Source organism: Trachypithecus francoisi, unplaced genomic scaffold (genome assembly GCF_009764315.1).
Source record: "Trachypithecus francoisi isolate TF-2019V2 unplaced genomic scaffold, Tfra_2.0 Lachesis_group7, whole genome shotgun sequence".
In the NCBI taxonomy this organism is placed as follows: domain Eukaryota; kingdom Metazoa; phylum Chordata; class Mammalia; order Primates; family Cercopithecidae; genus Trachypithecus; species Trachypithecus francoisi.
The window spans coordinates 20,558,566-20,630,654 of NW_022681472.1; the positions used below are offsets into that span (position 1 = coordinate 20,558,566).

At 39.1% G+C, this 72,089-nt stretch overlaps 1 long non-coding RNA gene across 1 annotated transcript; it reads right to left on the reverse strand.

Moving 5' to 3' along the window:
- Nucleotides 1-30,283: 30,283 nt before the first annotated feature.
- On the reverse strand, nt 30,284-49,018 carry LOC117078975. Its single transcript, XR_004435227.1, has 3 exons — nt 48,878-49,018; nt 45,911-46,007; nt 30,284-30,393 (listed from the first exon to the last, which is right to left on the reverse strand). It is a non-coding gene; the product is annotated as an uncharacterized LOC117078975 (long non-coding RNA).
- Between the last annotated feature and the right edge of the window lie 23,071 nt (nt 49,019-72,089).

Genomic DNA, 72,089 nt, shown 5'->3' on the forward strand with positions numbered 1-72,089 from the left:
TTAGTGTGTTATTAATGTAAAACTCAATTTCAATAAAACCTTATAGACATATTTATCCAATTTTAACGTCTGACCATAAGGTAAGATTTTTTTGTAGACTGTTTTTAACCTTTTATAATTTTTGATAAAGAGCAGGTTAGTACTTTATGAAAAATCCGTCTGTGCTTTTATTTTAATGTCCAGTTCACAGAAAAACTGGATGATACCCTTTTAACTTTAGCAAATATGTTTACACACAGAATTTCCTTTACAATTAATGCTTTAAAACTTGCTTAAACCTTCAAAACAAAAAATTTTTAACCTTTTAATGTAGGTAAAAATCTACATTCTTATGCCTCCTTATAATTATTTTACCAAAAGTATATTTTATTTTCCTTATATACCCTGACATAAACTATTTCTTCAATAGTTTCATATTCAAGAGGCCTAATTACTTTCAAATTATACAACATTTCTTGCATAAATTCCTTTTTATAACACACATTTGTTTCACGACTTTCAGACAGTTCTTTGACACACCTCAACTTTTTGACTTGTTGTAAACATCCCTTTTTAAAAAAAAAAAAACAACCAGTGTATTTATTTTAGGACAAGAATTTACCATATAACATTCCTTTTCACATACATTCTCCCTCTGACTTTTTTTTTTTGCCCTCACAGATGATAACCATTCTTTTCCAAAGCAAACTTTCTTCATGTCTGTGGACTAGACTGTCTAAGGCCACAAGATTAGAAGTTAGGATAATACATGTTACACTGTTAACTTTTAGCAGACTTTACTTTTGTTGAAAACCTTGTAAGTTTGGGATTTTGATTATCCTTTGCTATTAATAAGACCTTGTTTAGTCCAAATTAACTTAGAATTGGTATAGATGGTTCCTTCCTGGTTCTTTAAGTACTTTAAGGCTTGGCTGAGTGCAAACAGCTCACACGTTTGAGCAGACCAATTGTTAGGCAATTTTCCTAACTCTACTTTTATAAGAGTTTCCTTATCAATTACTGAATACTCATTGTGTCTTTTTTCCCTCTATCACAGGGGAGGAACCATCTATCCTCCTGTCCTGAAAGGTGTTCCTCCTAGGTCTGGTCGGACCTTTGTATGGTAATTAATTAAGATTTAGATCCCCTGTTAGGTTAACCTGCTGAGTTAAGGGAATTATCAGTGGTTAATGTTAAATCATCTTTTTCTAACAGAATAGCCCCATATTTTAAGATTTTTGAGTTAGTAAGCTACCATTTGACTTTTTTTTTTTTTTTCTGACTTAGGATAGTTCTGAATTGGTGAGGTGTGCTCACAATGAGGTTTCCTCTAAAAGTTATTTTTCGACTTTCTTTTCTAGCAAAGCAGTTGCTGCTACAGACTGAATGTATTTGGGCCATCCGCGGGTCACTGGGTTAAGGATTTTTGGTAGGAAGGCTATGGGTTGTCAGTGGCCTGAGTGCTTTCCAACTACGCCCTTGTTGACACTGACAACAAGGTGGTATTGGAGTGTTAAAGCATCAGGATGACCTTCAATTATCAATTAAAGGTTTTAAATTTACCCTGGCTTTTAAAGGAATAGGGTACATTGTTTTCTCTTTACTACTTCTCTCTCTCTCTTTGTCTCTCTTTCTCTCTCTCTCTCTCTTTGACTCCTTCTTTGTCTCTGTCTCTTCCTCTCTCTCTCTCTCTTTCCTCTCCACTGGTCTTGCCCTGCCTCTGCCAGCCGCTTATGCTGCCATTCTCCCCCATCTCCTTCCCCTTTTACCCTGGAGACTAAAAGTTCCTCTGAGGAGGAGACATTAGATGGGGGCAGGGGGGCAAAACAGAGGAGCAAGCAGCCCCTGAGTCAACCAGAAAGGTGATAAGCTCATGTTTAGGTCCCACCTCCAAATTTATCGGGGTCTCCTGATAGGACTCAAGATAAAAGACAGATCTCCTGACCGGCCTGTTCTTCCTCGAAAGTCATGAGTGGACGGGCTCCTTTCTCCTTTCTTAGTTCAAGACATCCTCTCTCGAAGTGGCCTGTTTTTCCACATCTATAGCATCTATCATGTCCTTCCTCCCTCTTAGTTCTAGGATTCTTTAACCCTGCTCCCCCATACTCTTTAGGGGGCCTGGCAGATGAGGACCTTGGTCCTCCAGATGGAGGCAGGGGTCCTTTTAGAGAGGGGTCTTTAGTTTGGGAGGAAACCGGCTGGTGGGATGGTAATTCCCAAGAGTCAGGGTTATAAGCAGGAGAGATAACGTGAGTAGAAGGGGAATTTGGAAAGGGACCTGAGGCGGCAGTGGCTGTCTGAGGGGAAAAATTAGGGACACTGAGTAGGGGAAGATAGTCTAGGGGATCCCATGCACTGGAGTCTTTAGGCATGAGAGCTGTCTCCTCTGACTTTTCATTTTGAGGTGCCAGATTGGGTCCCTCCCTATTTGTTTTTAAGGGAAAAAGGAGGGCAGGTCCTTGCCTCCAACAAAGGGTATAGCCTAGTTCTTCTTGAGATACTGGACTTTTTATTTTTTATTTTTTATTTTTTTTTGAGACGGAGTCTTGCTCTGCCACCCAGGCTGGAGTGCAGTGGCCAGCTCTCAGCTCACTGCAAGCTCCGCCTCCCGGGTTCACACCATTCTCCTGTCTCAGCCTCCCGAGTAGCTGGGACTACAGGCGCCCGCCTCGTCGCCCGGCTAGTTTTTTGTATTTTTTAGTAGAGACGGGGTTTCACCGTATTAGCCAGGATGGTCTCGATCTCCTGACCTCGTGATCCGCCCATCTCGGCCTCCCAAAGTGCTGGGATTACAGGCTTGAGCCACCGCGCCCGGCCCGGACTTTTTATTAACATATCAGATTAGAAGCTGACACATTACATCCTCATTTAACCCAAACTTTGGCCAGAAGATTGAAAGTTTGAGGATGGGTCCCTGAATCCAAATAAACAGCAATATTTTATGATTTGTTGATTTTTCCTACGTTTAGTCCTTTCATTAACTTTGCAGTGTTTTAGCATGAGACCTAGAGGCTATCTGGGGGGATATCTTTGTTACCGTCTTTATCCCCCTTGCTCCTTGTCTTGCTTGGGGTATTTCCCATCTTGATGGTTTTGGGGTAAGGTTCAAGGTTCAATTTCCCTTACTGGAAATTACTCACCTTTTGGTGTGAGGCTCAATTTCCCCCCACTGGAAATTTCTTGCCTTTTGGGGTGAGGCTCAATTTCCCCACTGGAAATTTCTTCCCTTTTGGAGTGAGGCTCAATTTCCCCATTGGAAATGTCTTCCCTTTTGGAGTGAGGTTCAATTTCCCCACTGGAAATTTCTTGCCTTTTAGGGTGAGGCTCAATTTCCCCCACTGAAAATTTCTTGCCTTTTCTACTACTGGAGGTTTGTGTGAGGGTCAATCCCCCACAATGGTGATGTCTCACCTCTCTTTAACCTCTAAGTCACCCTGACCAAGGAGTACTTCACTGGCCCCCCGCCCCCCATGGCTTCCTTACCTTGGTCCTGACCACCAAGGAAATACTTTACCAGCTCCCAGGGCTTCTCCTTCCTTGATCTGTGCACAGAGTCATTGCCACAGTATGTGACGATTCTTTAGGCTAGATTGCTGGCCAGTTACCCCACCTCCCCCGAGCCCCGCATTGCTGAGAGCTTGGGTTATTTCTTGCACTGGGTGGATCTTGATTTCTCACCCCTGAGGCCGCCACAAGGGAGCGCAGTGCACCTCCTCACGAGAGAGAACCAGAGACTGTCCCCAGAGGGGAATGTAATCACGAAGGAGCCCCAAAATTGTTATACATAAAGTTTTGTTGCTGCAAAAAAAAAAAAAAAACTTGAATATAATATTTTCTTTTTAATTCTCAGCAAGGCAAATTACTTCTATAGAAGGGCGCACCCTTACAGATGGAGCAATGGTGGGCACGCAATTGGACTAGGGAAGGGAAGGGGTTCTTATCCATGATGCACGTGGCCCCTGCTGCTGTGTCCTTCCCCTATTGGCTAGGATTACACCACACAGGCTAAACTAATTCCGATTGGCTAATTTAAAGAGACTGACAGGGTGAGTGCTTTGGCAGGAGTCAGGGCAGAGCAGATAGCAGGTAATCGGAATGCATTAGGGTGGAGCAGGTGATCGGAATGAGTCAGGGTGCTTGCTTTACAACGAAGTGAAGTTTAAAAGTGGAAGGCAAATAATTGAACATACTGACATATTAATTCTTTGAAAAGAAATTTAGAACTCATGTCTAACACCTGCCTGGCATCACAAGGATCCATCAGGAGGGTGGCCAGAGAATCAGAGTGTAAACCTCCACAAGAAGAAGGAATTCTCTAGACGAACTTTGTAACAGTTTGAACAGGGCAAGAAGCCTCTTGGCCAGAACTAGGGGGAGGGGGCAAATAGGGCATGCAGACTTCATGGGCAGGGGAAGAACTAAAGCCCTTTTCTCTTGCAGCTGGGAGGTGGATAACCTTGGATAAATTTTCAAGCCTGTCTCACCCTCTGCCTGGAAATGGACTAGAGGCTGTTAGGGAAGCTCGGTGGGAGCAAGACCAACCTTTCGGTTTGTGTATGACTGCTGACTTTCCCCCACTTCCCTGACAACCTACATATCTCAGCAGAGGCAGCCATAATCCTCCTAGGTACATAACTCCAGTGGCCTGGGAATTTCACCCCCATCCCCCACAGCAGCTGCAGCGAGACCCACCACAGGAGAGCCTGAGCTCAGACCTGCCAAGCTGGGAACTACCTGATGGTCCTTCCCTACCCACCCTGATGGAAGACAAAGGGCATAAAATCTTGGGAGTTCTAGGGCCCTGCCCACTGCTGGTCCCTCTCCACAGTACTACAACTGATGCTTTCTGGAAAGCGCCACTCCTGGCAGGAGGCCAACCAGCACAAAAATACAGCATTAAACCACCAAAGCTGAGAACCCTCACAGAGTCCATTGCACCCTCTGTCACCTCCACTGAAACAGGCGCTGATAATTTCCGCCTGAGAGACTCATAGAGGGTCCACATCACAGGACTCTGTGCAGAAACCCCTAGTACCAGTCCATAGCTGGGTAGACTCACTGGGTGGCTAGACCCAAAAGAGAGACAACAATTACTGAAGTTTGTCTCACAGGAAGCCATATCCACTGGAAAAGGGTGGGAGCACTATATCAAGGGAACACCCCATGGACAAAATAATCTGAACAACAGCCTTCAGCCCTAGACCTCCCCTCTGACAGAGCCTACCCAAATGAGAAGGAAACAGAAAACCAACCATGATAATACGACAAAACAAGGCTCTTCAACACCCCCTAAAAATCACACTAGTTCACCAGCCATGGATCCAAACCAAGAAAAAATCCTGATTTACCTGAAAAAGAATTTAGTAGGTTAGTTATTAAGCTAATCAGGGAGGGACCAGAAAAAGGTGAAACTCAATGCAAGGAAACCCAAAAAATGATACAAGAAGTGAAGAGAGAACTATTCATGGAAATAGATAGCTTAAAGGAAAAACAGTAAAAATTCAGAAAACTTTGGACTCACTTTTAGAAATGCAAAATGCTCTGGAAAGCCTTCGCAATAGAATTGGAGAAGTAGAAGAAAGAAATTCAGAGCTTGAAAACAAGGTCTTCGAATTAACCCAATCCAACAAAAAAAAAAAAAGAGAGAGAAAAAAGAATAAGAAAATATGAACAAAACCTCCAAGAAGTCTGGGATTATGTTAAATGACCAAACCTCAAGAAAAATCAGTGTACCCGAGGAAGAAGAGAATCTAAAATCCTGGAAAATTATTTGGGGAAATAATCGAGGAAAACTTCCCTGGCCTTGTGAGAGACCTAGACAGCCAAATACAAGAAGCACAAAGAACACCTGGGAAATTCATCACACAAAGATCTTCACCTAGACACATTGTCATCAGATTATCCAAAGTTAAGATGAAGGAAAGAATCTTAAGAGCTATGAAACAGAAGCACCAGGTAACCTCTAAAGGAAAACCTATCAGATTAACAGCAGATTTCTCAGCAGAAACCCTACAAGCTAGAAGAGATTGGGGCCCTATCTTCAACCTCTTCAAATTAAACAATTATTAGCCAAGAATTTTATATCCAGTGAAAGTAAGCATCATATATGAAAGAAAGATACAGTCATTTTCAGACAAACAAATGCTGAGGTAATTCATCATTACCAAACCATCACTACAAGAACTGCTAAAAGGAGCTCTAAATCTTGAAATAAATCCTGGAAACCCATCAAAACAGAACCTCTTTAAAGCATAAATCACACAGGACCTATAAAACAAAAATACAAGTTAAAAAGCAAAAACAAAAAACAAAGTACACATGCAACAAAGAGCATAATGAAAGCAATGGTACCTCACACTTTAATATTAACATTGAAGGTAAATGACCTAAATTCTCCATGTAAAAGATACAGAACTGCAGAATGGATAAGAACTCACCAATCAACTATCTGCTGCCTTCAGGAGACTCACCTAACATATAAGGACTCATAAACTTAAAGTAAAGGGGTGGAGAAAGGCATTTCATGCAAATGGACACCAAAGGTGAGCAGAGGTAGCTTTTCTTATATCAGACAAAACGAACTTTAAGGTAACAGTGGTTAAAAGAGACAAAGAAGGACAACTGGAAAATATCACAATCCTAAACATACATGCACCTAACACTGGAGCTCCCAAATTTATAAAACAATTACTAATAGGCCTAAGAAATGAGAAAAACAGCAACACAATAATAGTGGGGGACTTAATACTCCACTGACAGTATTAGGTCATCAAAACAGAAAGTCAACAAAGAAACAATGGATTTAAACTACACCTTGGAACAAATGGACTTAACAGATATATACAGAACATTTCATCCAACAACTGCAGAATACAACACATTCTATTCAACAGCGCATGGAATTTCTTCAAGATAGACCATATGATAGCCCATAAAATGAGCCTCAATAAACTTAAGAAATTTGAAATTATATCAAGCACTCTCTCAGACCACAGTGGAATAAAACTGGAATCCAAATTCAAAAAGAATCTTCAAAACCATTCAAATACATGGAAATAACCTGCTTCTGAATGACCATTGGGCCAAAAATGAACTCAAGATGGAAATTTAAAAGTTCTTTGAACTGAATGACAATAATGATGCAACCTATCACAACATCTGGGATACAGCAAAGGCGGTGCTAAGTGGAAAATTCATAGCCCTAAACATGTACATCAAAATGTCTGAAAGAGCACAGATAATCTAAGGTCACACCTCAAGGAACTAGAGAAACAAGAACAAACCAAATCCAAACCCAGCAGAAGAAAGGAAACAATATCAGAGCAGAGCTAAAGGAAATTGAAACAAACAAACAAACAAAAAATACAAAAGATAAATGAAACAAAAAGCTGGTTCTGGCCGGGCGCGGTGGCTCAAGCCTGTAATCCCAGCACTTTGGGAGGCCGAGACGGGCGGATCACAAGGTCAGGAGATCAAGACCATCCTGGCGAACACAGTGAAACCCCGTCTCTACTAAAAATACAAAAAACTAGCCGGGCGAGTGGCGGGCGCCTGTAGTCCCAGTTACTTGGGAGGCTGAGGCAGGAGAATGGCGGGAACCCGGAGGCGGAGCTTGCAGTGAGCTGAGATCTGGCCACTGCACTCCAGCCTGGGCGACAGAGCAAGACTCCGCCTCAAAAAAAAAAAAAAAAAAAAAAAAAAAAAGCTGGTTCTTTGAAAAGACAAATAAAATTGATAGGCCATTACCAAGATTAACCAAGAAAAGAAGAGAAAAAATACAAATAACCTCACTAAGAAACGAAACAGGAGATATTACAACTGACACCACTGAAATACAAAAGATCACTCAAGACTATAATGAATACCTTTAAGCACATAAACTAGAAAACCTAGAAGAGATGGATATATTCCTGGAAAAATACAACCCTCCTAGCTTCAATCAGGAAGAACTAGATACCCTGAGCAGACCAATAACAAGCAGCAGGATTGAAATGGTAATTTTAAAATGACCAACACAAAAAAAAGCCCAGGACCAGACAGATTCACAGCAGAATTCTACCAGACATCCAAAAAAGAATTGGTACCAATCCTATTGACACTACTTCACAAGAGAGAGAAATAAGGAACCCCCCCCCCCGCAATTCATTATATGAAGCCAATATCACCCTAATACCAAAACCAGGAAAGGACATAAACGAAAATAAAACTACAGATGATATGTTGATGAAGATAGATGCTAAAATCCTTAGCAAAAATACTAGCTAACTGAATCCAACAACATATCAAAAAGATAATCCACTGTGATAAAGTGGGTTTCATACTGGAATGAAAGGATGGTTTAACATATACAAGTCAATAAATGTAATACACCACCTAAACAGAACTAAAAACAAAAATCACATGATCATCTTAATAGATGCAGAAAAAGCATTCAACAAAATCCAGCATCCCTTTGTGATTAAAACTCCCAGCAAAATTAGCATACAAGGGACACACCTTAATGTAACAAAAGCCATCTATGACAAACCCACAGCCAACATAATATGAATGGGAAAATGTTGAAAGCATTTTCATGAGAACTGGAACAAAACAAGGATGCCCATTCTCACCACTCTTCCTCAACACAGTACTGGAAGTCCTAGCCAGACCAATCAGACAAGAGAAAAAAATAAAGGGCATCCAAATCGGTAAAGAGGAAGTCACTGTTTGCTGTCACTATTTGCTGATGATATGATCGTTTACCTTGAAAACCCTAAGGACTCCTCCAGAAAGCTCCTAGAACTGATAAAACAATTCAGCAAAGAGTCCAGATCCAAGATTGATGTACACAAATCAACAGCTCTTCTATACACCAACAGCAACCAAGAAGAGAATCAAATCAAGAACTCAACCGCCTTTACAAAAGATATAAAATACTTAGGAATATGCCTAACAAAGGAGTTGAAAGACCTCTACAAGGGAAACTACAAAACACTGCTAAAAGAAATCACAGATGACACAAACAAATGGAAAAACATCCCATGCTCATGGATGGGTAGAATCGATACTGTTAAAATAACCATACTGACAAAAGCAATCTACAGATTCAATACAGTCTCCATCAGAATACCACCATCATTCTTCACGGAATTAGAAAAAACAATTCTAAAATTCATATGGAACTAAAAATGAGCCTGCATAGCCAAAGCAAGACTAAGCAAGAAAGAACATATCTAGAGGCATCATACTACCTGATTTCAAACTATTCTGTAAGGCCATAGTCACCAAAACAGCATGGTACTGGTATAAAAATAGGCACATAGACCAATGGGACAGAATAGGGAACCCAGAAATAAACCCACAGCCAACTGATCTTGGACAAAGCAAATAACAACATAAAGTGGGGAAAGAACACCCTTTTCAACAAAAGGTGCTGGGATAATTGGCTAGCCACATGTAGGAGAATGAAACTGGATCCTCATCTCTTAGTTTATATAAAAATCAACTCAAGATGGATTAAGGACTTAAACCTAGGACCTGAAACTATAAAAATTTTAGAAGATAATGTTGGAAAAACTGTTCTAGACATTGGTTTAGGCAAGGAGTTTATGACCAAGAACCCAAAAGCAAATGCAATAAAAACAAAGATAAATAGTTGCAACCTAATTAAAAAGTTTTTGCATGGCAAAAGGAACAGTCAGCAGAGTAAACAACCCACAGAGTGGAAGAAAATCTTCACAATCTATGCATCTGACAAAGGACAATATCCAGAATCTACAATGAACTCAAACAAATCAATAAGAAAAAAAACAAACAATCCCATCAAAAAGTGTGCTAAAGACATGAATAGACAATTCTCAAAAGAAGATATACAAATGGCTAACAAACATATGAAAAAATGCTCAACATCACTAATGATCAAGGAAATGCAAATCAAAACCACAATGTGATACCACCTTACTCCTGCAAGAATGGCCATAATCAAAAATTTAGAAAACAGATGTTGGCATGGATGTGGTGAACAGGGAATTCTTCTACACTGCTGCTGGAATGTAAACTAGTACAGCCACTATGGAAAACAGTGTGGAGATGCCTTAAAGAACTAAAAGTAGAACTACCATTTGATCCAGCAGTCCCACTACTGGGTATCTACTCAGAAGAAAGTAAGTTATTATTCAAAAAAGATACTTGCACACACATGTTTACAGTGGCACAATTCACAATTGCAGAACCATGGAACCAACCCAAATTCCCATCAATCAATGAGTGGATAAAGAAACTGTGGTATATATACATGATGGAATACTATGCAGCCATAAAAAAGGAATGAACTGGCTGGGTGTGGTGACTCATGCCTGTAATCCCAGCATTTTGGGAGCCTGACGAGGGCCAATCACCCAGGTAAGGAGATCAAGACCATCCTGGCTAACATGGTGATACCCCATCTCCACTAAAAATACAAAAAATTAGCTGGGCATAGTGGCATGCACGTGTAGTCCCAGCTACTCAGGATGCTGAGGCAGGAGAATTGCTTGAACTCGGGAGACAGAGGTTGCAGTGAGCCAAGATCATGCCACTGCACTCCAGCCTGGACAACAGAGCGAGACTCTGTCTCAAAAAAAAAAAAAAAAAAAAAAGAAGGAATGAACTAACAGCATTTGCAGTGACCTGGATGAAATTGGAGACTATTATTCTAAGTGAAGTAACTCAGGAATGGAAAAACAAACATTGTATGTTCTCACTGATATATGAGAGCTAAGCTATGAAGATGCAAAGACATAGGAATGATATAATGGCCTTTGGGGACTTGGGGGAAAGAATGGGTAGGGGTAAAAGATAAAAGACTACAAATACAGTGCAGTGTATATATGGGTGATGGATGTACCAAAATCTCACAAATCACCACCAAAGAACTTCCTCATGTAACCAAATACAACCTGTACCCCAGAACCTTATGGAAAAATAAAATAAAATAAAAAAGTTTTCAAAAAGTTTTACTTCAGGTTCTCCTGTTCTCCATGTCAGTGTGTTTACAATGACCACTCTACAACAAATAAACCTATCAACAAATATTTGCCCTGTCTTTATTGATGCAGCAGAAATTTGCCTGTTACATGGAAGAATTGCAAATTTTAATTTATCCCAGCTTTATTTAGACTTTACTATATGCCAGGCACTGTGCTAAGCAGTTTACATGCGTTCTTTCAGTTAATCCTCACCAATTGCACAAGGTTGAAAGGTACTAGAATTGTCCCTAATTTATATATAAAGAAACAGATGCTGAAGTGGGTTGAGTAAGTTACAGAAGGTCACATGATTTGTGAGCAGCAAAGGCCAGACCTAAACACAAATGATAACCCATGCTTGTAACCACTAAATTCTATGGCCACAAAATGGTTCTTACATTGATTCTATTCATTCCTCAGTAAGAGTTAAGAACCGATTTAAAAAAAAAAAAAACCTTCCAGGATGTGTCGAAGTGCTTGTCTGCCCTGGTTGTGAAATATTTATTGAACATTCCATTTATACTGGATACTGTTCTAGATGCTCGGTGATGAACAAAAAGAACACATTATCTGCCCTCATGGAGCTTATATTGTAATGGGGAGACAGAATAAAACACATTTGTACTAAAATTTCAGCTAGTAATAAGTATTATGAAGAAAAAAAAAGCAGCAGCAAGTGATGGGAGGTGTTAGCCTGGCAGGAGCGTCCCACGTGGGGTCATCAGGTGAGATGTGGGAGTGTCCCATATAGGTCTCTAAGGAGACAGCCCTTCATTAGAATCCTCAAGGGACCAAACCCCCAAATGCCTGGAGCAAGATAATTTTGAACAGAGAAATCAGTAAGGGTAAAGTCCTAAGCCAGAAAAAACTTGACTTTTGGAAGGATCAGCTGGAACAGAGTGAGGATGGGGATATCAGCAGAAAAGGCACTGGAGGAGTCAGGTGCCCAGTTCCAGGAATGCAAAGATCACGGAAAAGACGTTTGTGTGTTGTTCAGGGTGTGATGGGAAGCCATTGGAGGTTTCCAAGGAAAGGAATGATATGATCTGATTGTGTGTGTGTGTGTGTGTGTGTGTGTGTGTGTGTGTTAAAATACATAACATGGAGTACACCATTTTCACCATTTTTAGGTGTACAGTTTAGTGGCATTAAGTATATTCACATTGCTGTGTAACCATCACCACCATCCATCTCCAGAACCTTTTCATCTTCCCAAAGTAAAACTCCATACCCATTAAACACTAACTCCCCGTTCTTCCTCCTCCCAGTCCGTAGTAACCACCATTCTACTTTCTGAGTCTATGGATCTGACTACTCTAGGTAGTCAGATTGCTCAAATTAGTGGAAACATACAACATTGGTTTTTGGGATCTGGCTTATTTCATTCAACCTAGTGTTTCCAAGATTCATCCCTGTTCTAGCATATACCAAAATTGCACTGATTTTAGGGCTGAATAATATTTCACTGTATGTATACACCACATTTTGTATATCCATTGGATTAAATGAAATCTATCATCAAAATTAATTTCACTTGCTTCTTCCTGCTTATAAAAATCTGGCTCCTAGACAATAAAAAATTACACATGTAGCTCACATTTGTAGCTTGTATTATATGTCTCTTGGACAACATTGTTTTAAAGTTTTTACAGAAGCCTATGAAAAACTACCACAAGAATTTTTTTTACTGTCATCATGAAGAAAAAATGCAAACAGCTTGTAACTGACTATAAGAACCCCAAGAAAAGAATTATACCCTACAATCAGCTCAAAATGCCCCAGAAATAGCATTTTCATATTGAAGGTAAAGAATTTTATAGCCAAAGAAGAAATTTGTTATAGTGGATTGTTCACCAAAGAGGATTTATTGAAATCAAATCAACAACCCATTCTTTAGGGAAGGTGGAAGAATTGAATGGCAGTCAGAAACTATTTGCTCCCTGCCAGCCCGAGTGGACCATGAGGTCAGGAGTTCAAGACCAGTCTAGCCAAGATACTGAAGCCCTGTCTTTACTAAAAACACAAAAATTAGCCAGGTTTGTTGGTGGGTGCCTGTAATCCCAGCTACTCAGGAGGCTGAGGCAGGGAATTGCTTGAACCCGGGAGGCAGAGGTTGCAGTGAGCTAAGATCACTCCACTGTACTCCAGCCTGGGTGACAGAGCATGACTCCATCTCAAAAAAAAAAAAAAAAATTAGCATCTAGTAATCAATAGAACAAAGAGCATCCAGTAATCAGTAGAACAAAATATTGATATTTATCTTTATAAGCAAGATATCATAAGTGAAATATTTTGCTGAGGAATTTTTTAAGTCACAAATCTGGTTATAAAAAGTCCTGAAAGCTGAACTGAAACACACTAGCAGCTTGGGAAGTACTCGATGTGCCGGAGGCAGCCTCACTGGCCCTCAGGTTTCTATTTGGATGTGCATGGACAGACAAAATGCAGACACTGAGAGGTTTTGAGCTGAGGTCTTACTAAAAAATGTAGTGGCCTCCAAATACCCAATTTAAAACTGGTGTATGCTTATATGGCAACATGCTGCACAGGTAAAACGCTATTCCATTTCTCTGTTCCAAAATCAGTAGAGCTATGTCTGAGCTACTTTACCAGTAGTGATGCAAGTGTGTCATGAACCATCCTTTCCCTCATTTGACATAGGACAGCACAGTCCTCTTGAAGAGAAGTTGAAAAATCCTGGTGGATAGAGGGCTTGGGAAATTAACCTTCATTTATTATTGTTTATGGCAAGGCCATTCAGGCCATTGGCATGCTTTTGAGATCTGAGTTCAGTAAATTGCATATCTTTGTGTGTGTGTGTGTGTGTGTGTTTGTGTGTGTTTACATTTCATGTAACCTCTTCAGTATTGTATCTATCTTTTTAAAAATATTTACAATTCAAAATTACTTAGTTCGTTTTACAACTATTTTCCTTATTTTGACTGCAAGGCATCCTCTCATGATTTCTTCTTTGTGAGTTCCAAGAGCTGGTGTAACCTGAAGACATACATATCCTCACATCCTCTCCCACTCAACTGTCACTCCCCCAAGAAGAGATATGTGATAGACGATTGATTGATTGATTGATTGATTGATTGATAATAGATAGATGATAGATAGACAGATGATAGATGACAGATAATGGATAGATAGATGATAGATAATAGATGATCGATAGATGGATGGATAATACATAGAGCAAATGCATATATGTAGCATTATAAAAGAAGAACTCTGCTGACTGAGTTTAAAAACAAACATTTTTAAATTCCCCTGAGAAACTTTCTCTAAGCAATTTACTATGTAGGAACGAGAGGACATAAAGGAGAGGAATAATATTATGGTTATGTAACTTGCATACGATCAGGCAACACTTCATGCCACAGAGAGTTAGAACATAATTATCTGAATTTAAGCCAAGCTCTGATGACTAAATTTCATGCTAGATGTGTGTCTCAGAACATTCATGTTCCAGGGTAAGCTACCTTGACCATCTGGACCCCGCCGATTCTCCCCATACGATCTTCTTCCTTACAAAAGAGTTAGATCCTTTTGCCTTTCAGAAGCATTGCACTCCTTGCAGTGACGGGAGTTGGAGGGCAGGAACTGCTGCCGAAAAGATAGAAACTCCCCATCCTGCCACCCCTCCTGGTGGCGGCATTGATGAACATGTCTATTACTGAGCCTGTCATTCCAGAGAGCCAAAGGCCAAGATGACGAATGCACACAGCGTCTCCTGTGTGACACGCAGCATGCTCCCACCAGCCCACGCTGGGCCCTGGTGTCACACAAGAGCTGAGTATTGATAGGGATGCAGTGCTGCCCACCAGCGAGCCGGACTGAGGGACGAGGGAGCAGGCAGAGCACAGTGCCTGCAACAATGGCCTTTATACTTCCATTCTCTTCATGAAGACGCATTCCTCAGCTCTGAGAGCCTGCACATAGTCGGTATTCAGTGCTCAATGGGTATTTCCTCCTGAATGAATTTCATCTTCTGTTCCTGGAAGGCCACACTTCATTGTGATGTGGAATAATTCTACTACACTTCTATACCCTGTGAAAAGCGGTCCCTGTACAAAGTGCTAGCCATTCCTATCACTCAAAATGGGAGCCCTTTTTCATGGTTGTTCTTGCTTGAGGTACACATTTTAAGGACGAAGCCCCTTTAGTTAGGTTTGTAAATCTCTAGACCAAAACATTAGCATTCAGATTGCACCTAGGAGAAGAGTGAAGACGTGATAAGAATCCAGGACACAACAATAAAATATTTCTCAACTGTCAAACAAATAATTCACCATGTGGAGAATGGGGATAAGGCAGGACTAGGATTTGGATTTTAAATGAAGCAAGTAGGCAACACCAGATTACTGTTTCAAACAGGAAAATCAATGGGAAGTTGGAATTTCGAGGTCCCCTCGCAAACTTATAAATAAAACATCGGTATCACATAGCAGATATTGGGTACTTGGGGGAAACACAAGGTTGGGAAAGTCGACTTTTGCTTTCATCCACATTTCCTGGAGCTCAGGAGGAAGAACAACAGTGGAACTCTGCCAAGGGAGGAGGAGGGAGGAGGAGGGGGAGAGGTTTATTTCATTAAGATCCATCATCTTTGACCTGAAATCAGAACCCTTACCTCTCAAAAGACAATAGTATAAATTTTTCTCCTACTGTAAGTAACTTTTACTCATTTCTCTCTAGATTTACGAGCAGTTGGAGCTTTTGAAATTTTTTCAGTTTGATGGGGGAAAGGCAAAAATGAAAATTTGTCTAAACTTGCTGACTCCTGGCAATTCTATGTAATTTAACAAGGACAATATAATATATCGGTATTTCATCAACCTTATGGCCAAGGCTTCAAGTCCACAGAAACCCATATGCAACCCATATGCACAGAAATGGAAACAAATATCAGTTCCATCATCAAGGCAGCAGCCTGCTGTTAAAATACATAGTATCAATGACACTAGGAGTTCCTGTCCTTCCTTCTTCCTTCCTTCCCCCCTTTCTTCCTTCTTCCTCTTTTCAACCACATATTTATTCTACAAACATTTATTGGACACTTAATACCCTTTACATAACCATTGCCAGCTCATCTTTTCAGATCAGGCACACATTTGCATTTTATTTTCGTATCCAAAAATCTGCCTAAAGTTGGGCAAACTTGGGCTGAAGACACGGGGTCCATTCTCTGCGCCTGGGTGTCCCAGCACCTGCCAGCTGTGCGTCCCTGGAATTGAGGACATCGTGTTTTCAATTTTCTTCAATAAAGCAATGAATCTGGCAATTTGCTGGCCTGCTTCAGCTAAACAGAAAGGACAATTTGAGAAAGATCATAGTTCAGGCCCAGTCAGACGGAAACGATTGAAAACAGAGAGCTGGCCGCTGCGTTTCCCCAATGCAGCTTGCTGTGGCAGTTTGACTGACAAACTGACTTTTTTGAGGTGCTCATGCCCATTTCAGTCAGAGTTTATTGAAGGTGATTTTGATCTTCTCCATGAGGCCACAGCAGTGGCCATGCCATCTGTCACCTTGATTGCATCGTGGATTCTCTGGAGAGAGCGCCATGGCTCCTGATCATTTACAGATTGTGCTGTTCTCCCCTCCATAAGGACCACATGCGCAGAGCCAGATGGTGAACATACACGCTTATTATAAGTCTTTATCTCCGTGCAGGAAGGAGAGGAACCATTAGGTCTCCCTCAGGAGCTCTGCTCCTCTCGACCAGCATGCTGCTCCTCAGCAAATACAGTCTTCTTCAGCTGTCATCGGCCCACCTCTGAAAATTAAAAAAATAAACAATAATTCCATCAGCCGAGGCCGGGAAACCAAGACAGTGCAGCAAAGCAATCCCCTGGCCTTGCCTTCCTTTCTTTTCTCTAACCCCTTGCTTGCCTGACTGTCAGCACTAGGTAAAAACAAGTTTGTTTGCAAATGCATCATTAATGTGTTGATTTTTTTAAGAGATCAAGAGGGGCTGCTGCTTGGAAATAAAGCAACATGATCCTATTTTTCGTCATTGAGATTATGTCTTCCATTGTATCGGCCTCATTCTTTTTCATTTAAGGATTTTTCGGTTCATTTTACAAATTTTAAAATTCAGTGTTGTTTTTCTGAAATAATCCCAGGAGCAGGACCACCTGTGTGTCAAAGCATAAGGGTTCAGGGAAGGATTTAAATGCTGGGGACTCTGAAAGAGAATGGAAACACCCAGTACAGTGGAACTTTGAAAAATTCCTTTTAGTAAACTCTCTGTTGGGAAAAAAGACATAATGGGGAGGGCTGGGAGTAGGCAGAAGAGCTGAGCACACATGGCTCAGAGCACGGACTGAGCAGATCTGGGACTGCTTGTGAAAATGAGTGCTTTCTCCCAAACCACCACTGCCTCTCGCTGTCAGGGATTCATAAAGAGGTCTAAAAGAACCCGAAGTGGAACTGTAACATGTGCAAAAATAAATACTGCCAAAATAATACACATTCGTTGTAAAGAAAGTGATTCTTGACTTTTTGATTTTTAGGTATAATTTATATACAGTAAAGCATATACATTTTAAATACACATTTTGTTTTTTACATATAAATATTTCATCCAGACCAAGATATAGGACATTTCCAGAGCTCCAGCTGACTCATATGCAGACTCACGAAGAGGCCCACCTCCTCTGCCTCCAGGGCTCCATCTCCAAAATTAACAATACATCCAAGCTGAGAATTCGCTTCTCTCTCTCTCTCTCTCTCTCTCACACACACACACACACACACACACACACACACACACACACCCTGGCTGTATGGGAAAGCCCCCACCAGTGAGCAGCTGTATGTGGAAACCAGGGAAAGGTTTCCACTGACCCATAACCTTGAAGTCTCGCCTATTTGGGTCATTCATTTAGAATAACTGCCACATTAACCAATGATTGCAGTTACCTAAATCCAGTATCTTTGCTCAGACACTAAATCTGAGTGATCCTGGAACCTGCTAAGACAGTCACACAATCCCTTATGGTTTAGGTTAAAATGGAATAGGATTTCTCAATCCATGAAATGACCACGCCATAACCTCTTGCACACCAGTTCTCAAAGGCCTGACTCTTCAGAAGTATCAGCCTTTGTTGAAAATGCAGGATAAGCTACAACAGAGTCGTTGTAAAAAAAAAAAAAAAAGACAACTATGAGAAATCCCACTGTGAACACACACACAGACACACACACAATCACACATGCACATACACACACACACACAGGAACAAGCACCTCACATAGCCATGTTTCCTCAAAAGGTTACTGAGCCAAGACACTTCCTAAACACAAGCCCAAAATTTATTCCACATGTTTTGTGTACACATTAGGGACCTTTCCAGGAGATATTTTGATAGAAGCTAATAATGTGTTTAACAGGCTGACTTCATTTTTTTTTTTTTTCAGTAAACCTCATTTAACTCATCAACTTCCACAATAGTACTGCTTTGTTAACATTTTCTATGAAATAAAACAACCACTCTTAACGGAATGAAAGTCACTACCAAATATTTTTAGAGGAAGAAATTTAGTGTTGCTTTAATCCAACACAAATGTGTTTTCAGAGGACAGATTTATGGTAAACTCCTATTCTTAAACTTGCTCTTTTGTTCTGTGTTTTGTTTTGTTTTGCCTTGCTTTGGGGCATCAGGGAATTTGTAGGGAGGAGAAGGAAATGCACATATTTGATAGGCTGTGTGCTAACTGTACTTAAGATATTTTGCAAATGATATGTAAAGACGCAAACAGGAAAAAATAGTCATGCCTATCTCAATTAACTCTCTGTCCCTGAACATTAGCCTATGATGGATTCCACCTAAGCACATAGATTTTTAAAATATCAACATTCTTCCTTCTGTATATCATTTTTCTACCCAGCACAGATAGGAATCAGTGTGGGATTAGCCCTACCTAGTTAAACAAATGATCCTGACCTTTGTAACTTCACACTGCTCTGTTCTGTTAGAACAAAAAACATCTATAGGGATACACATTGAAACCCAAATCAACAAACACAGCCATCCTCTCAAAAAAGATGAAAGATAATAAGATGTAATATAGTACATTTGATTAAAAGTAAAAATGTGACTTTATAAAATGAAAAAGATTACTTAGGTCCAGGGAGAAAAAAAGGGAAACTGGGTTTCATTACTTCATGTTAATGAAATTTGCTAAGACACATGAAGGTTTCCAGGCCCCCACATGGGGAGAAGATAATTCAGCAAATATGAAATGCTGAGCATCTTTATTTCCAGTTCTGGTTTGGTCACTTCTAGTGAGGCTAGGACAGGAAGTTTAGCGTAGTCCTCCCCGCCAGCTACCCTCCATGAGGTGTCAAGGTGCAGAGAAAGGCCAAATGGCATGGAATCAGGCTGGGGTTGAATCCAGCCTTTTTACTTGGCCTTGTACTTGGGTAGGTTACTTACTTTCTCTCAGCCTCATATTCTCTATCTGCCAATGAGCAAAACAATATCGGTCTCCCAAGTGAGGATTAACTTCAGCAAATGGGAAAACATCTCATGTCTATCTGGCACATACTAAGCCCTTAAAGCATGATGAAAATGAAATTAAATCAGAACAAATGTCACCATTTCTGTTAAAAGATAATGCTGCAAATGCACGCACAACGCAATCATTAAGATTATTAGGTTTCAATATAGGAAGCATATTTTGTAAGGCAGCCAGAGTGTTAAACGCAAGCTGGACGGTAGGAAGGCAGGTCTGTAGTGATGGGGAACAAAGGCCCTGCCTTCAGCTCTAGGCTCCACCCACCCCTGGGTAGCGGTGTGACCTTGTGCTTGTTACTTAAAATTCTCTGTTTCAGTTTCTCTACCTGAAAAATGAGAGTGAGACTAAGGAACCTACCTCATAAGATGGGTGTCAAGATTGGATGAGATAATGTAGGTACCATGCCTGGTAAATTGTAAGTGCTATAAAAGTTAGGTAGCATTCAGAGTGCACTAAAGGCTGTGAAATGGCAGCTCGTGATTTCATCCTTTGCTAACTTTTGGCTCTAGTGTAGCAATAAAATCACATTGAAGCTCCAAAGATCAGAAAACTGACCAGACTTCATTGCTCACGTTTGTTTGCTATTTTTGGTTTTCAGTGTCTGCTAGGTGGGAACCATTGTTTATTTTATTTAATTGCTGTAAACCACACCTATAAACTTACTAAGCTATATCACATCTCTCTCTCTCTCTCTCTGTCTCTCTCTCTGACACACACACACAAAACATACACACACATAATTTTTTTTTGTTATACTTTAAGTTCTAGAGTACATGTGCATAATGTGTAAGTTTGTTACATAGATATACACGTGCTATGGTGGTTTGCTGCACTCATCAACCAGTCACCTACATTAGGTATTTCTCCTAATACTATCCCTCCCCTAGCCCACCACATGCCCCGGGGTGTGATGTTCCCCTCCCTGTGATCATGTGTTCTCATTGTTCAACTCCCACTTACGAGTGAGAACATGCGGTGTTTGGTTTTCTGTTCTTGACACACACAACTTTTTATGCAGGGTAAGTGTAGCTGGATCTATGCAACCTCACAACTGTTACTGGGAAAATGCCTCAAAGTACAACAGGAAAAGGAGTGTCATTATTTGGACTCAAAGTTAAAAGATTTGGATGCTGGTCCTAACCCTATCACTTAACCTTGAGTAAAGCACTTATTCTTTCTGTATCTGTTTCCTCATCTGCAAAATACAAATTGAAATGCCTTTTAATTTCATGTGATTGCTGTAAGGATCAAATCTGCGAAAGGACCTTGAAGAATATAAAACACTAAACAAGTTCAAGTATTAGGTATTGCTATTATATATTAAAGACAGCATTATTACCAGGCAAACATTAATGACTATATTAAACAGATTTATTAAGATTTTATAATAAATGTGTAACTTCCAGAAATAAATTAGACCCTAGCTGGAAAGCAACAACATCAAAGCCATTGCACTCTGAACCACAAAGCCAATATGGAGATAGATCTAAATTCTGCTCCCAAGGGTCTCAGAAGTTCCTGGATCAAATGATTCTGATTAATAGAGTGGACAAATAGGGCTCACACTTTAATTTTGCTTCTTCCTATCTTTGAGAATATTTTCAATATTACAATGTCTATCCTGCAAATAGCATAAGACCCAAATAAAAGTAAATCCAACAAAATCTGCTTAACTCAGACTGCTTTAAAATAAGAGTTCATACAATGGGACAGTTGCTTCCAATCCTGATTTAATATGTCTGCAGTACAAAGGGTCTTTGCCGCCTCCTGTTTCTGTAGAAAAAAAGAGCTTATTAAAATAAATGTAGACTAGGATTTAAGCCTCTAATAAGAATGAAAAAGCAATAATTTGAAATAATAATATACGTTCAAAAAATATATTTATTATTCTTGCATTATAATTTAAATTAGTAATATTAACATGTCAGGGGTTACATTAAATGAATGTAAAAAGCAGAAGTATTTTTTTTTTTTTAAGTTCCAGAGATTCTGGAATAGTATGCCAACAAAAAGGCAGTTCTAAACATAAATTCAAATTATCTATACTGAACACAGTAGTTCAAATGTAACTTAACAGTAGCCAACATACAGGCACATAGCCTTTTCTTTCTCTGTCACTAGATAAGGTAGGCATTAGAAGGTAGGTCATGATGATATGATTATAATTATTATGAATAATAATATCATAATGCATATAAATCAATGTATGTGTATATGTGCGTGTGAGTGTGTGTGTGTATGTGTGTGGTCAAGTCAAATTCAACTTACAGGCAATGATCACACATCTCATCTTGTGAATGGCATTAGATATCTTGTTCAAAATCTCTGATTAATCTGATTAAGCTAGCAAGTGAATAATCCTTTAATCCTCTCAAGAATACAGTTTGTGTCTGCTGAGTGTCACATTTAAGACTGGTAAGTTGTAAATACGGAAATTTAAGTGAAAGGAAAGAGAAAAAGGCTAGAACCAGAGTCAAACTGTTTTCCTGTCTTTTCCAGATTCTGTCTTTTGTGGGTGACCTTCTCGGCTGAAATAGGAGTGAGAAACATTAGGAAAAATAATAAATCATCCTCCGGTGGCGGCACTGTGGCAGTGAGCATATCAGTCACCGAGGACCAATCTGCTAGCATGTGCTCCCCTTTTCCAAACCAGTTTAATTATAAATTAATGGATATTGCCTTTGCTTCTCATTTCATTTTGGAGCTGAAAATGTTGAAAACCAGATATTATTTATTTTATAGTTGGAAAACTATCTCAAAACCTAAAAATTGCTAAGTATTTTTACAAAATTTACATAAGCAAGAAAATGAACATCCTCCCATTAAAATTTTAGGCAGCGGCTACACTTTAGACAGTGTTATTGCATTTAGAACAACGCAGGGCTTTGGCCAGGTTAAATGAATTGAGGTGTCTCGATGCTGATTTATCTTTATGCATCAGATTTAAATAATGACACTGAGCTAAAGCAATGTGGGGAGGTGGGTAGAGGAGAGTGGTGGTGGTGAATTTGCTGTCCAAGAAAAACAAAAAGTTAAAAAAAAAAAAAAACAACAACCTTTTAAACTGATTGGCTTGCTTGCTGGGGGGCATTTGACCACCTACTTTGGCTGAAATATGGATATACATCATCCCAATCAGCAGTTTTTAATATCTACAGCCCAAAATAGGCTGTGAATATGTTCACCTGAAATGACTTTTGTGTTGTTTGTTTACAAAAATCATCCTGTTCTTCTAAAAATCTTGACTAATATCTGCTATAAGGGTAAAACCATGAGAAGAGATTAATTTGCCACTCAACTACTTTTTTATTTCTTTATGTGGCATGAGTCAGAGAGATCTGAACTAATTAAAATACTGGCCAATCTTTAAAAGCAGAAAGTCGGCATTATCCCTTAATTCCTCAGGATGCGAGGAAACAAGGCAGAGGAGGAATCTTCCAGCCCTGAGCATAGCTCCCGAGGCAGAGTCACAGTCTGGGAAGTGAAGCAGAGAAGAGCTCAGACCAACCTGCTCTTTGCTGGTTGGGCTGTGGTGTAGCCTCTACTTTTCTGTTACTTTTCCAGTGAAGCCTGAAGAAACTGCATTCCCAGTAACCAGACAATGGAGGAAAGCTCCTGAGGAAACCCCTTTCTTGGCTTTATTTCTGCCTGGGTGGAGGTTTTGCACTTCTCAGCGTGCCCCCAAACATATAGGGGTAAAAGGAGGGGTGAGGAGCTTCTGACTAAGCCCCACCCTCAGCCCACTGCATCCCCGACCCCAGAATGTGCCATCCTTGTCAAGTAAACCTTTCAGCGGTACTAACTTGATTGTGTTCCTCTAATGTTCACACATTTGGCACAATCTAGTATTTTCAGTCCTTTATTTTTAATCAGGTTGGCAAACATCTCTCATCTCTGGCTCTTTCTTCCTGTCCACACAGTGGTAACGGCTTGTGTAATTATTACTTGCTACATGATCTGCTATCCCTGTGGATGTTTAGGCTCATATTATCTTTAACCCCATTCACCTTTGACAGTGAACTTTTCCCCCAGCATCCTCAGCTGGGGATCAGCTGGTGCCTGAGTTTGAAGGGCAGGACCATGCTCAGGCCCTGAGGACTATAGACCTCATTACAGCTTCCGGACTAGGAGTGATCAAAGCCTGGAGGGGAGGGTTAGGATTTCCTGCAGGCATTCGTAAGGCTTTACAGAACTGATCAGGGAAATAGAATAGTTTCCAGCCACCTCTGTGAGTAAGTCGTCTTCCAGAGGGGTGAGTAAGTGGAGAGAAATCCCAATATTAGTAACAAACCGTGAAGTGACCTTGTTTTGCCTTTGCTCAAGGAGTAAGGACTCTCTTAAAATGCCACAGAGCAGTGTTTACCAACTGTGTCAAATCACTTCTGAAATTACTTTACAATGAACCTAATTCTGAAAGAATTAGAACCTAATTCTAAAAGAATATGTGGATAAATTGTGTCATTTGTAATTTTGTTTTTTTCTGATTATACATATCTACTAATTTGTTGTCTTTGGACTCAGTTCTCTTGTCTTCTCATAATCACTATTACTCACATTACAGAATAGCAGCCTCCCTCTTGTCTTTACATGGCATGAGTCAACATCCCTCTCTTCTGCCATTCATTTACTTATCCATTCATGCAACAAATGTTTGTGAAAGTTTGTTAAGTGCATGGACATAATGATGCTATTATTTAAAATGATGCAGAGATCCCCTTGGTACATTCCATGTAGAGTCCATAAAACAGCTTACACAATCATGGCTGAAGCCTGGCCAAAGAGCAACGTGAAGTCACTTGATCTCTATCCAGCTCATTCCATGAAATTCAAAAGGCCACTACCAAAGTGTACTTGGTCAGGACAATGTATAGGAGTCACAGTCGCCTGCCCCACTCTTCTCTTACTATAGTGGTGCTTGTTCACCTGGTTTTAGGTTCACCTCTTCCTTTTGAGAACCTTTTTAAGTGTCTGCTGACTCTAAGAAAAACCCACCAGAAAAACCCACCTATGCAGGGACATGCTGATATAATCTAGAGAGTCCCTGGTGAGAGAAAGGAAACTTTTAAAATATCAGAACTAACAGAAGTAAACAATGGACCTTTCAGGAAAATCTAAAGACTTTGGAATATATTTGCAAGGATTTTCAGAGCCAAATTGGGAATCCAGACAATGGGGCATTGAAGCTCATTGACTCTGAATCTCAGGAATTTCAATCTGTCTCTGTCTTCTCCAGCCCCTCAACTCTAGGCAATAGGAGTGTAGACCAGCAGGTGCACCCACATCCAGGCTCGCAGCTGCTTTGGCCAAGAGAGGATCTGTATTACTAGGTTTAGCTCCACCAGCCAGTGATGTGTAGTTTGGTAAAATCTTTGTGTTCATCACTCTGGGATCTGGGGTGGGCTCTGAATCCTCTAAAGGTCTTTGGGTCCCAGATCTTCTCTAAGACCATTCACTTTTGTTCAGATTTTAAAACTAAACCTTACCTCAATTCTAGCAACCAGGTTCTCTGAGATCTAGTCCAATTGGCTGGGCCTTTAAGCCCTGCCTAGCTCTTGCCAGTATTGACTTAGATGGTCTGGAATTCTATTTTATGCCTTTAGTCAACAATTACGTATTCCTTCAAAATAGAAAGATTCCTCAGAGATGGTCATCCCTATGGCTTTTGGAATAGCCATCATCTGGAGAGTCCTACCATGCCTCTGCCACCAGACTAGAGCCTCTCGAATATCTACACTGACCTAGATCTTGGTCCAGTCCACAGTGCCCCATTGCACACTGTTGTTTCATGTCGACCACTCTTGCAGTGCCTGAGAGATAGCTTACTATTTAGCTTCTTTCCTCGAGCCCATCAGGTTTCAACATTTTATTGTTTTTCTTTGACTCATCCTATCAATGTACTCATAGACAGTCTTTCCTGAGTTATCTAGGAATCCATGGGAGAAGTAAGAAAGCAAGTTGGTTTTAGACATTTTATCAGTATTGAGGTTCCCCTAGAATTGATTGATCCTCAGAAGTCTCCCAGGTTCCCAAGGCCAACCTAGACCAAGAACAGACTTCCTGGGACTGTTCAAATGTATTTGCTTGTGTTGATATATTTCACTCTCTACGCTGTTGTCCTTCTAAAGTATGACACTAATGACTTTATTTCCTCTCTTACTATAGCAATCAGCATGAGGTCGAATGTTTTTTAAAGGGAATAGAAAACTTGGCTTTATCACCCAGTTTGGCCTCCCAGTTTTATGCTTTTACCATGTGCTTGAATACGACAGTAAGATAAAGTTCAAGAAACTCATTAGGTTGATTAAAATGGGAAAGCTGGATAATGTCATCATTTAGGGGCATATGAAGATATAGAAACCTTCTATATGTGTCTGTTGATATAAACATAGAATAGGATGGGTGCGGTACTTCATGCCTGTAATCCCAGCACTTTGGGAGGCCGAAGCGGGCAGATCACTTGAATCCAGGAGTTTGAGACCAGCCTGGGCAATGTGGCAAAACCCCATCTCTACTAAAAATACAAAAAATTAGCTGTGTGTGGTGGCATGCGCCAGTAGTCCCAGCTACTTGGGAGGCTGAGGTGGGAGAATCACCTGAGCCCAGGAGGTTGAGGTTGCAGTGAGCTGAGATTGTGCCACTACACTTCAGCATGGACAACGGGAGTGAGACACTGTTTCAGAAAAAAAGAAAGAAAGGAAAAAGAAAAAATAAATATACACTGCTGCAGACATTCTGGGAACAACCTGGTAGTACTTAACAGAATTCATTGAATTACCTATTAACTAAGTACTGTGTCATATTCCCTATGCCACAGTAATCCTGTTCCTGGATATGATTCTCAAAAATATTCTTACACACTAGGAGACATGCTCCATAACATTTATCAGTTTGTGTTGCTGGGAAGTGGGAGGTGATCATGTTGTCTGTCACTTGTGAATAGGTAAAACATGGTAGATGCCACTATAAAGTATTCTTCAGCAACTGGAAACAAAGGACTGGATGTTCATACTGCTACATGGATAGCACTTAGAAACAACAGGTCAGAACAATAAAAGAAAATAGAGCTTTCTTTTCCAAAATGGGCCAAGCAGAATGGCTCCCACAAAGAAACGTTGTGAGAAGGGCCATTCCACCATCAGAGGTGGTGACCCAAGAATACACCATCAACATTCACAAGTACATACGAAAGTGGACTTCAAGAAGTGTGCCCCTTGGGCACTCAAAGAGATATGGAAATTTTCCATGAAAGAGATGGGGAACTCCAGATGTGTACACTGACACCAGGCTCAACAAAGCTGCCTGAGCCAAAGGAATAAGGAATCTCCCATACCATATCCATGTTGGGTTGCCCAGAAAACTTAATGAGGATGAAGATTCACTAAACAAGCTCTGCACTTTAGTTATCTACATGCCTGTTATCACTTTCAAAATGTACAGAAAGTCAATGTGAATGAGAACTAGCCACTGATCATCAAATAAAGTTATAAAACTGCCAAAAAATAGAATGAGCTATCCAGCATAATTATAATTGTGGAAGTTAAAATACATGATCAAATGTTTTACAAGAACACATGAAAACAGAAGGATATCATCAAATAGATTAAAATGATGATGGTGGGAGGAAGAATGGAAATGGTAGTGAGAAATTGAGAAATGGGGATCAAATGAGATATGTAGAAAGATGGATGGATGGAAGAAATAATGGACAATGGAGATAGATGATAGATAGATAGATGATAGATAGATAGATAGATACATAGATGATACATAGCTAGATGATAGATAGTTATAGATAGATGATAGAGAGAGAGAGATAGATAGATAGATAGCTAGATAGATAGATAGATAGATAGATGATAGATAGTTATAGATAGACGATAGATATAGATAGGTAGATAGATAGATAGATAGATATTAGGTACATAGATCCATAGATGATAGACAGATAGATGGCATATAAATGAGCCAGTCAGTTAGTTGGTCAAGAAAGAAGTCTGTGCAGACCAATGATGTGGTTCCATAAACTAGGAAGTATGATTAACAAATTTTTGCATTTGAAATCCAGAAGTAAAATTAAATTGTCCAAGAAAGCTGGTAAGTTTCTAGGACAATAAGACAATATTGATGTGGCATATTCCAGATTGAGGTGAAAAACTGAAAACTGAGCTGTGTGGCTCAACCTACACTCTGTCTGTGAAACTTGAATTTGTCATGTCACATCTTGCTCCTTGAGATGTCTCTCTATTTACCAATCAACACAGAGAGCTGGGAATGGGACTACAATGGCTCAGCATCTTTGACCGGGGAGGCATAAGCAGCTGCTAAATGGCAAGCTGAATTGAGACAGTCACAAGCAAAGAGGGATGAACATCCTGTAAAGACATCTTGAAGTACCATCCAGTGGTCCAAAAGTACAGCAGAGCCTAGAACAAGGCAAACTTCTGTGTCTGACAACTCCACTTGGTAAAATGCAGCAACTGGACAAGTAATAACCACTCTGGAAGGGTTCAACCTTTGCAGTCTGGGCAAACCCAAGGGCACCCTTAACAAACATCAGTGGAGAGCAGGCTTCCCCATGCTCACTTCTGTTTCCAGACACTCACCACCTGCCAGACTGGCAGCGCCAAGCCCCAAAATCACAACATAAATGACAACGGTGCACTGCCTTTGAAAAAATTCATCCTTCAGAAGAGCTCCTCTTAGAGAACTCACATGCTGATGAAAGACTGATAGTCCAGGGTTATGTTGTCTAATATGGCAGCCACATGTGGCTACAGTGCACCTGAAATGTGGCTAATTCAAATTGAGATGTGAAGATCTAATATGATAAAAAAGGACATTAAATATCTTGTTAATAATTTTTATATCAGTTACATGTTCAAATGATATTTTGGAAATATTAGGTAAAATAAAATATATTAAGTTGTTTTCATCTATTTCTTTTTATTTTTTTAAAAAATAGCTGGTACAATATTTAAAATTATGTCTGTGACTCACCTTCTATTTCTACTAGACAGTGTTGGTCTGGGGCTTTATATGTTGATTTGCAGCTTCTCAATTAGTAATGTAAAAGTGAAAGCTATTTTCCTATAAAGGTGGAAGAGACTCACTTCTTCATATGGCTGTTCAACAGAGAGTTAAAATCATGTCCAGTCCTCTAGCATTTTTTGTTGGTGGTGATTCCCACTAGAAGCTTCTGGCCTTTTCTATGTTCTCAATTCTACATTTTAGTCTAAATAGAGCATGACCAAATCACAACAGACTGAGAGGTCCATGCAGGCTGGAGACAGCCCGCAGATAACCCAACAAAGATCTGAATTACACTGGGGTCGTTTGGGTCTGTTGTGCTAACACATCCTGTAGCATCCAGAAGTCTCTTCTGGGCTTCTGCTTCTAATCCTGGTGTGAAATGTCCCTAACAATCTAGGCAGGAAAAGAAATGAAAATAATTCATACCTACATATTTCACTTTTTGCTGAAAAAAGAAGCTGGAAATGCAAAAAATGGAACACTCATTCACCTCTTATGTCCAGGAGTTAAAGTGATATGAATTCAAGATTTTTTAAAAAACAATATGCTCCTTTGAAATTAGATAAAAAAATTCTTAGTTATAAAAAGCTATATAAGTTACATTATAGCTTATATAATTTGGATATTGAAATGTCACCAAAGAGCTTTATTAACTTGGAGAAAGAGCATTTGTTAGTTTGAATATTACCACACAAATATATTACTGTTTTTTTTTTCTTTGTTTGAGCCTGATCCCTGGAGTCAAACCCTAAGTATCCGGGGACTTGTTGTAAGTAATGGTCATTTGTGTTTCATAATTATCTTGAATCAACACAATTAGTTCCACATTCTGCTGTTTTCTTCCTAAGGCATCTGTAAACATTTTTACACACTTCCAGCAAATAGCTTTTGGCAACAATTAATTTTTTCATTAAAAAAGAAAATAATCCAGGATGACTATTTTATAAGTGTTTTACAGACCCCTCCAAGAGTATAAGAAAATATTCTTCAAGATGCCAGACAAGAGATTTTTTTTTCTTTCAAGTATCAGCCACTGTTCCACAGGATAGAATGTCTCTGGTCACAGTTTTAACATGGTTAAATCAACATAAAGCCTGAAGGATATTTAATAATAAAAGAATGTACTTTATTTGATTTAATAATTTCATTTTATTCCCTTGGCTTTTTATTCACTCAAAAAAATGTATTGAACACAGTACATTTAATGTGGCGGCCTCAGTTTTTTCATGTGTATTAGAACCACCCAGATTAGGCTTGTCCAAACTGCACCCCATGGGCCACCTGCGGCCCAGGACAGCTTTGAATGCAGCCCCACCCATATTTTCTTAAAACATGAGATTTTTTTGAGAATTTTTTTTTTTTTTTTTTTTTTTTTTTAGCTCATCAGCTATCATTAGTGTTAGTGTATTTTATGTGTGGCCCAAGACAATTCTTCTTCTTCCAATGTGGCTCAGGGAAGATAAAAGATTGGACCCCGGACCTAGATTGTACCTTAATGACTCTAATTCAGTGAGTTCAAAGTAGATCTCACAAATGTGCATTTATAATAACTATCCAAGATGTTTCTGAAGTAAGTGAGGCTCAGGCCCCAACTTTTGAGCAATACTGTGACAGAAGCTTCGGATTCTGTCTCTTAATCTTGAGACAGAGTTGTGGCATATAAACTCCCCCATCCCACCTTAAAAATAAGAGGTTGTGATATGTCTCACATACTTAATTCCAGTAAAACTGAAATGATCCAAATTCAGGGATCCTTACCCACCTGCAGCCAGGAAAACACATCTGAGAAGGAGACAGAAAGTTCTGGCAACATCTCTGCAATGTCCACCTTGTACTTCAACGTTTCTGAGAAGGATTTCTTCAAAAACTGCTCCTGAAATATAATTTTCTACTAGGTTCTTCAGAGACAGGTAAATCCCCTACCGTGTGGTAAAATCTGCAGGCAGGAGCTAAGCATGGAAAATACCTTCTCCTCAGGTCACTTACCCTGAAGCACCTAGAAGTGTGGCCACCAAGATAGGGACTCCAAGCACACAGTCATTATGTTGTCCTCTGCCCAGATCCCCAAGTCACTGCACAGACGCCATATTCTGATATGGGTTTTGTTACGACTTGTTTTGTTGTGTTGCTTTCCCTGAGGACAAAGCTTGACAAATTTTGAGCAAGTATGATGACATGCTGACAAGGGAGGATTTCCTGGTGTCCTGAGGTGTGGAGACCAAGGTGGTGCTGCCTGCCTGTGTGGTACAAACATAAGGAGAGAGAGAACCCAGCCTCCTCCCAAAGAAGTGGGCAAAGGGCTGTGGCATTGAAGGCTCATCCTTGGGACATTGAATTTTGGAATTTCTATACTTGTTATGTCTTCTATACTTCTATACTTTTCCATGTTTTCGATTCTACATTTTAGTCTAAATATAGCATGACCAAATCACAACAGACTGAGAGGTCCATGCGGGCTGTCTCTAGCCCGCAGATAACCCAACAAAGATCTGAATGACATTGGGGTCATTTGGGTCTGTTGTGCTAACACATCTTGTAGCAAGTAGAAGTGTCCTAACTGGAGAGATGAAAATCAGAGCATACCGATACATCAGTAAAATATCAAAGTATATCAATACCCCTAATGCAATGCCACTAAGAAGGGTATATCAATAGAGTATATCAGTAAAATTTATAAGACTAAAATTGGTGAGCCCCACCCTTGTCATGATGGAGAACAGCACCAATTCCCCTCGGAAATAGATATTGGTGGCCTCAGTCCTATCCAAACACTTCTCCCACAGTGACTTTAGCATCCTATATTAAGTTACAGTATTTGCTCCCAAATTAATATCCAGTAATAAAGGGTAATTTTCCGGCCCACACTGAACCATTGTAAGAACATTTAGCCACTTTAAAGTCAACTGGTAGCACTGTAAGGAAAAGGCACGAGGTAGTTAAAAATTTGAAGAATATGTCAATTGGTAAAATTAGATAAAAAGTTACGCTGTGTTCTGCCCTACATTTGGACTATCGCAAGTGAGGCAAACTTTTCTAGGCAAACTGCTGAGGACTGCCAATTTAACAAGCTGTTCCATGCTGCAAGGGACATATTTATGGACATACTTTCAACAAGACGTACCTAGTGCTACCAAGCTGTGCTGTACTAAAGAGCAGAAAGAATCAGAACGATAGATTAAAAAAAAAATAAAGGATTTCACACATGGGTCCTATTAAAGTCAGATCAAGTATTCTGCAATTTACAGGCAAAAATATTTAAAATAATGACAGGGTTGTTGCATGATCTAAGAAGAAAACACCCGGGAAATGTAAAAAAAAAATGAGATTGACACAGCATGTTTAGCTCAGGCTGTTGTACAACAAGGCTTTCGAAGGGAGAGAGGAAAAGCCAAACTATATTGTGAATATTCTCATTTTCAATCAGTTAGGTCAACACGAATCTAACACTATTTAAAACCCAGCCTTGTCTCACAAATGGTCTTCAATATAATGATTAGTGTCCACGGAACCATTCAAGAAGGACTGATTTCATTCTCTTTATCTTTTTGAGAGTCCAAAAAGTCACCTGAAGTCACTACTAGTACTATTATTTATTATAAGAGGCCTTACGATTGGGTGTGCCCTATTATAGAGCTTCCTATCCTTGGGAGTGTGCTTTGGGATACTGGTGAGTCAGAACTCTTTTCTATTTAAAACTTGCTACCTATTTATATTTCTGGGAGTGAAGACATCAGGCCAACTTAGAGCTCATCCTTGCTCTAGAGGGAAAAAAAAATCATTGCTCTAGGAAAAGAGTATAAAAGAATCTTTGTTATTGGTTTGACAAGAACCCAGAGCATGGTTGCTTTTGATGATTGGAGTCACCCCTCCCACCTGCATTCATTTACATCTTTCCATTTTTTATTTGACTATGGAATCTTTTAGGAGGAAGAGAAATAGGAACAAGAGAAACAAGAATATTTATCTTTGATAAGCAATATTGTCATAGCATTTTTAAGGGTCATAGACATCTATTAATATACAAACGTAAATGTTTTAGGCTCTGTGCGCCATAAGGTACTCAACTCTGCTGTGAGAAAGCAGCCACAGACAATATGTAAAGCAATGAGTGTGGCTATGTTCTGATAAAACTTTATTTACCAAAACAGGTAGTAGGCTGGATGTGGCCCTCTGGCCATAGATTAATCCTGGACTAGTGAATCCAACAGATGCTGCCTGCAGGAGAGATGAAAGGACTCTCTAGAGGGAAAGTCATTTGAGGGAAAGCAGAGTCCAAAACCAGGCACACAACTCCAGGATCTGGGTTGTTGGAGAGGAGGACTGGCCCTAGGCCAGGTGGCTGAGGCTCAATCACCTTCTGACAGTCACTCCAGAATGAGGGCAGGGCAGCAGGTGTGAGAACTGAGTCAGCTGCTCACCTGGGGAATCTAATGCTGCAGGTTCAGGCCTCCTAGAATATAGAGAACCTCAGATAAGTTGTCTTGCTTTCTTCCCCAAAGCACATGTTGAGAAACTACCATTGATTCCATAGAGTCTTGACAGAGCAGTCTGTCAATCAATGGGACTTCAGCTCCTAAACTTCTAGTGTTTACTGTTGATGGCAGCAACGGCAGCAGAGAAAGCGGCTCTTCTGCAGTCTGAACAAATGTTCCAGTTTCTTCCTCTGTAAGATAATATATATCTCGGATGACTAAGCACTTTGGGCTTCAGTTCCTGAGAGGCTTGGGTTTTTCATGGAACACCACAGGGAAGGAAGAAATTGGATGAAAATGTAGTTATTGTAATTTGGACACTGAAATCAATGTGACCTCATTCTATACCTTAACTTGATAGGGGAAGATATTGACCTCAAAATTAAACGAATGCCACAGAGAAAAATGTCTCCTCTTTGTTGCTTGGACAAATGTAAGAAGCTGATGACATCCATGGGTTAAGATCCTCTCCTAAGTCTAGGGTTGTGATACAGTCATTAAAACTCACTACTCAGGTGTTGGTGCAGATAACTCAATGGATTAAAAAGCTAATGTTGGTTAAAAGAAAGTTGGTCTCTAGATATCTGGTCTGGGTTCAGTTATAGAAACAAATTATTCCCACTAGCCACTCTAGCCAATTAGGCAAATCAGGATTTATATTTCACATTAAAAATAGTTTGAGTCCTCTGGGTGACTCATATTTGTATATCCTTTAAAGTCTCCAAACTGCATATTTGCTCATTGCTTTATTTTATTCTTAGAACAATGTGTGAGGCAGGTGAAAAAAATGTTGATATTGCCCCTATTGTTTTTTCAGTTATTGTACCTAAAACCAAAAAGTTGCAGTGATTTGCTGTAGGTTCCAAAGGAGCAAGTGCCCAGCCCTACATGGTCTCCACCCTGGTCTGCTTATTGCAAATCTCACATTCCCCCCACCCTACCTGCCCCAGCACCTTAACTCCTGAAGCCTCTCAGCCACATCACTCCTGATCAGAGGGAGCCTGGGAATACGCTACAGTGTAGCAGCGAGTTGCCCTCTCCTTGCCAAGGGGAGCTTCCCAGTGTTGCAAGCACCTATTGACGACCTATCTGCCTCAGGCTGGTTCTTACTCAGTTTGGGACAAGGCAGAAGCCATCATATAAGGGAAACTGTAGAACACAGAGCAGAGCATACCCCCCAGAGACATGCAATTTCGTGGGAAGAGTCTATCAGTGGTCCCACATGTGGGCTCCAGAGCCAGCCTAGCTGGGGTGGAATCCAGCTCTGCCTCTCACTGCTATGAAAACTTGTGCAAGTTACTTACCTTCTCTGTGCCTCAGTTCCCTCACTTGCAGGATAATGATTGGACTGACTTCAAGGAGATGCATAAGGATTAAATATCTTAACATTTATAAAGTGTTTGGAGCAATGCTTAGTACACTGTTAGTGCTAGATAAACATAAGTGACACAAAATGGGTTCAAGGAAAGAAGTCTTGAGCAGGAATGAGAAAAAAGAATGTAGCATGGCTACTAAGAGTATAATCAAGAGCAAGTTCTTTCATCTCTCAGGGCTCCTATTTTCTCTCCTATTCAGAGAAGATAACAACAACCTTCCAAGCCATCATAGAGAGACTTAAATGAAAAAGTGATAGTGCTTTGTAAAATGCACCTGGTAGGGGAAATTAACTATCTTGGTTAAGGATCTTAACCCATGGATGTCGTCAGCGTAATACATTTGTCCAAACAACAAAGAGGAGACATTTTTCCCTGTTTGTGGCATTAGTTTAATTTTGAGGCCAATATCCTCCCCTGCCAGGTGCATTTTACAAAGTCAAATTAACTATGTTGGTAACGACCTGGTTTGCAAGAGGACTTTTATCACAATGCATTTTTAGAATATGAAGCTTAAATAGTTGGGTCTTCCCTTATCAGAATGTCATCTGTCCTATTTCTAGCGGTCAAAGTCCTCATGCATGGAGAGTCTTCCAATAATTGCTACCATTCATTGAGTGCTCACTCTGTGTTAGGCTCAGTAAGCTACACATATTATCTCATTTAATCCCCATGGAAATGCTGTATGTATAACAAACCTGTTTACAGATGAGGAATCTAAATCTCAAGGAAGTTAAATAACTTGTCCCAAGTCAGTAGCCAACAGATAGTGAGGCTGATTCAGCCCAGGTATCTGTGATGCAAAAGGCCACCTTTGGCCAACCACTCAAACATATTTCTTCCACCAAAAATAATCTCTCTTCTCTGAAATAATATAATGATTTGCTCATATTCTTTTCATAGGAATGCGATTCTACCTTTAATTATATTTTTTGTGTAGATATCATAGCTTATCTGTTGGTTTACAGGCTTCATAGAAATAGAAAACAGGTCTTATGCATCTGTGAACAAGCCCCACTTGCCAGCCAAATGCCTGGGAGTGGTGGAGAAGCAGGACTACCAAGAAGAAAGTAAAGTTCCAGTTGCCTGAGTAAAGCTGCCTTACCTGAGAATGACGCTGAGAATCCCTACCTCACAGGATTGCTGTGAGGTTCAATTAAGAGAACAAAGTTTAAATCTGAAACCAGTACTCTGAAGACCAGTGTACTGCCAAAGAGGTGACAGTTCAGTTTTACTAAGTTGTACTGAAATCAGAGTGGTTTGTGGAAAGATTGGCTCTTAACCAAGAAGAAGAGAGAGAGTCAGTGAGGATATGAGCACAGCCGGGTGAAAAGCTTGAATTTCCTGCTGAATTTCACCAGAAAGTGGAATTTTAAAAAAATGATTAGCAAATGAGTAATACGAATCAAGAGAGAAATGTGCAAAAGCAAGACAGAGAAGTTCAGAGAGAGGCGGATACAGGCTCAGTTCTGTACTTGAAATCTTAGCAGGGCAGCGGACTGGCTGCCTCCCACCTTATCTTCTTGTGCCTCCCCTGTGCTCTGCGTGCCCAAGCTACTGTCAGGGTTTTTGGGGAACCACTTGTGGTGGTTTGTGCAGAAGGACTTATGAACTACACAATACCACACAGTCGTAAGGCTTTGGGGCTTAGAACAGGATAGCCCAAAGTATGGCTCTTCAGTCTGCTGAGTACTCTACAAGGGGATCAGCAGGGCCTCAGAAGCATGAAATTCTCTCTGAACTTCTCTTGCCCTCCTTTCTCCTTCTCCCATTTTCCCCCCAAAGCAGATCGTACAAACTAGAACTTCTCTCCCCCATAGCAAGCTGCAAAACCTACAGAGGTCACTCTCTAACCTAGCTCCCATGAAAGTAGGCCATAAGACCCTCATTCCAAAAGAGTCTTACCCCATACCTTAGGGTAAGGGGTGGAGTGGCAGAGGAAGGCCACACAGGAAGGCCAAGAAGAATCCAAACACACAGGCCTCGCTAAGTTCCCTCCAATGTGTTACCATCAGGTAAGACCCTTTTTTGTCCAATCACATTTCTTCATGGTCGGCCATCCTTCATGAAACCTAAGCATAAAAATACAGTTTTTTCTAGGCCTTGGGTCTTCATGTGTAAAGTCTCTTGTGTCACATAAAACTTTGATTAAACAAATTTGTTATGCTTTTCCCTTTTTCATCTTTTTTTTTTGTTACAGAGATAGCAGCCGTGGACCTTGAAATGGATGAGGAAAGGTGTCCTGCCTTTTCGCCCCTGTGGATGTCTGTGTTGTCCTCCTCCTGGAGAGACACAGTGGCATCCTCGCGTGGAGATGCGGCTTTGGTCGGCCCCCCTTGCCAGGCCTTTCAGAAAACCAGGGTCACTCACTTAGAGCCGGCACTCACAAACACAGATTCAGCAAGCTCTCCCCTCAGCGTGTTGTTCTAGAAATGACTCCAGGTGACTTTTGTGAGAGACTGAATGTATTCATCAATTCTTAATAAAGTTTTCACCAGGCTTACCAAGGGAGTCTTAAATGGGGAGAACAGCTTGTTTCCTTGACAGCAGAAAATCGACAGTTTTTTTTTTTTATTTTAATTCTTTGTTGTCTGTCAAGAATTCCATAGAAATAATAGATGCCTGAAAACACAAGGAAAAGTGCATTTTTTCCCCACTTCAGAGGTGTGCCTCCAAGGAGACTGACATGAGGGAGAAGGAGGGTTTCTGAAATGTAGATGGTGGGTAATAAAGTCCCTCAGAGTGAGTGGGGAACAAGGTTAGAACTCACAAATTGCCTGCTTCAAGAGTCAAGGACATCTTTGCAGCCTTGGGACCAGCAGGCTGCTTGGGAAGCAGGAAGGCAACATTTCAACAAACAAAAACAAACAGTAAACAAACAAACACTGTAAAAAGGGACAACTCCCTTTGCATAGCCAACTCAGGCCCAGGCAGAGCTACCAAAGACCAGGCCTGGTTTCTACCGGCCTTGGGATATAGGGCAGCTTCTCAGAGCAGTGCCCCAGCGTGCCCATCCAGAGCTGGGCAGAGGGGCTTCCTCCTCAATGGCAACTTCCAAAGGTCTGCGGTGCCAGGCCCCCTCCAGGTCATGAACCCCTGCTATCTCCTGCCATGCCTGCCCCATCAAATATTAATGAACCACTGTTACAAAAAAAAGCCTTGCCAAAGGTGGCTGCGACAGTCTTCGTACTCTACAGAGAGGAAAAGAAAGGATGGGGGTGTTGCGGGGGAAGACACTGGGGGAGGAGGTGAACATGAGACTTTCAAGTTCAAAAGCTTATTTTGCGTGAGAAAACACAGGAGGCTTGAGGATTGCTGGTAGGCATCCCTCATCCTCTATCTTCTCTGCAAAAAATCCGGATTAAAGCCGTTGGTCTCTGGGATACCTTAAAAAAAAAAATCTTCCTTCTGTGTCCTTATGTACAAGGGTAAAGACCAGCTTTCTACATCCAAGTCGCGAGTGCTGAAGGGAGGACGAGCCGTGGGGCGCCCAGCCGGAGCCTCTGTCCTCTGCCTGTTCCCGATTCCATGGCCCGAGGCGATGGTTTGCATTTTTAGGACAACAGCCTGCTATCTGCAAGCAGGAGACCTCTCGTCAGGCTTCATTACTGCACACAAAATGACACGAGCGACTCTGCGGCCCACAACTACACTTATGGTGTGTAGCAAAGCCATTGTGTCTTCCTGCAACACCAGTCCCCTCCTTCCCACTGACCCACGCACCGAACTGCTCCAAACCTGAGCTTTGCTTATGTATGTGCCCTTCCTGTGACGCATGGCTTCTGCTGGAAACTGGCCTTTTCCACCTTGCTTGTTGTTTGGCTTATGAATTTCCGGGGAGACCAAGAAAAGAACTGTATTTGCCAGCTAACGAAGTTCAGATCCACCCTTTCTCTTCCTTCCCCGTATGCTCCGCAAGACTGAGTCTCCAGTGCACCATCTCCTGATCTAGACATGGTGATTTACACCATACCGGGAGGACAGATAGCTGGGAATACAGACCCCATGCCATACAAGGTAATTTAAACTTTTTAATTCACCTCCCTAATTGCAATAGTCTTTCACTTCTGGCCTAAATTATAACTACTCTCTTAAAAAGAAATTTCACAGCCAACAGCTGCGGACATTGCCATCATCAAATCCTATCTATTATGAACTGTTGTCACACAATGCACCTTTCCAAACAAGGGTGCATCTGCTTGCATCAGCCAGAATAAGAGGGATTGTGCCTGTGTTTGCTCGATGCTGTTGAGCAAACCAATCATTCCGATTCAATCTTTCAGAATAAGGATATGTAAGTACAAGATTACTGAACAAATGTGTTTAGAAATTACTGGGCCGGGTGCGGTGGCTCATGCCTGTAATCCCAGCACTTTGGAAGGCCAATGGGGGGCGGATCACCTTAGGTCAGGAGTTCAAGACCAGCCTGGCCAACATAGTGAAACCCCGTCTCTACTAAAAAATAATTACAAAAATTAGCTGGGTGTGATGGCCCACACCTGTAATCCCAGCTACTCAGGAGGCTGAGGCAGGAGAATTGCTTGAACTCATGAGGCGGAGGTCGCAGTGAGCCGAGATCACGCCACTGCACTCCAGCCTAGGTGGCAGAGTGAGACTCCATCTCAAAATAAAAAATAAAAAAAGAAATTATTTGGGTGGAAAACATATAAGTGTAGTAGTCAGCTAGATAGATTCAATTTACCTTGAAGTTCCAGTAAGTGTTCTAAAACCTCTAGGGCTCAAAATGTATGGAGGACTATTAGATGAATCCAATATCTGTACCTTTAAAGAGAGTAATCAGGAGATACGTGATGCTGGAAACTAAAAGCAAACTTCAGACCATGAGCTGACGATAAGGTGTAGGAAGAGAGATCAACGTGTTGTAGAGCAGCTCCTTAACCTCTTACATTGGTCAGGATTTGGGCTCAGCTGCCATAACAGAGACTCCGTGTATGGAGGCTTACATAGGCTAGAAATTTATTTTTCTCTCCCTTAGCAGTTTTGGAGTGAGCAGGTCAAACTGACAGAGCAGTTCTGCTCCACAGTTATTCATGTAATCACATACATTCTGTCTCTTTTGCTTCATTCATTCTATTGGCTAGACATAAGCTAAAGGTCTAGTAACACTTCAGTGGAGGACATAACACGAGGGCATGAACACTGGAATGTGGGGTTATGGAGGCCACCTGAAGAATCTGTCTACTACAATATATGTTTAACACTTTTGATTAAATACTACCAAAAGACAAATATATCTCTATTAGCACAGAATTTGTGGGCCCTCTTTCATATAAAATCTTGAAAAATTTGTGTATTACCATTTAATCTGCTAACTTAATAGGAAGAAAATCATACATTTTAATTTGAATTTATTTGTTTATTGACATACATGTATGCTTATTTATGCAAATTTATCTTTATTTTTTATTTCAATAGGTTTTGAGGGCATAGGTGGTGTTTGGTTACATGGATAAGAGGTTTAGCAGTGATTTCTTGAGAATTTACAATGTGCCAAGCACATGTGAAGAATTTGGAGTTCATTTGTTCATTTAATCATGGGTTAAAGGAGGGTTAGATTCACCCCCTAGGTTTAGAGAGCAGCCTGTGCTCCTAGGCATTCTACTATAGTACCTCCACTTTTATCCCTTGCTATCAGGCAGATAACCAGAGAGATACATCACGAGCAAGGAGCATGGTGCTCACAGGTCACTGGTCTCAAATCCATCAACTGGTTTTCTATTGCACAATAACTCTCAAAATCTTGCAGTTTATGTTCCAAGAAGCCACCCTTGGGCTTCCCAGAGAGACTTTCTTTATTTGTTGTGGAGTCTACCACAAAAATAGAAGAGGCACTTACCGCACACTTTCTACTTGAATGACTGAAAACAACAGTTGCTCTTACAGATGCAGGAAAGAGCAAAGATATTTCAGTAGGCCTGAGGACAAGCTAAAAATTACCAGCTCCTCATAGTAATTACTCATTCCCCTGGAGAACAATTGAAGGTTAGCTTTTTCCAAAATCTAACTCACTTTGCAAATCCAACTTAATCTTGATGTAGGGCCTTGAGCGAGTTGTATAATATCTTGGACCTTTGTTGTCTTTCCCTGTAAAGTGGTCTTGTTACCTTCTCTAAGTGGAAGCCACTCAGTGTGATCTCTTGACATTCCCATCAAGTTGAAGGTATGTGATTCTGAAACAGGTTCCCTCCTCCAGGTGTTTTGTTAGGCAAAACTTTTAAAAAAGAAGTCCAAAGGACATATCTATAATACTGAATCATGAATGAGTAAAGCTTTCAGAAAGAGATGAATATAGAAACCTTGAGCTTACAAAAAGTCTCTCCAGAGGATTTTCTTTTAATTAACTCTACACACTTCTTGCAGATTACCCTCAACTGACCTTCCGGTAGAGTTCCATAGTCTTATGACATAAGGCAAGTGCCCTGCTTCTCCTTGTAAAGTAAGAGAACCACAAACACCTGTTCTTTGGTAGATTCACCACAGAGAATCACTTCTTGAAGGTCAATTATATTGCTAACTCAGTCTAAAGATTTTCTGTCTGGGAAAGTACAACAATGGCATCTGTTCATTCTTCAATGGAGATCAACCCTTTACCCATGATTTTTCAATATTTAAACCAACAGCTCAAACAAAGCTGTGCTTCACTGTTAACCTTGTGAACTTAAAAGCCTGCACCTGTACAATTAGCAATTAACATGTTCAGTAGCAAAGCTGGAAGGTAACGAGTGACATTCACACCTCTTAATTGGTGCGATTAGCAGTCCCTTTGTTGTCAACCATTAGCAGCTCTCCCCAAGTGTGAAATGCCACAGGTAGAAGGACATTGGCAATGTGTGGGGTAAAGGAGGGAAGGTGAGAGTGAAAAAAGTTTATAAAGCAGGTTAGACTTATCTAGAGGAAAGAAAACAGATGGTTACTTCAAAAAACTGGCTAAAAACTCGTGTCGAAGGAGTAGAAGCATCGGTGATTGTATCTCTTTTTATTCTTTGCTGCTGCTGTGAATGAGTCTTGAAGTTTTAAAAACTCCACTATCCCCCATTGCATTGCAATATGGGGAGACCCCACTTTCAGCAAAATTAATTATGAATGTGAAAGTCTATATCAATGTTTTTAAAAATGAAGGTATGCCTGTGGAGTTTTGCTTTCTTGACAATGTACCATAAGGGTTACTATGATATTCTAGATGACAAATATACTTGGGCTTTAAAAACAGATTCCAATTATATAGGAATTTTCAGGAATATATGAAGCAAGATGCACTTCTTGTTTTTTTCTTGTTTATTTCTTGTTTGATCCTCTTCTTTAATCCTCTTTTCTCTTTTTCAAAAAAGCAGTAGCAGGCTCCCCTCCATATGGATGAGAAACTTTCTTCTGTATCCAGTGTTGCAACCTCTCGTCAATCGATAACAAACCCCTCAGAACTCAGAAGGCATGACCCTGTGTTAGCATCCTTTCATTTTTTTCAGATTTTAGCTTCCACACTTGGCTTTTCTATATTTTCCTGACATATTTGTCTTCTTTTCTTAAAGATATGGCTTCATATTGACAATGTAGAGATGTTGCTATTCCTGTACAAACTAGAGGTGTCAGTATTACTTTATAATGGGAGAGGTCATTGAGTTACCATTCTAGGACAAAAATTAGATAGAACATATTTGTGAGCTCCATGATAGCAGAACTATGTCTCCTCTGTCAATATATTACCAACTTCTAGACCAAACATATGTTCAATAAATAGTTATTACATATGAAATGCGAATGCTAATGTAATGAGATTTTCCTCCCCAAGTTTCTGTTAACGTTACTTTGGTTTTCACACAATTCTTCTGGGGTATTTGCAATGCTATTTGAGTTTTCTTTATTGCTGAGATTATTATTTTCATTTTGGGAGAGGCTGTCTTTATGTTAATATATTATTTCCTTAGACATGTTTTCCATTTTTACTTGATGGATTGACTCCCTATCACCTGGCTTTTTCATTCATTGAAATTCAGCTTTATACTGATGACTTCATAGTTTTACAGATCATTTTGAATCCTTCAACCCTATCTTACCTCTTGCTTATCTTTCATCCACATTTCCTACATTACATTCTCGTTCTAAACTACTTTTTTATTATCTATGTATGCCAGACCTTAGGAGCTTAACGCCTATTTTATTTTACCCTTCATGTTTTGTAGGTTAGGAATTTGAGAAGGGGTCATCTTGATCCACATGGCCTCACCTGGAATGGGTGGGACAAAGGATCCATTTCTAAGATGGCTTCCTCATATATGTGGTCTCTCACTCACCACATTGAATCTCTTCCTCCAGGGTCTCTGCACATGGCTTGGGCTTCCCATAGCATGGTGTTCACAGGATAGTTGCATTTCCTACAGAGCAGCTGGTTTCTCCCAGGTAAGTCTTCCAAAAGCACGCATTACAAGAGACCCAAGTGGAAACTGTAAGACTTCATACTCATTGCTTAAGGAAATCCCTAAAGCCATCTTGGATTCAAGAGGGAGGAGAGGACTAGACTCCACATCTCCATGGGGAAATGGTAGGTCCATATGAGGAGGGAAGGACTCGGTGGCAATTATCTTGATGACAAACTGCCATACCTACCATTTTCATTTTAATATTTTCTTTTTCTTCCCCATCTAAAATTTTTACAGTTGCCTACCTAATACATAGGTTGTTAATACACACAAGTTTGTGCCAAGACTATGCTCAGGCATGATAAGTGCCCCCACTAGGTCATCTCCATGTGAAACTATTTAAAGAGCACTAGGAGTCCCTGATGTTCCAAAGTCATCCCTTAACTAGCCTCTCCATTCACCCATTTGAGTCACTAAAAGCTTTCTAGGGGAAACAAGCTCTCATGTGACTTGGGAGAGAGGCATGACCAATCAACCATGAGTATTTCTCAATCCAGAACTGCAGGTTGGTTTATTAAGATTAGTTTTTGTTTTCCCCTGTGGGTAAATAGAGCATGAAGTGGGAAAAATGGTGCCGGAGCAGTGAGTGCCCCTTGGAGTGGACAAAGCTGGGTGTGACACTGAACCCCTGGGATGGCAGCAGAGTGCTATATGCATCAGTCTGGAAGGAGAAGAGAATTGGAGAGGGTCATAGTTAGGGGTCAGTATAGGTAAAGATGTGTGGGTGATACAATAATATAAAATGTTTTCCTGCCTGATGCAAAGAACGTATATCACCTATTATCTCTATTTTCTCCAAAGACCACATGTGATTTCAGAGCTTCCCCTCTGTATATATAAAGAGAGAAGCTATCCTGGAGATAAACTACCACGCCTACCTTTCTAATTTTTTTTTTTTTTGCAATATGTACATGATACATGTGTATGTATATATGCGCGTGTGTGTGTATATATACACACATACACATACACACACACACACACACACATTACATAAGAAACTAGAGTAGTCAAACTATTCCACTCCCATACTCCTAGTTGATATATCTCCTAGGCAGTTTATACCCGAGCTGCTGAGAATTGGTTTTAAATTGTGAAGCTGGTCACTGACCAGTCATTTAGATTACTATAGCAATTAATTTTGACCCCACTATCATTACCATACTTTGTCTAGTTCCTCCTCCTAGCAAAGACATCTAGTTTAGTTATCTTTTGATAGACATTCAGCTCTTCGTTAGTTATAGATGCTCCCGTTATTAGCTAAAGTAATGCCACCTAGAATAATGAGTCTATTTTTCAGCCTCCCTTGCTGCCATGTAAATATATTCTTTCTACTTGTATGCAAGCAGAAATGTCACATATGAATTCCAAGAAGCCCTTAAAGAGGTGCAGCTGTCTGCATTCTTTCCTCTTTCCCCTCGTATGTGAAGAAATGATGTCTTGGGCTGTCCCCGCCATCTTGAATCATGAGGTGGAAAGTACGGCGTGGACAGCAGAGCTGCAAGATAGAAGGAGCCTCAGTTTCTGATGACGAGGACTTTGTGAATCTGCTTTACCAACTCCCAGCTCTGTGCTACAGATCATATTTATTTACCCAGGAGATAAACTTCTATTTTTATAGACATTGTTATTTGGATTTTTTATCACTTACTTTTAGTGAAATCTAATTCTGACACACCTCTCTGCTGGTGAGGTTGGAGAATTTAGTCGGGTTAAAACAACCAGCTTGGTTTAAACCACCCTTCCAACACGCACAATATATAAACTTGCAAAGGCTAATTAAATTTCACTAGGGCAGATCTTTATAAAAAGAATAAGTAACATATGTATATATCACATCTGAATTTAAATACAGTATTTAACTGTCCTAGATTTTGCAATGTATTCATAGCTGTGAGGGGGGATAAGAAACTACTTCATAATCCGTTGAATCCTTGTAAATTCTGCTTAAATATGTTTTTAAAATGTGATTTTTTTTGTGTGCTACCAGTGGTGATGATGGGGAGTTCTGTATTGTAAAATATGCCTCATTGCTCTTGAGAATGAGCTGAGACACAGTCAGTGCCATGGCAGCCCCTCCTGGGTTAGAGGGTGGTGCTTTGAGAAAGGATACTCAGTTATAAAAGCCAATGGATTCCTTTCCTGAAATGGCTGCAAACACCACTGCTTTTGTTTAGTGTTCATTATGTCTCAAAGTTTCCTCTCTCTTTTCCTTCCACCAAGCCTACCCAGCCCAGTCTGCATCCTTCCAGTACCTTTCAGAGCTAACTCTTCAAAAATAGCATCCAATCGTGCTGTGTCACTGGGTAGAAACTTCAGTGGATTCCTTCTTGCTTAAATGGCCTTCACTTTTTCTTCCATGTACTTTCCCAGTCCTTTTTATCTCACTTGCTTTCTGTTTATATGTGATGAAATTCCCACCTTTTCCCAAACATGCCGTGCCTTTTACAACTCTGCATTTGGAACAGGCTGTGCTCTCTGCTTGGAATGCTTCCCTGACCCTGACCTTCCTCTTCAGAACTTTCAGGATGTATCTAATGGGTCACCAGCATTCAAAAGCATTTGCCATTACTACAGTTGCAGTTAATCACTTCCTCCTATGTGTGGATTCTACTTTTAATCTGTCACAGCACTTACCAGGTGATACTATGATTGATCTATTTTCAAGTCTGATTTGTCCTAATGTGTGAGACATTGCAGCCCACCCTGCTCCTGTTCAATGTCCGTAACCAAGTGGAAACTCCCTGTGTCTTGTGGGATGGAGAGCTAAATCCATGACTGAGACAAGTCTACCTTGACAAAAAGTAATTTGTATCTAAATTTAGTCCTTAGAGTTGTATGAAAAACTGTAGGACCTAGACACTTCCAATTCTCTGGAGAAGCTATTCATGGGAGTATACAGGAATCTGCATAGCTATCCTATTTAGCCATCATAGCTTTCTTCCCACCTTGAAGAGAAATACATTTATCAGAACTGGATTTTCTTAGAATCAGAAGTATGGAATCATAGAATTGTAGAGCTAAAAGGGACCTTAAAGATTACTGACTCCAACTTCATAATGAGAAAACTAGGCCCAGAAAAACTAAAAGATTTGTCAAAGAACACCCACCTAGTTAGTGTCAGTCAGATCTGAAATCCTGGTCTCCTGACTCCAGCATTCTTCAAATATTTGAGCCTTAAGTCCTTGGTTAAGGGGCATCCAACAGCTGTGAAGCACAGAATTTTTAATGTTAAGTTAAATCAGTGCTGAACCACACATACACTTAAGGGTTTCAGCTGCAAGTTAAACAGATGAGAGAAGTCAAATTATTTGATGAAAATATTAAAATCAGAGACCTGAGAGTTTAAAAGTCCCTTATATAGTAACCAGTCCAAGCACCTAGTTTTTCATAAATAAAAATTACTAAGAAGTGAAATAATTTTCTCCACCTGAGTCATAAAGCCAAAGAGAGAGACAAAAGTAAAACCTTGACTACAACTGTGAAATGGACTCCACAGGACTCCTGTGGATAAAATAGGATCCTAGAGAGAGCAGTAACTCTTGTTTGAAGCATATAAAGCCATAGTTGGTCAAAGAATTAAAAAGTCAGCTCAGTAGAAAATGATTTTTTAAAGGATGTATACATACTACAATTTTTTTTTTTAATTTTAATCTTAAACACATATATGTATAGTTATTTTCCACGTGGATAATCCAGGATTTTCTCCCCATCTCAATATCTTTTGCTTAATCACATCTGCAAAGTCATTTTTGCCATGCAGGCAATATGTTTATAGGATAAGGACATAAACATTTTTGGGGTCAGGCGCAATGGCTCACACCTGTAAGCCCAGCATTTTGGGAGACCAAGGCAGGTGGATCATTTGAGGTCAGGAGTTCAAGACCAGCCTGGCCAACATGGTGAAACCCCCGTCTCCACTAAAAATACAAAAAATTAGCTGGACATAGTGGGAAGAGCCTGGTTACTCAGGAGGTTGAGGTACAAGAATTGCTTGAACCCAGGAGGTAGATGTTGCAGTGAGCCAAGATTATGTCATATACTTTAGCCTGGGCAACAGAGCAAGACTCTGTCTCAAAAAAAAAAAAATCTTTGGGCATGGAAGTGGAGGGGGGCATTACTCTGCCTACCATGCATGGTGGAAGATGAGGAAACACACACAAACTGTATTGTTTATGATTTATAGTTTGTGCCTTTAAAGTAAAATAACATTTTATAGACATTTAGAAAGCAACCCATGTGAATTCTTCCAAATTTGTTTCTCAGTTCTTTTTATAATGTCTGCCTTGCAACCAATTTGAAATTAATTTTTTTTGTGGTTCACCTTTTCTGATTCTTCTGAAATATTGGTGTTAGGTTTTATAGATACGATTCTCTTTCTTTTTGTACTCCAATGTTACTGGCTTACATGACATTTATTTAAATTACACAATTACAATAACAAGGACTTTAAACAACTTTAAGGACAAACATGACTTTGCAGAAATCTCTCCGTTGTTGGACACAAAGGTGACCAGGTTGTTGACAAAGGGCCTGAGAGCCGCTGGTCCTCATCGTGGCATGCAACAAATGAGAAGTTGCCGTATCTGGTAGAGTGTGTTAGTTAGTAAAGTTGGTTTAGGGGAGATTCTGCTGTTTAAAGTGCCGTGTGTACTCGAAGGCACTATACAGATATAAGGCATTGCTATTTTTGTTTGTATAATAGTTCAAGGCCTGGGGATAAGAATTATTCGAATAGACATTCATGATGGTATAGGGGAGATGCATGGCAGAAAACAAGCAGCCTATAAACTAGCCTGATGACAAGGGAAAGTCAGAAAAATTTGAAAAAATGTTCTGCTGAAGCCTAGATAAAATCTAAAAGTATATTAAGTTGGTTAATAATAAAAGTTTCAATCAAAAAACTTTTCAATTATAGTCAAGGACTTGCTTCCTTTATTAATCTGCTTTTAAGCACATCCAATGCATCTGTAAAAATTTTGGTTTAGTTGTCTAACGAAAAAGCTATTTTTTAAAATATTTAATTGTCTGGAAAAAGTATATTGATCCCTTTTCAAATGATCTCTCTTTAGGAAACTTGGCTGCTTGGCTTATTAAACTGTAAATGTATCCTTGTGAAAGCTTTTTTTTTTTTTTTTTTGAGAGAGAGTCTCGCTCTGTTGTCAAGCCAGAGTGCAGTGGTGCAATCTTGGCTCACTGCAACTTCCACCTCTGGGGTTCAAGCAACTGTCAAGCCTCAGCCTCCCAAGTAGCTGAGACTACAGGCATGCACGACCACACACAGCTAATTTTTGTATTTTTAGTGGAGATGGGGTTTCACCGTGTTGGTCAGGATGGTCTCAATCTCTTGACCTTGTGATCCGCCCACCTTGGCCTCCTGAAGTGCTGGAATTACAGGCGTGAGCCACTGTACCCGGCCATGAAAGCATATTTTTACTCAGGCTGAGTAGTATAGGGTAAAGGACACTTGCTAATGTTCTGAGATTGCAAACACACGTGTAAAATGTGGCAGAACATGCAACACAAGAAAAGTGCTACATCTTGACTTGCAGGGCCTTCCCATATCTGTTATTTTGCCCTGAATAATAATAATAACTATTATTATTATCATTATTAAGACAGGGGTCTTGCTCTGTTTCTCAGGCTGGAGTGCAATGGCACAATTACAGCTCACTGTAACTTTTAACTCCTGGGCTCAAACGATCCTTCCACCTCAGCCTCCTGAGTAGCTGGGAGTACAGGCATGCACCACCATGCCCAGTTAATTTTTTAAATTTTTTGTAGCAACAGAGCCTTGCTGTGTTGCTTAGGCTGGTCTCAAACTACTTTGCCCTTGAATTCTGTTGTCTTTGACTACTTAGTCAGTAACTGTCTCTGTATACTAGCTTGTTGAAGGAGGGCAAGGGAGGTTAAATGTTCAGTATCAACTTCTGAATATAGAATGTACTTGTGGCCAAAGTCATGGATTTCCTTATCCCTGCCCAAAGGGGAAGCAAGTGAATACTCTGTCTGTTAGTTCCCCTGGGCTACCATAGCAAAGTACCATATAGTGGGTGGCTTAAACAACAGAAACTTACATTCTAGAAGCTAGAAGCCCAAGATGAAGGTGTTGGCGGAGCCACGCTCCCTCTGAATGCAAGGGAAGAAATCTGTTCCAGGCCTGTCTCTTAACTTCTGGTCATCCCTTAATTACGGCAGCCAACTCCAAACTTCTTATGATGTTCTCCCTCTGTGTGTGTATGTAGGTCCACATTTCCCCCTTTTTATAAGGGCAACGGTCAAATTGGATTAAGGGCACACACTGCTCCTGTATGACCTCATCGGGTTTTGTTTGTTTTGTTTTGTTTTGTTTTGTTTTGAGATGGAGTTTTGCACTTGTCACCCAGGCTGGGAGAGTGCAATGGCATGATCTCTGCTCACTGCAACCTCCACCTCCCAGGTTCAAGCAATTCTTTTGCCTCAGCCTCCCGAGTAGATGGGATTACAGGCACCTACCACCATACCTGGATAATTTTTGTATTTTTAGTAGAGACGAGCTTTCACCATGTTGGCCAGCCTGGTCTCAAACTCCTGACCTCAGGTGATCTTCCTGTCTTGGCCTGCCAAAGTGTTTATCTTAGTTATATCTGCAATGACCCTGTTTCCAAATAAGCTCATATTCTGAGATACTGGGTGTTCAAATTTTAGCATCTAAAATTTTGGTGGACACAGTTCAACCCATTCAACCCATTACAATCTTTCTGGAGGAAGGCATAAACATTCTATGCCTCATACTAATCCTCCAAATATTTTTTAAGCATAATAACCAGTATATAGTCAAAGTTAACCAGGTACTTGATAATAGTCATAAAAATCATGGGGAGTGACAGAAGATATAACAAGCAAAGAAAATTAATAAAAATTGGTGAAGTTTGTTATTAGCTATGACTAGAAGCAGCATCACCAGTAAAAATAAACGGTCATCTCTAACTGTGAACAAGGAGAGATGGGAAGCAGAGGAAAGATTTACAAAAAAAAAAAACAAAGAAAGAAAGACAAAAGCAGAGAGGTGTACAGAAGTATAAAGAGCACATGCAGTCCCCTGTAGGTAAGCATGTTTATTAGGTAAGAAGAAATTTGTCCAAAAAGTCAGACCTCCAAAGAATGGTTTTCTATCATACCTCAAACATCTGAGCACTCTTAAGCTTATCTTTGGTGCTAGGAATGAACCAAATTGTAGCCTATTGTGGTGCCAGTTTAGAGAGAAAGTTGGGCATGGAAAACAAATTTCATTTGTCCAGTAGGATGTCTGTTTTATTGTAAGCATTTAAATAAAGTACAAGTACCTACTTCATTCAATGATACCTGTGTCAAGAAAAAACTGGACTAAAATGTTGAATACATTTGCCCCGTGTATGAGATAAATACTGAACAAGAAGTAAAGTGCCTATCAAAGTTCCAAGGATTCCACAATTCTTCTTTCACGTCAGGTTGCCTTTTTCTTGCTTGAGAATCATTAAAACTTATCTTTCCACAAGGTCTCAGTTATATGGAATTATTCAGTAATTTTATGGATAGTTTAATTCACCAAAGTTTTTAATTTCCTGTTTTTACAGCAATATTTCCCAGATGTATAGTATACAGTTCCATGTATTAGCAAATGGAACTTACTGGACTTAAGATCAGCTGTGTTAGATAGGCAGATGGTTTGGGACATCAAGTTGACTAGTAAATATCCATGGCGAATCTTAGAGTGAATTCTGTTCATTTATCTTTTTCTTTGTAGAATATGCTGTTGCAGAGCCTCCTATGTCCTATAATTACAAAATCATTATTAAATTAAAGATGTGAAAATATTGTTTATTATTTTGCCTTCAGTGAAACTGTCATCATCTCGAACCTATTTTTTTTTTTAACTTTTATTTTAAATTCAGGGATACACATGCAAATACTACATAGGTAAATTTGTGTCTCATGTTACTTGCTATGTAGGTAAACTTGAGGGTTTGCTGTACAGATTATTTTGTCACCCAGATATTAAGCCTAGCATCAATTAATTATTTTTCCTGCTCCTCTTCCGCTTCCTACACTCTACCCTCCAATAGCCCCAGTGTTTTAGGAATACATGTTGTTTCCCTCTATGTGTCCATGTGTTCTCATCATTTAGCTCCCATGTAGAAGTGAGAACATATGGTATTTGGTTTTCTGTTCCTGTGAGCTCTAACCTATTTTCTAATTCAATAGCTTTATATTCATAAGGAAATACTATCATCTTATCAAACTTCATAATATCGCTGCTTAAGAGCATGAATATAAACAACATAATGTGGCTGGGCACAGTGGCTCATGCCTGTAATCACAGCATTTTGGGAGGCTGAGGTGGACAGATCACTTGAGTCCAAGAGTTCAAGACCAGCCTGGGCAACATGGTGAAACCCTGTCTCTACTAAAAATATAAACATTAGCCAGGCATGGTGATGCACACCTGTAATCCCAGCTACTCAGGTAGCTGAGGCACAAGAATTGCTTGAGCCTGGGAGGCAGCAGTTGCAGTGAGCTGAGATCATGCCACCACACTCCAGCCTGGGCAACAGAACGAGACTCTGTTTCAAAAAATTAAATTAAATAAATAAATAACATAATGTTATGTTTTTATTCTCTCATAATCACAAAAATAATTCTGCATCATTGGTCAGTTTTTTCTTTTTTTTCTTTTTTGAGACGGAGTCTCACTCTGTCGCCCAGGAAGGAGTGCAGTGGTGTGATCTCGGCTCACTGCAAGCTCTGCCTCCCAGGTTCACGCCATTCTCCCACCTCAGCCTCCCGAGTAGCTGAGACTACAGGCGCCCACTACCACACCCGGCTAATTTTTTTGTATTTTTAGTAGACACAGGGTTTCACCGTGTTAGCCAGGATGGTCTTGATCTCCTGACCTCGTGATCCACCCTTCTCAGCCTTCCAAAGTGCTGGGATTACAAGCGTGAGCCACCGTGCCCACCCTCCATTATTGGTACTTTTCTTTAACATTTGATATATCAGGCAGGATTAGAGTAACTTAAATTTTTAAAAAGGAGTTTATGACTCATAAATTTGAAGAATTTAAAATTGAATATAGCATGGCTGGACCAGGAATTCAAATGATGTTATCAGGTCTCTGTCTCACCACTTTGTAATTAAGTCTTCTTTTCACTCATTGGCTTCATCCTTTCCTGCCTTAGACAAATAGTGTACTACCTAAGCACCCCCCAAATACCCAGTACTCATAAGAAGACAATGGTTTTGTTTTGCTTTTTACATTTTTCCCAGGGGTTTTCCTTCTAAGAATTGCATCTTATCATGTTGATACTGTAGCATCTAACCCAGATATTATTCAGACAAAAGACTGTTAAATAAGGAAGAGAAGTGTGTTCATTTGCTTAGTAAAAGGGATTTTCTATGGCTATATCTTTTTGATGCAAAACATCTAAAAGAAAAGCAAAGAAACAAAACAAAAACCCTCAAGATAACCAAACAACCCAGCAATCTCAGTATTTTCAAGTGGCTAGGCTTTGAAACCAAAATATCCATTCATTGATTGAGTTTTCAATTTTACTAAAGATATTGCAGTTTCATGTGGGCAGAACTCAAAATGCACTTATGAAAAACAAGTAACTAACTGTGTGAAAAGAAGACTCAGCTTAATGGTGATTGGGATCCCAGTCCAAAAATGCAAACTCAACCGAGTAACAAGTACTTTACAATGGATAGACATATAGAGTTGTGCTTTTAAGATGCTACAAAATTATGGCAATATTGATCAATGTAATTCAGTCTCAAAGAGTTATTTTATAAATTTGATAGTTTTCTAAAATCCTGTCAAAATTAAATAATATATTACATAACAAACCACTTGAGAAGAAAGCAAGAAATGGATTTACAAGAATAACGGAATCTTAAAATCCTGGCTGTTAGTGACATGAAAACTTTTCCATAGTGGACTATCAACCTGAAATGAAAATAACATAGATATTCAGCTAAATGCTATAAAGAATCACCTTATTGTTTTTATTCTATTGCCTTTGACATAGCATTTTTTACTAGACAGTATTTTAATCTCAACAGTTGAATTGATAAAATTCTAGTTTCTGTACCAGCTTGGGAGCTGAAAGGATATCCAGTAAGACAAAACATTTTATTTCTGCTCTGTTATTTGAATCAACAAATCTCAGGCAGGACCCTGGTATTTAAAATGAAAATCTGTGACATATTTCAACAATAATTCTCATTTATAAGAGAAGCATTATAATGGCACTGTTTTACTAAATATTAAATCATCACACTGAAACAGTAATCATAGAAAACAAATAGAATAGAATCTATTCCTGTGAATGTAAGTGACAGAATATTTCCTGCATTGATCTATTCAAATTTTACATGAGAGAAATGACACAGGAAATCTTGAACTATTTGACTAAATTGCAGTGGTCTGAAAGGCCTGTTCCAAACACGTAGCATCAACATTCATATCTACATACATGATCTTGATGTTTGCCTTGGTAATTGCTGAAGAAAGCAAAATCAACAATCCCTTAGTTCTAGGAATTTGGTCTTTGATACCAGGAAATAGCTTCAGCTCTGTTTAAATAAACATTAGGGAGATCTGTAAAAGATAAACACGAGGGATGAGAATGTTACCCTTTCTCTTTCCACAGAGTTCTTAAATGTACAGTTTATTTCCCTAGTCATGCTGTAATGAAGTATGGTCTATCTTAGACTAACCCTAAATTTTGTCACCTAGTACTGGAGGTTCGATTGTATCACATGCTTGGACAGACAAATGAATAAGCCCTCAAGGCTTTTCTGATGAGGCTAGGTCTTCTAATCACTCTCTCAGCATCCTACACATCTCCTTTGTAGTAAATATCATAGTTGTAATCATATGTCTAGATATTTCTTGTTTATTAACTGTATCCCTTATTACATCATAAATTTATTGAATCCAGGTGCCATATGTGACTATTCTTCTCTGTATATTTACTGCCTGGAAGTAGGTTCTAAATCAGAATAAAAATAAAAGAAATATTAGTTAAATGGGTGAATAAGCAATTCTGAGTGACAGTTTCCCAATTCTGCATAAATTTATGTGACTTTTACAGTAGACAAGTAGGAATGCAGAGAAAGTCAATGTATGTTGCCTGTTGTTATAGTATAGGTTATTAGGCTCTTCCCACGAACATACTGATTAAGGAGGTTTGAAGTAGAATGTCAGCATCTCTGTTTTTCAAAAACTTCTTTGGTGATATTTACAATGGAGCAAGTTTGGGAGCTACCATATTAAGGGTTTGTATCACTTTAGATCCCTGATTCTAGAATGTTCCTCACTCTTCGGTGGTTCAGGGAATCCTCATAATGCCCATGTTTTTTAAAAGAAAGGTCAATATTATTGTATTTCTTTGTTCTGCCCACTTGGACTTTCCTAATTTCACATTCATAATTGTGACTACTTATGAGTGAACTTGTGTCTCTCTGGGTAGCACTTTGTATGAGGCATGAAATTTCATCTCATGAGCTGTGTGTTTGATCTTGGAGAAAGAAACTTTCAGCTAATGCGTGAGTCAACTCTAGCTGGCCACTCAACATCAACATCTACATGATATGACTGTTTTTACACTGCAGGCACTTTTATTCTAGGAAATTGTGTGTGTGTTTACAATATGCTCAAACACAGAGACTTGTAGTGAACATTTGTTGTTTTATTATTTCCAGCATCCTCCCATAGCCTGATAACAGAACTCAAATTTTGCTTTGGAGGAACCATTTTTAATCACCTTTCATGATATAAATAAGATTGACCTCATCCCCAAATTTTAAAGTGGGAATTGATTAGCTTAAGTCCACTTGTGATCTCTCCAGCCAAATAATTGGTTGAAGACAGGACACAGAACCTAAACAGAGCCAGTGAAACAGAGGAAATGTGTGTTTTGGCTTCTAGAAATAAAAGGCTTCTCTCTTCCATGGAGGCTACCTGAAGAAATCTTTTTCTTTTCCTTGCCAGTGAGATGTGAAGATGCAAGATCTAGAACTGCTTGAGCCATTTTGAAACGCTGATGGCACCTGGAAGACTGTCAGGGGTCCCTGTGTAGAGTCTAAGGATGAAATAAACACAAAAGTTAAGAGTAACTGGGACAAAAACCAACCTTTGATGACGTCACATGAGTTTTCAGGTTAAGTTTCAACTACAGCCAGTCTTGATTGCCCTTCCCAGCTGTGTGATCTAGTAAATCTCCTCTGTTGTTTATATCCATTTGAGCTGGGGTCTCTGTGATTTAAAACTTAAAGATTCTTAACACATGTAAGATCCATGACTACATCAGGATGTAACTTTCAGTGTGCCTTGAAGGATGAGACAGAGGAGCTGGGAGGTCAAAGTGGAGTCAAAGATGTCCATAGATGCTAGCACACCTTCCTGAAATATCACGGTTTTGTGCAAAACCATGCACACATCAAAAAAAAATTTAATAAAATCTATTTATAAGGAATACCAGGGCCTACCCAGTAGCCACATTTTCCAAACCAGAAATTCATAAACATAATCTAGCAAAATATTTTTTTCTGACTTGACAATTCATTATATAAAATCTCAGAATAGCATAAAACATTGAAATCACATTTCATTATGTATTTCACTCATTGCCTTTATTGGAATGAAAACAAAATTACATAAAATCAGGATTATCTCAGAAAATTCAGGGCATATGGTGGCCATATCTAGGGAACATCCACCTTGTTTTATTGGAATAAATTATTGTTAAAATGAACATACTGCTAGAAAGGCTGTTACCAGTCTGCAGGTCATAAAGATAAAAAAGCTAAACCAACCTCTCAGTGCTGAATTGGCAAGTGAAAAGATGCATTCTGCACACAATAGGTATGCAGTGAATATATTTGACTGACAAGAACCCTGCTAGGACTAGCAGTGAGCTATTTAAGCCCTGCTGTTTCTTGTTGGTTTTGCCAGCCTTGGCTGCAGTGTGAGGATTCTGTAACCATTAACAAGAGCCCCAAGCTACATCTCCTCTTCCTCCATTTCGAACTTTCGTAAACCATAGTGTCAGGTGCCGGGCTCTCATCAGTGGCTGATAGGTACACAGGATCTGAAGGAAACATTTTTGCTTTGGATTATTTGCTGAGAATAAACATTTCACTGTGCCTGTGTCAACGGGCTTGTAACTGTGGAATTTTTAAATATAGTCATTAAACTGTAAAATGATAGTCTCGTATTGAAATCAACCTGCTTTTAACCTATGTGTTTTAGGCATCTGGTATCTAAAAATTCTGCCATACAACACAAATCAAAGTAGATAAAACCAGTTAGCCGAAAATAACAATGAAAGCGATCAAGTCTTTCAATTTCTGGAAGAGATGAAGAGAAATGAAATAGAGACCACCTTTGAAAACTGAAATTACAAAAGATTTAAAAAATACATGAATAGGTGTATATGCCTACAATCTATATACATAACATGTAACACCAACCACAAACACAGTTAGTCCTACACATTTCAACTTGACCTCAAGCATTAATCAACGAAAGTGGCAAGGGCTTATCCTTCATGAGATAAAGCAGTTTAATTTGGGAGGGAGAAAATTGTATTTCCAGAAATGGAGTGATGTACCACTGTTCTATAGAATATCTGCCAAAGAATCAGTGGCATGAATGATCCTTATATTTAAGTGCCACCATCATATGATAACAAAATATGATCACATTTTCTCGAATGACCAAATTTAACATCTTACGTCCTTGCCTGCCCATGAAAAAACTAATGCCCCGTGCACCACAACTGTCCTTCGTCATTTCTCAGCATCTCTCTTCTCCGTCTCCATGAAGCTTTTTCTCAGAGGAGTAACTATCATTTACTGAGCATTTATTATGTGCTGAGCACTGTGCTAGGTTACTTATGTATACTGTCTCATTTTGGCCTAACAACAGTAAAATAGGTGCTATTTTCAATTGTCTTATAGACAAAGGAACTGAGGGTCAAGTCTATAACCTAATAAATGGCAGAGTCAAAACTCCAGCTTACTTTTAACCCAGCCTGTCTGATTTCAAAGCCCATGTTCTCAATTCATCATTAACAATTACTTTGGGATTTCCTAAAAGAATTTTAAAATTATTTCAATAGTTGCAAGCTATACAATCTGGTTGCGTATATCCCAGCTATACAATCTGCTTCTGATATATTTATACTGAAATTCGTCTGATAATCCACCTAAATTTAAAGGTAAAATGCAACAGATAATGTTTGCATGACTTGTGGCTTTTAGAATTGATCGATTATAATTAGATAGAATCTGGCAGTTCAGACTCCAAGAGAACACACTGAACTTGTATTTTGCCCATTTTAGTAATGATTCACCAGGCTTTATATTTGATTCCATCTGAAACTCATCAGAACTATATCCAGGATGTTTCTTTTTTCTTTATCTGCCAATTTCATTTGATGTTCTCACTTTGTGCTTTTCCTGAGGAAACACTAATGCTTTTGGAAGACAGAGACTATGATGGCAGTCTTCTGAATATAAATGTAACAGTATTACTTAAGATTTCTCTTGCATTCTTCTGTATACATTTCCAGTTTTTTCTTCTTTCTCATCTCCGCTTACTTTTTTCTCTCCTTCTTCTCCCATAAATCTCCCCTACCATCTATTCTTCTTGTGGTCCCAAGGCCATTTTTCTATTTATTGTTATGATTAGACACAACCATGGTATGAAAGATCTATACACCACACTTTGATCAATTTGGAGATGAAAAATGTGTGTGTGTGTGCGCGCGCGCGTGCGCCTGTGGCTTCTCACTAATTTTAAGACATCACTTTTTCACATTTCAGCATTCATAAGATCAGGTCTGATACAATTAGTAGTGCCTGTGATTAGGTGAAGTGCAATATTATTACTTTCAGGACAGTAGGATATTTTCTAGTAAGTTCTGCACTCTTTTGTTCAATGTCCCTCCCAAACACAAATACACAAATGCATGGTCTCTCTTTAAAAATTCTCAGAAACCTTTCTCTGTTTTCTCTTTTCACACTCTATGCAAAAACACACAAGAGCTGAGCTCTGTTATTACAGAGGCGCTTTCTCCTACCTTCTAATTCAATAATTTTTAGGAAATATAAATCAATCCTCCTTTTCAAGTCAAACTCCAAAATGTGTTGTTGATTTCTTGTTAGGCATTTTCAAATATGCTCGCCTCCCTCTTCCGTCCTCCTCTCCCCCCTCTCCCTCTGGTGTGTGACAAGGTGCTACATACTGTAAGTCTAGGTTGCTGGAGAAGTGCTGTGGGCTCTAGCGTTGGCATGTGCACTGGATGTACATATTTTATTATTACCTTTCCTCCACAGCCAAGACTGTCAGAGGAAACATGGCATTTTTTACAGCTTTCTGCTAAGTGTCAGGCTTTGCACTTCAGAAATATTTGATAAGTGAAGCCTAAGTGGCAGGAGCACATCCATGCGAAAGGCAGATACACAATGTAACTTTAACTCTCCTATTAACTTTTTCATTTCCCTGCAGAAGTTGTTTCTGTCCATATTTTTACTTCAGCTGGGCTGAGTGGGAGAAAGAACTCAAAGGGAGGTCGAAGCAGATGGTTGTCACAAACTGCATACGGCAATTGAGAATTAGTGTACAAGCATATGCAACCTGGTACAGTATGAAGCATTCCAGCATATGAGTGCCGAAATAAATCAAGCCTGGAGAAGATTGGGATGATAAAAAGATGAGCTCTTCCTTCCCTGTTACATGTATATATTTAGGCCTGCTGAATTCATTAGGATATGTTCTCTGTTTTCAGTAGGCAAGTTAACACCTAAATTGAGCAGATTCGTGTAGATTCTGGTATCTCGCCTTTTTCTCTCATCCACTGTGCTTTCTGAAAAGAAATATTTCTGAAGAGAGACGCATCTTTTTCATAGAAGGAGGACTGGAGATTATGACGTCAACTTGCTGGACAAGTTTAATCATCGTAATAATTACTAATAGGATATAACAATTTACATTTACCCTTCAATTTATTAACAACAAATGTGCACCAGGGGCATAAAGGTTCACATACAATTTCCATGCACATTTTTTGACTGCTCGTGACCTTATTGGTGCCCAATCTGTTGCAAGCAATTCATCCACAGACATAGGCACTTTCAAGTGTTTTTTCAGTAAGAACAGTCCTAAAGAGAAATGTGCACCAACAGTAGTTAACAGCAAGAAGTGCCAAACTCACAGCCTGGAGGTCCTTTCGGTAGGCATCAGGAGATGTAGCTCTGCCACATTGCCTTTTATAATTATAAATAACTTATAATCATCTTCGTTAGCACTCTTATGAGTCCCAGGAAGGGAGGGGAAATTAGTCATTCCCCCATTTATAAAATACAGAGCAAGAGAGTTTAATCGTGATCACCCCACTTCTCAGGAGAGCAATGCCATTTCTGCAATTGCGTTTGGTCCCCAGGCCCACGTGTGGCTCTGCCCCGTGGCTGTATCTAGGGCCAGGGTGGTGCCGAGAGGACCATGTGCCTCAGCTTCTGCTGTCCACTCTCTCCCTAAACTCGCTCCCTGAGTTTTAAAGAAGCTTCAGTTGTTTCCAACAAAGTCCTTCTTGCTAGCGTTTTCGTTTTGTTCACCTCCCCATCTGTCCTTTGTAAGAGGTGAAAGAAAGGTAAGACATGAAAGAGAAAAGGGGGAAAGTGATAGGCATTGGCTCAAGAATAAATATCGAATTTCATATTGGTAGACCAAAACACAAATCAACTCTGAACTACAGGAGTCGACCAACATGCACATAAATCATTTATAACGATAATCCAAGACTAGGTCCAAATCTCATTAAAGTATATGAATCCTTAATCTATTTTGGCAAAAAAGCGCCAATACACATTTTTTCTTTTTATCATAAATTACAGTTCTGTGGCACTGTGCAAATATTACCAAGCTGTAAGACAGCTGTGCTCCATTAAAATGTGTAATGGTCGCTGATTTCTTACAGCACATGGTCATCAGGCTGAATCTACAGCCAGTAATTAGGAAGATGAAATGTTTAATTGTGCCTTAATTTTGATAAAATTTATCTGTCACACATCCCGCAGCCGAGCATTATGCTCACAAATCAATGTCATCGGGCCGAGCAGGAACTCGAGCACCAGACTCTTGTCCCTGACAGATTCATTTGAATATGTAACTGCTCGTGATAACTAACCAGGCTAAGGAAGAAAGTGAAAACTTTCCCCATTGTCACAGTTCTGGTGATGTATGTCCTAGTACTTCCTTTAAGAAAAAGTCCGGAAGTTCAAAGGTAATTCCACTCTTACCTCTTAAATGCCGTGTCTGCCTCCAGCTCTGATTATGTAAAGAAGGACAACTCTTCAGAATCTGTTTGTTTTATTTTTTAAAGTCTATTAGTGCAAGGAGAAAAGACAGTTGGAAGGAGAAGGAGAGAGGAGAAAAAAGTAGAAAGATAGAGAAGAGAATTTATGAAAGCCCCTTTAGTATTATGTTTTAATATTCTTATTTAGGGGTAGATCTGTGAAATGGGCAAGAGACATCCCTTTTAGCTAAAAATTCATAGATTCATAAAATGTTAGAGATGGAACTCATCTTGTTTTATGCAGATGACAACTGAGGGCCAGAGAGATTGCCCAAGGACTCAGGCATCATCAGAAAGAGTCCAGGTTCTCACTCCGCAGACACAGTGGGGATAACCTACTACTTACAGAAAATTTCATAATCTTTATAAGCAATATTTACAAATCATAATGTTGAATTCATTTTTCAACTGGCAAGAAATATTTTTTAAGCACGGGGAAGTGTAAGTACAAATACCTGCCAATACTGAAAATTAATTTCTGTCATGTTTTCCCTACAAAATGAATCAGTGAGCATTCTTTCTCACCCACAATAACTATGGCTCGTTATCCAAGAGAACTTAACGAGCATATGTCGGAATGTACTTTACATTTTTATTTTACATAGCTCTGGAAATAAAAATAATTGAGGCGGGGCATAGCAAAGATCATGGGGAGGGAATAGATGGTAGGTGAGAAGAAAGGAAAGCTGGAAATCAAGATGGACCATCATCTGGGCATGAGACATCCCTACACCACTGGAAAATGGTTAGCGTCCATAGGGCGGGTCAGTTTCCCCAGGCGGGCAAGTTAGATTATGAATGTAGTTTTCAAATTTTTTCTTAATAGGCCAAAATTTTGCCAAAGGACACCAGTAAGTTTTCTAAGGTAACTAATTTCTCACCAGGTGATTAATGAACCAGCTGAAGACTCACAGTGTGCCAGCTTACTTTAAAGTAAAATAAGTCTCAAGATCAGGAATAGCTTTAGAATAGTCTTCAAGGAGAGCCAAATGGCATTAAGCTGTAGCCTGCTAACAAGAAGACTCATTAAAACACTTTTCTAAACATAGCCATGGAAATAAGTCCAAGCTAAAGATATCATACGCCCCAGTCCCTTTTGTACTATTTTCATGGGCAGATATATTCAGGGATTGGATAAAAGGGTGGTCCTGTATTCTGGTAAGATCGTTGTGTTTTATCCACTGGCACACCACACAGGCTAAACAGAAGCCGAAATAGCTAGAAGGGTGCAAATGGCATGGAGAGTAATACTAAATAACTAGCATTTGTAAATCTCTTTACAATAAATTGCGTTCACATCCCATTGTTTTATTTGAGGTTTTAGAGAGGTTCAATTTGTCCCAAGATCACACGACCATCCAAGAAGGATTAAAACTGGTGTGTGTGATACTGGGGATTGAATCACTCATGAGCCGTTCTAACCCTCTTCTATTGGGCCTCTCTCTTATGCTAAAAATACCACTTTCCAGTCTGATTTGAAGGGAAGATTCTGCGTAGAGGTAGGTACTGCTATTCAAATGCACTTACATAACACTTTCATTCAGATCGAAGTTGCGTGGAGCGAGAGACAGGGTGCAGGGCATCCATTTTGGGGCCCCATATTGTGACAGAAGCAGTAGAATTTGGAAGCCAGCAGTCACAGTGTCTACTTTACAATTCATCAGTTTTCTAGTTCAGCCACTTCTTGTTCAGGGCACAGGCAGCTTCCTGACTCTGCAGCTCCCATCCATGGTGGGAGCAGCTGCTGTCTTAGTGGTGCCAGAATAGGCAATGGTTTGGGGACTTCCTCCCTTTCTGCTTAGTGAACCACAGGGAATTCCATGGGCTGCAACTAAGAACCTCAGTCAATATTACCCATGTCCTGTGATCTCAATCTACTGTTCTTCTCACCACTTTTCACCACAAGGTGGAGAATAATGCAAATTATATATCAGGTTCAGAATTTTGAAAGGCCTCATAACTTTTGAAAACTATGTTTAAATTACTTTATCTTGGTATAGTGGAGACAGCAATAGAATAATTAGGCAGAAGGACTACATTCTAGTCCCACATGTGATTCTTTAATTTGGGGCAAATTACTACCTCTATAGGGGAAAGTGTCCATATCTTAAAAATAACACATATTTCTGCATGATACACGCATGTAGTATGCATGTATCAAAATATCACATGTACCTTATAAATATGTACTATTATTATGTATTACTGAAAAGTAAAGTAAAATAAAAAATTTAAAACTATACACAGTAAAATCAATGATGTCTATGGTCCCTCTCAGTCCCAGTATTCTGAAATTCTATAAGGAAAACATACATCTATTGTGTCTTTTAGGCACTTAGAGATGCCCGTTTCTCAAATTAACTGGTCTTTCTATTTGTTTTTGAAGTTGTCGTTCCATTAACAAAAATTCTCGTTAATCTCTGTATTAAAAAAATAAAAAACTTAATATCAGAATCCAGGTCCCAACCTGTTAGAACTGGACCTCAGAGAGCACCATGAGCTCAAGTCCTCACTTTTGCAAATGAGGAATCTGGAAGTCAGCAGAGGCAAAGTCATGCTGGGAGTGTGTGGCCCTGCTTGTATAAGCCATGCATCCACTTTGCCAGGGCATTTACTTTAACACAATGAAGTGATCGAGATGCTGGGGACCCTTGGCAGGAAGTGTGGAATTTGGATAGTATATCCTGCTGCCAGCCTCTATTTTCCATGGTTGGCAGGTTCCACTATAAACCTGAAGTTTAGTAAATAAGTATTATCTATACACAGTTGAAATGGATGTTCATGTATCATTGTTGCATAGTTTCTCAATTGACCCAGGAAATGTGATTAGCAGTAAAAACAAATAAATAAAAAGACCAATATTACCTTCAGGAAAAAAAGTGAGAACTTGTATGTGACTGTTGATGGTCATTGATTTTTCAATGATTGATATATGAATGGATAGTTGACACTTGAGCCCAGCAGGTCAAGACTAAAGTGAGCCATGTTGATGCCACTGCACTCCAGCCTGGGTGAAGAAGCAAGACCTGTTTCAAAAAAAAAAAATTGATAGCTGAAAGACAGGCATTTTTTCAAGATTCCTACCTTAACTATAAAATTCTACCTCTATAAAACTGCCTGAGGAAAATAATTCTCATCTCAACTCAAACTTGTGTTTTTTTTTCAGATATTTGAAATGACGTGTACTTCATGCAGAGTAACTGACTTCTTAATCTTTAAGTGACTTTACATTATATATATATAATGTAAACATATAAAATGTGGATATATATGCAGTTTTTATGGTGAAATCAATTAATACATTCACAATTCTTATTTTACATTGTAAAAATAAATAAAAATAAATGATAAAACACATGCATAGGTTCAGCTACCAAAGCATTAAACAATAGTATTCTTACTGAAAGTATAATTTTATTTAGTTATCGTGGTAACAGATATAACTCCAGTACCCTTATGTAAAAATGGCTGCTTCATCAGTTCTTATGTAGAACCTAATATCGTTTCAAAGAGATAGTGACACATACTTGTTTCATCTTGACTGGTCCATTTGTCCAGAACCACAAATTCATGTGCCAATGTATGATCCTATCCATATGATCCCACCCCCAAATATATAAAATATTTTGCATATAAACATGTTTATAATATCATTATGGATAAGTAAAAAAGCTTTAGTCATTTTCTTAGGATACTTCAGACTCTACTTAATGTGCATGTGTCAAAAATTGCAATAGTAGAGAAGTCAGTGACATAAGTCAACTCGCTAGTAAGTGATACTTCATTCATTCATTCAGGACATAATTATTGAACAAGCGTTTACTTATTCACAAACAATCTGAAGAGCACAACCCCTACCTTTATGGAGCACACAACTTAGAGGAGGAGAGAGACCAATAAATACCTAGTTACAATCCAGGATGATGAGTGATCTGACAGCTCAGGGCTGGTGTGTTGAGGTCATATAAGAGGGTCTCACTGGGGTTTCCTGTGGAATCAGAAGCAGTGAGTCCCAAGCTGAGTTCTGAAGGGCAATTGCTCTCAGTAAAGAAGAAAATTGCAATAGCTTTTCAGAAAACAGGAGTCAGCCTGTGAAAAAGTACTGATGGACACTTTAGAGGGTGTGACATATTTGGAAAAATGCATCAGTCCAAGCAGGAATCTGAAATTGAGTGAACATGTGTTTTCTGTAACCACTCCCGAATAAAAAGGTAATAGGAGGGGAGAAGTGTCAGAACAGAAGGAAATAAAGTCAATTTCAGCTGTTGTCTTTTGGAGAGTGAGGAGCCCACTGACCAAACTTTCTTTCTAACCCATTGACCTTGCAATCTTTCACAGCCACCAAGAACAGATTTAGGATATCTTGGAAATGACAACTTGAGAAAATTTTGTATTTTATATGGAAATATAATTTATCATGTTCTTATATCAAAATTATTAAACTCTTTAAAAGACAAAGTAGTGAATAGCATCAATAAAAATAAATGTTTTAATACACATCATAAAATGTTTTTATTAGTTTTAATTTGAATTAGTAGAGGAGGGTATGATAGGCTGGATAATGACATTACAAAAATATCAGCTCCAAATCCCTGGAATCTGTGAATGTTGCCTTATATGGCAAAAAGGACCTCACAGATGTATTTAAGTTAAGGATCTTGAGATGGTGAGATTACCCTAGGCATCTGAGTATAACATACATAATCTGGATACTATAATCACAAGTTTCCTTAAAAGAGGAGGCAGAGGGAGATTTGACTACAGAAGACAGTGGGACAGGAGAAGTGAAATGCTTTGAAAATGAATGAAGAAGACCATGAGCCAGTGTCTAGAAGTGGGAAGAGGCAAGGAGCACATTCTCCCCTTGAGACACTAGAAGAACCAGCCCTGCTGATACCTTGCCTTTAGCTCAGTGAAACTGACTTTGGACTTCTGCCCTCCAGAATTGTAATAGAATAAATTTGTGTTGTTTTAAGTAACTAAGTTTGTGCTATCTTTTTTAAGTTCCAAGGTACATGTGCAGGATGTGCAGGTTTGTTACATGGGTAAACGTGTGCCATGGTGGTTTGCTGCACCTACCAACCCATCACCTAGGCATTAAGCCCAGCATGCATTAGCTCTTTTCCCTAATGCAATTTTTTACAGTGGCAACAGAAAACTAGTATAAAGAGCAAATAAATATTTTTATAAAATTTCCAAACATTAGAACTGACACTCATGTATTGTAGGAAAATTACTATTCCTAGGCTGGGATTCTTAAAGTGCATTCTATGATTAAAATTGTAACCAGGCACTGTATTTTTTTAACTAAAATTAATTAACAAAATGTTTAAGTTTGTGGAAAAGCATACCAAATCAGCGCACAAAGTTCCAAAAAGAAGACAGAGAACCAGGAATGGGAAAATTAAAGTTAAATACTGTAATTTATTCAACAAACTTGTCTCATTCACTAAATCTGTTGAAACATTACATTAAAAGCTAGCAATAAGGTATTGTTTAGATATTTATAATCACTTGCCTTGTAAGAAGATTCCTTTAAAGTGATTTGTTCAATGAACATTTATTGAGTTAGTCTTTGGGGATAAAGCAGTGATCTAAACACACTCTTGAACTTCTTTAAAGTGTTTGTGTTCTAGACAACTAGATTAAAAAAGCAATAAATTTCAACAAAGTTATGAATGCTATGTAGAAGTATATACAGTGAGCATAAAAGAGAAACACAGGAGAGTGGCATATTTATATTAGACCCAGATTTTCAAATATTTAATTCCATATTACAATGGAAAATTTTGATGCTGGAGAAATGACCCATCCAGAATATTTTTAATAAAATAATTTAACCAATGATACAGAATATGGTATAGAATATTACGCAAATTAATCTAAAGTCATCAACTAGTACTAAACACATTAATCAGCAAATATTTATTTATTGAAGTATTAACAAAGGACTTTTCACTTTCTTGAATAGTCTTGATATCCTCCAGTTGTCATTTTCTCTATCCACTTAATTGATGAAAAGTAATAATATCTTGGAGAAAAGTTCTAAATGAAGTTTTCTGTAAATTACCAACATAAGAGACTTATCAATCTACCCGGGGTAGTAAAACAACTAGCATTTGAGTAAAGTTGGATACTTAATGGTCACCAGATGACATCAGTGCTGGTGCACTTGTATAGAAGTAATGTGTGATATAATAATGACAAGTTTTTGAATACCTACAGCTGATAATCTAGAGTTAAAGACAAAATAGACTAAACAAACACATAAAAGTAAAAGAGATGAGTGAAGGAGTAATTTAAAAGAAAACAAAATAGAAACAAATCAATTTTTATTTCTGAACTCATGGATATGTCTTCAAACATAGCAATGAGAGAAGAAGATATAAGTAAGTTCCCATTCCAAGAGTCCTCCTAATTGATACCTTTAGTGAGGTTTTGTTATTACAAATGCACTTTCAAAATTCACAGTCTCAATGAGTTCTCTTCATATAACAATGCCTATTTCTCTTCATATTCTTGGAAATGACTTAGCAAGTGAAAAATGGCTTAAAATTCACACAGGAAAGATGATATTGGGAACTTTTCAGCCCTGTCTCCCTCCCAGCTCTTGGATCTTGTTATGTAATGCAATGTCAGGCAGACATTGAAGTGTTCTGTAGGTGCTTGTGCCATGGTTGATATGTTTTAGGTGAGGAGGAGTAAAGGCTGAACAATAATGATGCCTTTCCTGCAAGATGAAATTTTAAACTGAATTCTTCTTTCTTCTTACACAGCAAATAGCACTAAGTCAAGTTGTTTAGTTAGGCAATGTTACATTTAAGTAGTGCCTAAGGATAATTCTTGTGGTGCTGTGTTACTTATTGTCCAGAAGTTCTGCTTTCTAGTAGTCAGTGGGTTCTGGATCTGGTTAAGCCATGTGGCTGTGGCATTGGAGCAAAGAACCCCAGCCCAAGCAAGGGCAGGACTGGCCATCATGAGGCACCCAGCTGAGTTCCTACCTATATCAAAGGCACAACCAGAGAACCTCCTTCATTCAACATGTTTTCTAGCTCAACCTTTGAATTTACTTTTTTGACCTTTATATTTGAAGTTTGAAAGAAAATTTTTATAGGACAAACTTCTGCTCCAAGAAAGAAACATCGTTGTCAGAATCAACAATCACTAGCTCTCACTGTCATGTAATTCTAGATACAAAATGTAATTGCCAGGACAAGTATTTGACCCTTCAGAACCTCCAATTGTAGTATTTGAACAGAGATCTTGAAGAGTCACAGATTTTATACAAAAGCCCTGTGAGATCTGAGAATCTGTATTATAAATACACTGCAATGTAGAACACCATTCTGTTTTAAATTACAATCTAGTTACTAATAAAATTAAACATATTTCATCTTATATCCACAGAATGTGCTTTAATGTCTCTGTACATAAGTTTCTTCATGATTCATGTGGGACTACATGCAAAGCATTCAGGAACCCCAAAGCCAATGAAGAGTGGAGAAAGGAAAGCAAGTTATACTGGGTTGTATTTTTATTATTGAGAGAACTAAGAGAGTAGTGAATGGAAGAAAAACAGATCAGCACTCAAAAGAAAGTCCATGAAATGACAATACCTTAACATAGTCACCCAAGACCCAGTGTCTAAACTTCAGCTCTAGTGGTTCTCAAATACAGTTTTTCAAAACATCTAAAGTCAATCAGTTTCCTAGGACTCATGTATATTCACCAAATTCATGTATAGTGACGTCTGTATGCATCAGAACACCAATTTATAAATGTCAAGTAGAAGAAGTACCCTTCTATTGGCTGTAAAATTTGCCTTCTCTAGAATACTTATTTCTCCTTTTTCAACACTGTTGAGAAATTGATTTCATAAGCAGAAAGTTTATTGTATAACTGGAATGGAGTAAAAGAAGTTTCCTAGTCATCAGGGTTATTTCTTCAAGGCCACGGTAAATCCTGATGAACTGTCTCTGATCTTCAATGCAATGATCATATATTCTTGTTTTCAAGATTCAGGGCCTTTCTCCTTCTGATAATGCTGGATAAACAGACAAATTCCTGTTCATTAGATTTTCTTTTTGTTCTAGATACCTTGTAGATTATCCTTTTCTCTCTTTTGCAGTGCATCATTTCATTTGTTTCATTTTACAAATAATTTAATTTTCCTAGGACCAGTCATCCTCATGAACCTACTGACAAGTAACATCTATGTGTATTTATGCTCTAAATGACTTTTGGCTTCGTTGTCAGTAGTCATTCTCTAAGGTAATTTTATCTTCAAATTATCAGGAAAACTTAGTTCACTCACATACACTGACTCCATGGAGAAAAAAGGCAGGGAGCCTCAACTTGGCCATTCAGATGAATCATCAAATGGCATGATAGGCAAGCTACCAAGGAGAAATTGGACGACTACTCTACAATGGACGTAAGGAAGAATAAGTCTGGAATATAGGAGACCCCTTAGAACATCTGTTAGTATTACCATGCTCTGTAACTAAAGTCAATGAAAAACTATATTGGATTGGATAAAGAAACTGTGGCACATATACACCGTGGAATACTATGCAGCCATAAATAAGAATGGAATCACGTTATTTGCAGAAACATGGACGGATCTGGAGGCCATTATCCTATGCAAATTAACGTAAGTGAATTAACACTGGAAGAGAAAGCCAAATGTTGCATATTCTTACTTAGAAGTGGGCACTAAACACTGGATACTCATGGACACAAAGATGGCAACAACAGAAACTATAAACTACTAAACGGAACAGGGAGGAAGAGGGGAAAAAGTTTGAAAAACTGTTTGAGTTACGAATGATTTCATCACACAATATACCCGGGCAACAAACATGCATATGTACCCCCTTAACCTAATATGAAAGTGGGGAAAAAAAAAAAAAGTAAATCAGAATTTCAGACATGAAAAAATGACTATTAGTTCTAAAAGGAAGACAGTGTTGTTTAGATTTTCTCTTTCTTAACTGATTTTTGTCTAATTATACCAATTGCCGAGAAAAGGTGTTAAAATATCCTACCATTTCTTTTTTAATTCTGTTGATTTTTGTTTGAGGCTAAGTTTTTAGACATATACACATTTACAACTGTACGATTTCCTAATGAATGGTCCCTTTTATCATTAGGAAATATCCCTCTTATCTCTGGGATCATCCCTCTTATCATCTTGAAGTCTGTTTTATTTAATATTAAAAACAGCCACTCCAATCTTATTATTCTTATTGTGTACATGGCATGTCTTTTTCATTTACTTTATCATTCTATCTGTATCTTTATTCTTTTCATTCACTTTCAATCTATCTGTATCTTTATATTTAAAATATGCCTCTTGCAAGCAACAAATAATATAGTCTTGGTTTTTGTTTTTGTTTCTGTTTATTTTTTGAGACGTAGCCTTGCTCTGTCACCAGGCTAGAGTGCAGTGGTGCAATCTCGGCTCACTGTAAGCTCCACCTCCCAGGATGGAGCAGTTCTCCTGCCTCAGCCTCCTGAGTAGCTGGGACTACAGGCACACGCTACCACGCCCAGCTAATTTTTTTTTTTAGTAGAGACAGGATTTCCCCATGTTAGCCAGGATGGTCTCAATCTCCCGACCTTGTGGTTGCCCCCCTCAGCCTCCCAAAGTGCTGGGATTACAGGCATGAGCCACTGTGCCCAGCCTATAGTCTTGTTTTTAATCCACTCTGTCAAACTGTCTTTGAATAGGAATATATAGACTATTAACATTTAATGTAATTATTGATATGCTTGAACTTGGTTCTATTACTGCACTCTTTGTGTTCTGTTTGTTCTCTCTGTTTTTTGCTCCTCTCTTCTCTATTCTCTATCTCATTTTGGATTATTTGAAACATTTTAGTATCCCATTTTCATTTATCCACATCTTTTTTACTACATCTCTTTGTAGTTTTCTTTCAGTGGTTATCATAGGGATTATGCTTTGCAATTTAATCTTTTATACTCTACTTAGGTATAAAATGTAGAAACTTTGAAGCCATATAGGTACCTTTATTCTACATTCTTTTCCCAGGCAATCAATTTATTTAAGCTTAGACCATGATTTTTGCCTTACCTTCTGTAGGTTCTGGTTCAAATTTCAGTCCAATTCTCTAAACATTTGCTTCTTCGTTTGGGTCTAACTCATGCAAGCATTATTCAGGGACTAATCTGAGACTCATGCGAATGGCTCAAATGTCAGTTTCACTCATTAAGCATTAGCTGTATTGCTTTGGTCCTATCTCCTGCTTGCATCACTCAGGATTTAGGGTAAACATTTATGTTTATGTGGTTTTATATGTAGAACTTGGTAAGCCCATTCTTTAGTCTTCTTCTCTCCCACATACTCCTCCACTCTCCTTCCTGGTTTCACTGGCCAGAAGGATGGGTATCTCTTAAAGTTTTAGCAGCTTGTGCACTGTACTAATCCATGTCTAGGACATGTCCTCTTCTGATAAAGAGGAAACTCACTCCTTTGCAGTTTGCTTCTCTATGTTTGATTTCTATTCACAATCCTCCTACATGTGTTTACTTTACAGAGTCCACACATTAGTTGGTTTTGTATTTTCTTCTGGGTTTTAGTTATAATCAGCTAGAGGAGTGGGTTGGGGGTGGTTTATGCCACCATAGTGAAACCAGAACCAAGAACATTTTGAAAACTTTGTAAGTAGCACTAACAGAATTCGGGAAAGAGTTGTTACCTAATTAAATCATTACAGAACAACAACAAAGACATAATTGGTACAGCAAAGGATGAATTTTTTAAAATGTATGAAAAACATAATATAAAATGACTGAACTTAGATCAAGTGGAAAACTATGAAAACCAATGGAAATTAAAATTTCTCTAAAAATAAATGGTTAGAGAAAGAAATTCAATAACAGATGAGCAATAACATCTAATCAGGAGCAGTAATGCTAATGTTAGCAAAGTAAAATTTATTTTTAGCAGCTTTATTGATGTACAATTTATAGACCCTACAATTCACCCATTTAAAGTGTTCAGTTTAGTAGTTTATTTTTCTGTATTCACAAATATAGACAACCATCACCACAATCAATTTTAGACAACTTTTATCACCTCAAAAAGAAATTCCATATCCTTTATCTGTAACCCCATTAAGCCTCTAACCCCCCACTATCCCTAAGCACCGTTAATCTACTTTCTGCCTCTATAGATTTCTATGTTTTATAAATTTAATATGAAGAAAATCATATAACATGTGATCCTTTGTAACTGACTTATTTTACTTAGCATCATGTTTTCAAGGTTTATCCAGGCTGTAGCATGTATATCTAGGAGTGGAATTGCTAGGCTTTATGGTAACTCTATGTTTAATTTGCGAAACTGTCAGTGTTTTCCAAAGCAGCTGCAAAATTTAAAATTCCCACCAGCAATGTGGGAGGGTTCTGATTTTCCAAATCATCACTAACACTTGTTGTTATCTGACTTTTTGATTACAGCAATCCTAGTGCATGTGAAGCGGTTCTGATTTGCCTTTCCCTGATGACTAATGATTTGAGTATCTTTGTATGTGCTTCTTGGTTATTTTTATGTATGTGCTTCTTGGTCATTTCCTTGGAGAAATATCTATTCAGATTCTTTGTCTATTTTTTGAATTGGGTTATTTGTCTTTATACTCTGGTAAGAGTTCTTTATATATGTAAGGGATACAGGTTCATTACCAATATATATGATTTGCAAATATTTTCTCCCATTTTACGAGTTATCTTTTCACTTTCTTGATGATGTCCTTTAAAGTAAAAAGAAAATGTTGAAATTTGGATAAAGTTCAATTTATTTATTTTTTGTTGTTGCTCATGCTTTTGATGTCACAAGAATCCTTTGACAATTCCAAGGTCATAAAGATTTACCCCTATGTTTCCT